A 71,525-nucleotide genomic window follows, 5' to 3' on the forward strand; every position below is an offset into this window, starting at 1 on the left:
CCAGCTAATCTTTGGTGCATTAGCATTTAAAAGTGAGAGAGAGACACCAACCCCCCCCCCCCCCCCCCTCCCAAACTGTTCTACTCAGAGAATAAAACAACAGAAGCAGAAGAGGGTTAATGTAGATTTTGCAGCATACATGGATACAGGACAATTTCTCAATTTCCTTTCTGGTTTAGAAATAAGAATTTATTGACACAGGTGGGGGCTGTTTGCAGCAACTTTTTCTCGCCACCCCCCCCCCCCCCTTTTTTTTTTTACTAATTAAAAAAAAGAGGAGTTAACACCTGTGCCTGCTTCACTATGCCATTTTTCAAGTTTGCAGTTGTTCTCAGGGGAATCAAAGTGACAGATTTATGCAAAGCTGAAGTTTGGATCTTTTCTTGCCCTGGAGCAAGGCTTTTATCAGAGGCTTTTCTTCCCCCCTTCACCAGGGGATGGTGAAGAGGAGGAATGCATCGCACTTTAAAACAGCAAATAAAAAAAATCTTTCACAGCTGTTCCTAGCAGCTGAGGTATATTTAATCAGAGCTAGAGATTAACACGCATCTCTGTGAAAGAGATATTTTCCTTCCCCCTATGGTTACGGTATCACCTGTGCAGCAGGCAAGGCGCAGAGCTGAACCTCAGCAGTGAACTCATGGCGAGAGGATGGATGGGCTGCAATGGAAGGACTATGAGCAAGTGACTTTGTGCCCTTATTCCCGGTAACTCCTGCAACAAGTTGGCCCTCCAGGTAATGTGAACAACTTCTTTGGGCCATCTACATTGTGAAAGCCCTTCCTAAACGACTCCTGCAAGACCTCAGGCTGTGCCTGTGCCCAACTCCAGCTTCAGCAAGCCTCAGCACAGCAGGGTTTTTAGCAGGCTGTCTGCAGCAGCTCTCCTCTAGCTATTGCATTGGAGATGGGAAAAGCAGAGAAGGTCTTGCCTGGTGTCTCAACAAGTGCTACAGGCACATGTATGCAAATGAGTAATGGTAGAACTTCAGTAGCACAAGAAGGTCTGCTGTTTCCTAAGCCTTCAGTCAGGGTGGTGAGCTATGAGCAGTGGTTTGTACTGTCTCCTCCAAGGGGGCAGTTGTGTTTTATCTTCACTGGTCAGTGGATAAATGTCCTGAAATCCCCTCCGCTTAAGTCATTGAGGATTTGAGAGGCAGAACTTGAGAGACAGAACCATTGGCACCTACAGGAGCTTTCCTGTGATGATTGTCTCCACATTATCTGAGTGCCACAAACATGTTAATAGATTTGAATTCACAGTCTTTCTATGTAGTGAGAAGCTGGTGCTTATGTAACCTATTGGGCTTGGCTTTTTGGTCCCCAAATCTTATCTTTCCAGTAAATCTCCTTGTCCACCCCCACCTTTCAGCCAGATATGAAGGTCTTGTCTCTACTCATAGGAAGATAGTCTTCAACACAAGCAAAACAAGACATTACTCTTCAGCCTCCTACGGTGAAAAGGCCATTGAAACATTTTTCACAGAAATCTACCCAAGATAAACATGCACAACGTGATGTTTCAGCCCAAACAGTTAATACAATCCAAGGAGGAGCCAGGCAGCTTTGCTGACAGGCAATATAATCCAGCAAATCATTTGCTTCGTTTGCTGCTGCTGGATTTTGTAGCCTTCGCTGGCTCCAACACCACCTGCTTTGTACATGTGTCATTGGCCCCCGAAGTGGTGGCCAGGGGACAGCTGTCCTGGTCTTGACGCATGACTTTGCGCTGGCTGCTGTGTGCATGCCAATGCACCGATCTGCTGTGCAGCAGCACAGCAGCCAGCCTCTCCTGGTGGGCTATCAGCAAGTTGCATGGATGTATTTCACATAGCAAAGGCACGTTTGGACGTGGAGATGTTTCCTCCTTGGCAATGCTGATGGTGTGTGGGAGCATCCTGTTGGCAAGGAAGTCGGGAGCAGGACTAAACGACCAAAGGTTGCCCATTAGCAGCGTGGCCCTCAACGCTGGTGTTCAGGTGAATCCCTGAGGAACGTGGGAGGCATTGCTAACCCAGCTCCTGGGGGAGGAAATTACCCTGAGTCAGGTGGACAGTTTTGCTCAGCAATGAGCCAGCTGATTGCCGTGAGAAGAGGGAGCAGTCTCGGGTGAGGGAGCTGGGTCAGAGCCTATTTCACTACCTTGGCCATGTGCTTGGATTAACTCACTGGGTTTTGTGGTTTTTTTATTCTTTCCTGAGAGCAATTTCTGAAATCCAAATAAACCTCCTGCACAATGGCAGGGGAGATGTGCTTTCATGTCAGCTGCTCTGTGAACAGAGCACCTGTGTCAAAGACCTGGAAAGCCCTATTCAAAAGCATACCAGAGAAGAACAAGAGCTACTCAAATTAGAAAAATACAGATATGCTAATGAAGCAGGGCCTTGAGCTATTTTGTGAGGTTTGTCTAGATGGTTCAGTGCTCTCCTGTAGCAGTTAAAGAGAGAAACTTGCTGCCTGGTGGTTGGAGAATAGGCGGTTCATGGGGAGCGGGCACATCTCATGTGGGTGTTGCTGGATGTTGGTGGGAAGCCTGTGATCCCACACTGTCAGGGATGCATCTTATAAAGCCACCCCAAGCAAGAAAACCCACCTCTCTCCTTTTGGTACTTCATTAAGAACAGCCCAGAAATTGATGTAGATGTGGGGATGTTTGTGAGACAAAAGGGAGGTTGATGGTGGGGCCGTGTCGTGGGGAAGGCAGAGCAGCACTCCGGCTGCAGGCAGGTCAGGGCCACGGGGACCAGCCGAGAGGCAGGCCATGACACTCAAACTAAGCCCTGCTTTCTACAGGACAAGAGGTGATACAAGCTGGCAGTGTGAAACTGCTGAGCGAAAGCTGGCTTTACAGAAGGGCTGACAGCTCCTGTGGGGAAATACAGGTGTTTCTGACGGTGTTTGTGCTGGATGCCTCCCATCATTAAAAAAAAAAAAAGCAAAAAAAAAAAAAAGCTTAGGATTCTAGTTGCTCCTTTTTTCCTTTCTTGTTCCCATTTCTATAGTTTTACCATATGATGTTCAGTAAATTAACATCTTCATTCCTTCATTTGCTCCTCCTTTGACTAAAATTTTCCTTAACCAGCTGCTTCCCTCATTGCCCCTTCCCTCCTGTCCTGAGTAGCTTCCTGCTTTCCCTCCCACTTTCTCTGCCATTTCCCCACTCTTTCAGGCTTTCTCTTGGGCTCTGCATCCTTGTGCCTGCTTCATCCCTCATGCTATCTCCTGTTCCCTTCATCTATGAGACTTCATGGGTTGCAAGGGCATTTCTCACCCCTGTAGTAGTCTACAGTACTCTGCCGCTCAGTGACCTGTGCTGCCTTGCTCCTCTTTCGCACAAGCCTCCCCCTCCAGATGCTCCTGCACATCTGTACACAAGGTAAACATAGCCCCAGCACCAGGAGGCTGCAGTCAGATCCAGTTCAGGGAACTGCCAGCTTCAGCGGGATTCCCGCCTCCAAATCCAGAGCTCCTTGGGTGTTGGATGAGACATGGATGGCAGGCAGTTGTGTTCTTACCATATCCCTGGAAAAACATCAGGTACTCCACTCATTGGTGCAGTTTGAGAGAAATGTGCTGAAAAATAAGCGTATGTTGTCTTACAGTGGAAAATATTTGAAGTAAAAATGCTTTAAATTGCATAAAGGTGTTTCGTAAGAGAACTGTCATATACCATGAGACAACTTTACTGGAAAGAACATCTGTAATGAGAAACAAATCACACTGATCTTTGCAATAGGGCTTGAAAGCAGGTTTCTCTGGGGTTGTGGAGACTCATTTGCCCTCCAGCAGTGGAAGAATTAAGATGTTATGTTTAACATAAACAAGAGAGGTTTAATCCCAAATCCTCGTGTAAGAGCACTTTGTGTTCTCAAAAGTTCAGTAATTCCGTAAGCAAGATGGACAGCTGGGTTATTTTAGGCACAACGAAAGCAGGGGAGGGACAGAAGGGACATCAAAGGAAATTAACTCATTGGAGTAAGAACACGGTTGTGAAAACTGAGCAGAATGTGAGTTCAGTTGCATTAACTATATGTGGTGCCAAGGTGTCTCGATAGAAGATGCCTTTCTCCCTTTTTCATTTTATCCAGGCAAACTGCAAGAAGAAAAGTTGTTCTGCATGGGACCATCACAAGTCAGGGCTATGCAGCCTCCTAGGCACATGTGCCCATTCATGCTCGGTCAGTAATAGCATGAGAGTCACGATTCTCATTACCATGTGGGCTCTACACAAGATCCTCTGACGTCAGATGCTAGTTTCTGAGTGATGAAGGAAGGGCAGGGTGGTTTCTGCAGGCTGGAAGGCTGCACAGAGGGAGATGTCTCCGACGATCCGCCTCTGCTGGGTCTACCTGCACATCACCTCTGCACTCAGCAAAGACAGAGCGGGCATGGGTTTGAGAGCGTCTTGGCCCTTTTGGAAGGTAACCCCTTCCCCAGCTCAGGTTTGTCCTACTGCTTTTCTGCTGGGGGCGCAGGAAGTCAGCCCTGGCAATCTGTTGCCATTTAACAGCACTTAATTCACTTTAGAAGAAGGCATCAAACATGTTACCTCCAGCTGTGATTCAAAAATTAAGAGATTCAACTCTTTGAAAACATAGGAGGGGCAGCATATAAATACAGAAAACTTGAGCTATTAAAGCAAAGGCGAAACATTTCACATCTCCACTTTTTATTTCCAGACAAGAAGCCACTGCTTCATTAGGACTTAGACACGTACAGCACCACTGTCTTCGTCACTCCCCTGTGATCCTGCAGCTGAAAAGACCCAGTGTGAGTGACTGGGTGCTGGAGGGATGATTGCAGTGGCCCAAAACCAGTCCAGAATTGCCTTCACTTGACTGAGCTGGGGTTGAAGTGCAAACTGTACTGTGCCCATACAACTTTTATCCAGGAGTGACCAATGGGAATTGCTCCATGCTTGTGTAACACTGGCTGGCAGAATAAATGTGGTTCTTGGATAAAGGAGCAGAAAACCAGATAGGAGCTGTGGTGCTTCCCCCTCCCTGGCTTTTTGGAGACCAGTCTCTACAATCCAGAGTTCATCTCTGGTCTCTGCAGGAGAAAAGGATGTTGAAAATCTAGGGCAATCAGGCTACAATGACTGATAGTCTGATCATCCTGCCACTGAGTAAAATAAACTGTATTCAGTTTATTCAAGGGAGTGCTTGATCGTTGGATTATGAATGCCAAAACTGGGTGAGGATTTCTAATAAGAGGGTTCTTTTTTCACATAGCAGACAACAGCACAACATGATCCCATGGCTGGAAGCTGAAGTCGGGCAAATCCAGACTGAGAAAAAGCCCAAGATTTTAACATTGAAACAACTCATCAAGGGATGATGAGCTTGCTTCCCTACCATCTAAGATTTTGAAGTGAGGGTTGAATGTCTTTCTTCCACTTTCTTCTTCTAAATTCAGTTATGATCTCGACACAGGAGTCCCTGGGTGACATCTTGTAGCCAGTGTGGTCAGATTAGACTTCTCTGCTTGTAAAACCTCTGATGTATAAGAAGTACATTTACCTGGACCAGGGTTCACCCCAGGGACAGGGGAATTAGACATCTTTATTCACTCCTCCACAGCTGTGGGAATGATATGTTTAGATATTTTTCCCATCGCCAGTTGTGTCAGTGGTATGTGTTATGCAGATGCATGTCTACTGGGAGCTACACTCAGACAGAATATCTCACATTGATTTATGAACAGACTTCTGAGCACAGCAACTTCTGGCTTCCACTGACTTGGGCTGGAACCAGCTTGCATGTTGTTGCTATTCTTATTCTTGGACCTGCAGTCATGGCCCATGAAACAGATGTTGCAGAAATGCAAAGCCGAGGAGGTCCTTGCCTCCGAGCTCTTCTGTAAGAGCCAGGCGTGAAGCAAGGGGTGGATGTGGGTAACCAAGGGAGCCCAGGGTGGTGAACGTGATGGGTGGTGAACATGATCAGTAGTGATGAGCTAAAAAAGCAGTGTCACAACAAGTTGGGTAGACAGTGGGGGGCCAAGGCTGGGTCTGCCCAGGAAAAGATGCTGCAGGACTCAAGGCATGAGAGGAAAGAGCCTGAACAGCATCTTTGTTGTGTGAATGGTAGGAAAGGCATGCCTGGGAGAAGTTACAGGGGAAGGGTCTACACAGCCCTGAGAATAGAAAGTCTAAGGTGAGGATGACATCCAGATAAGAGTTTGGGTAGGAGGACACAGTTAACAGCGGAGGTTCATATCCAAAGGAAACTGCATTTAAATTGGTGAGATTTGTCAGAGATGAAGGCAGAGGGAAACAAGAGCAGGACCCTGTGGGCACAGTCAGGGTGGGATGGGGAAGATGGATAGTGGGGAAGGGTAAAGGCTGAAGGGGCCAAGGAAAGGGCAGAAAGATACGATGAAGGTGTAGGCAAAGATCTCCATCCATACCAACTCCTTGACCCTTCTACTAATTTTTCCATTCAATTTCTAAAAGGTATTACAGGAAGTCTTTTTACTGCTGTACATAAAGTAAATATTCGCAAACTCTTTGATACAGCAGTGTATTCCTGGCTGATTCCCAAAGACAGATGCTGTTTATTCATGGTCAGATTGCTCTTTAAAAGAAAGAAACATGAAGAACTACAGGGTACTTTGGCCAGGGAATAGGATTTTTTTATTTTAATAGGAATCACTCAGGCCAGACATTGGTAGAAAAATAGTTAAATATGAGGGACCAAATGCTAGACCACGAGAAGAATGACTCACATTAGAGAAGCATAGACAAAAGAAGCTAACGAAAAATCTCTTCCTGTGGGGACACTAACATGGTCAAATACTCATCTTTGTAGGTTGCCCAGTTTAAAGAGGGGTGGGCAGGGAGAAAGAAATCTGGTTTGATACTTTGTACCCTGGGCTACAGAGGAATCACTGTGGTTGTATAAATAAAAGACAGCTGGGCTGAGGTTTCAGATCACCTACACCCATCAGAAAGGCAGCCAGCCTCTGAGCATCATGCTCTTCCGTTTGGTACCTGGACTAATGCTCAACTCTGTCAATACTTCAAAGGCAAAGAGAGACAGAGAGTAGACCTATGTTTTGTTAAATGGCTTAAATCACCTGCATCGCCACAGAAACAGCGAAGAAAATGACACAGCCCAGAGGGAGAAATCTTTGGTTTGAATATCTGTAAAGATGTGCGGAAGAGAAGGAAGAGCTCCTGCCTGGGAAAACCACAAGCCTGTCTCAAAGTCTACAAGGCTATCTAAGCAGAGGAAGTTAATGAGTAACTGTGGCACATGCATGAGTAGCTGAAAGCACAGCCTGAACGGCAATTGGCTGTATCGGTGCTCCTCTGCTTAGCTAGTTTGGGCTGCAGCACTTGTCAGACCCATGCTGGGTTCACAGCACAAAGGTATTCCTGCTGCACTGAAGAACATCTCAGATCAGCCGGCAGATCCCTGCAGAGAAACAGCAAACACAGATCTGAAGGATGCAGCCTCCAGGGAGGGCTTCTAAATCCTTATTTCATGTCATTAATTCCTTGTTATCCAGAGCTGGAAAAGAAAGGACTCCTTGAACAGATTCACATGCTCCTGCTACTTTTCAATACCTCAGAAATGAAGGAGAAGAAAATTGATGGTGCTTCTGTGGAGAGAAATTCAAGAGCCAAATCATGTTAATCACTGTGATCTGAATATAGATGGTTCTAATTCTTTACTAAAATACTGATCTGAAAGTTGATAATGAACTCAGATTTCAGACAGCCCAAGGGACCAGCTTGTCGGGATGAGTAGGAAAGGTTACACACTGATGGATTAGGCAAGAAAGCCTAAAGGAAAGGTTACACACTGATGATTAGGGCAACGAAGCTGGGGAAGGGGCTGGAGCCCAAGTCTTTTGAGGAGCAGCTGAGGGAGCTGGGGGATTCAACCTGGAGGTGGGGGGGCTCAGGGGCACCTGATGGCTCCCTACAGCTGCCTGGCAGGGGCTGTAGGCAGGGGGGGTCGGTCTCTGCTCCCAGGGAACAAGCACCAGGACACGGGGAATTGGCCTCACGTTGTGCCGGGGGAGGTTTAGGTTGGATATTAAGAAAAATTTTTTCATGGAAAGGGTGGTGAAGCATTGGAACAGGCTGCCCGGGGAGGTGGTGGGGTCACCATCCCTGGAGGTGTTTAAAAAATGTGTAGATGTGGCACTTAGGGACATGGTTTAGTGGTGGGCTTGGCAGTGCTGGGGTAATGGCTGGACTTGATCTCAAAGTTCCAACCTGAATGCTTCTGTGATTCCATGAATCTCCAGAAAGCCTCCTGACAGGACAAGGTCTCAGCTGGGGGTGTCACACAGAGGTTGTGGGAGAAGATGAGCCACCCCAAGCCCTCACAACGACACTGGGCACAGCACCAGCAAACATAAATGGAAGAGAACAAGGAAATCGGGCACTTCCAAGTGAGAGGTATTTTTATGTGCAGACTTGCATACCTACTGTGTCTGCTCCAGAGTCATGGCCTTGGCCTCCTTTCAGCTCATTCTGCTCTGAAGTCAGCTCCATGGATTCCTGTTGTATCCTCAAAATGCCAACAAAACCACTCTGCAGAATGATAGAGAAATTCCACAGAACATCAATTACTTGCTTCCCCACTCTGGTAATCACCACCAAAAAGTGAATTGGAGAGCATCAGCCAGCACCAGCCTACGCCAGAAAACGCTGTTGTGTTTTCTGAGATGGCTCACTGGTTGAAAGACTCTGGTGAGATATAAGCAGTTTAATTTGCACTATTAATGGCAGCATTAAGAAAAGACACATCCATATTTTGGGTGTGAGCTCCCCATGTCACTCCCTTTCTCACCCTGTCCTCCTTTCCAGTTGTTATGTGGTGGCTAACTGAAATGTGAGGAATAGCAGAACAGATCACAGCTTAGATGAGGCATTGCTGAAGTGGTTTGAAGACATTTGACCATAATTCACTTGCAACACACAATAAACAGAGGTGGAGCTTAAATATGAGGCTCTTCTACCCAGAAGATATCAGTCATGTATTTCTACACAGAAGAAATAGCAGTTGTGTTTCACACAGGCTAGGAATTTGGTTCCCAGGACAAAAGCAGCCAACCTATGGTTACAAATGTCTCATCAGCTTCCTGGGGCTCCCTCCTCAGCAGCAGCACACCTGTATGTTACTGTCCACAACCAACACGAGGTTCGTGTTGCTGAAGCCACCAGGCTCTGACACCAGTCATAATGCTTAGAGAGACCACCTTGTGTGGGCTGAATGTCTCTCCCATCACTTGCAGTGTTTCTCTCTTTCTTCACATGACCCTCGTGTCTTTGCCAACATTCTCGAAGCACCACTTCTCAGCAGAAAACTGCAGTTGGTACTGAGGCCTCCATGTATGCTGGATAGCACAACTCCAGGACTGTCCCAGCTTTGTCTGAAGTCAACATCAGCCTCAATTCTTTGTTTTTCTCCTTAGTTCTTATTTATGTATCTAAACCCTACTGAATAAGGCTCTGAAACCTTCTCTACCACAGTTTAGTCCCTTCAGTTTCCAAAGCAAAAGCAGTTTTTCCGATGGTTAACATTAAAAAAACATCGAGCTTGTTGGTCTGTTGGGATTTCCTGAGCATATTTTCTTCAAAAAATTCTTTTCAGGATTGTCCTTTAAGCTTTTTTTTATCTGAAATTTGCAAGCAATTTGTTGATCTTCAAGAAACAGATTATAAAAAATTTAGAAAAGCTTTATCTGTCATTCTGGAATTTTTGTTAGGAAAAAAATAAAAATCTGTTTCTGTTTTAGCAAGAGCCAGCTTTGCTGTTCTTGCATAAAGTTATGATGAAATACATTGTAGGACCATGCCATCATGAAATATGAATATTACTGCTGTTAAACTCTTCAGCACACAGCTGAGTCTGATGAAACTATTCCAGAGGGAGACACTTGTCACAGAAGAAGTCTTGTCTCACTGTTGTGAAGTTGGCTCAGCATTATTTAACGGACGATTCATTATTTTGCACATTATTTCAAACACCAGTCATCCATGAGCTGCTCCTTCCCCCCCCCCTTCTCCCACCTTATGGGGGGCACATCACGAACACGGAGCAAAAAGGCACCTTCTGCTCCCAAGAGCTCCTTGTCCTTGCAGAGGACCAGAGAGGCAGATTGAGACAGACAGACAGACAGAGGATGAGACTAAGGGAACCAGCCAGGACATGCTGTCAAACTTTCAGTAGTCATCACAGCTAGGGAGAGATTTAGCTGGGACCATGTCTCCATCATATCCATATTCTAGCAGAAATTTTTAAGCATCCCATGCCCATTCCTGACTATTACCCCCAGTGAGATCAGATGTGGGAAAAGGAGAATACTGAAATAGAAGGGGGCTATTTCAGGCTGCGAGTGGTGCGGGGCCCCCAGGGGTCCTCGGGAGAAGCTCCACAGTAGTTTGTATGCAGGGAGAGGGTCGGTGTCTGAGCCATCTGCCAAAAAGCTGGAGAAGCCCGAAGCTGCCTCGGCCAGTTCTAGGAGGAAACAGTGGAAAGCGAAAATGTATCAAGACCTGACTTTTCTTTTTTAGCTTGCTCCCAGAAGCATTTTGAAAAACGGTTGCAGGATGCTGGGAAGAGCTGCTCTCTTCCACTCACAAATTTTTGCCCATACTCATTTGAAGTGGGAGAAGTACGTGAGCAGGGTTACAACCTTCCCCCCCCCCCCCTTCAGTTTCCTAGGCTCCGCTTCCACAGCAGGAGCTGTGCACAGCCCCTTGCTCCACCGGGACCCTTGCACTTCCAGCACCCTGGGAGCCCCCCCTTCGCCTCCCGAAGCCCTGGGTGCCGCCAGTGCCCACCCGCGGCCAGGGGACGCCTGGCAGAGCTGCCCCCCTCCGGGGCGTGCTGGCCCTTCGCATCTCTGCTCTTTTACATCTCTCCCCACTCTCTGTCCTGTCCACCTCTCCCCTTTGCATTCCTCCTCTTTGCAACTCTGCCTTTGCATCCCTCCCCTTTGCATCCCTCCCTTTTCACCTCCCCCTTTGCACCTCTCTCATTTACATCCCTCCCCTTTGCCTCTCTGCCCCCTTCACATCTCCGTCTTTTCCCATCCCTCCCCTTCGCATCTCTGCGCTTCGCAGCTCTGCCCCTGCACACCCCCTGCCCCTCGGCCCGTTTTGCCCCTGCCTGCCCGGATCTCTGCCCTTTGCGCATCTGCCTCCTGGCACAGCCCCCCCTCCCGCCCCAACCCCTTTGCACCCCCGCCCTCTCGCCTCCCTGCCCCTTCGCATCTCCGCCTAGCTGCTCCCCTGCTTTCTCCACCCCGGCCCTTTTGCACCTCTCCCCCCACCCCCACCCCCCCGCAGCCTCCGGGGCAGCCCGCAGCGGCTCCGCACCGCCCCCCCCCCGCCGCTCCAGCCGCCCCCAACCCCCCGCCCCCCCACCCCCGGCCGCGGAGCCGCCCGCGATGCCGCCCCCTCCGCGGCTGTTGCCGCTGCTGGTGCTGGGGCTGGGGCTGGGGCTGGGGGCGCGGGCGGGAGCCGGGGGGGGGCTGCCAGCTGCCGGCCGAGTGGCGGCCGCTCAGCGAGGGCTGCCGAGCCGAGCTGGCCGCTATCATCGTCTACGCGCGGGTGCTGGCGCTGCACCCCCGACCCCTACGGCGCCTACAACTACCTGCCCTGGCAGAGGGGCCCCCCCGCCGGACCCCCGCAGGGGGCGGGGGGGCTCTTTTATTCGGCCGAGATCGAGCTGCTGTGCGACCAGGCGTGGGGCAGCATGCTGGAGGTGCCCGCCGGCTCCCGCCTCAACCTCACCGGCCTCGGGTACTTCTCCTGCCACTCGCACACCGTCATGCAGGGCTACGCGTATTTCTTCTTCCTCCGGTGAGTCCCGGGGCGGGTGGGGGGGTGGCCCGGGGCGGGGGGCGGGTCGGCATCCCGGTACCAGCGCATCTCCGCTGGCGGGGGCATCTCCGCGGGCACCTTCTGCCCGGGAGGGTTCGCTCCGCGCTCCCTGCTGCGCCTTCGCCCACGGTTTCATCGGGGGAAAAAAAATGCACACACACACACACACCCCCCGCCATCCCCCAGCCCCTAAACCCATAATATTCCAACACTGCAGGGCAGCGGATCCGCAGGGAACGGCTGTGGGGCAGCCCCTGGGTGCTGCTGCTGCTGCTCCCGCGGCCGGGGGTCAGGGCAGGGGGGGAGGGGAGGCCGGTGCCTGCCCGCCCGGTGTGCCGGGGGGGTTCCAAACCCGTCCCCCGACAGCTTTCTCGGTGCTCTCCCAGTCAAATCCTGACTTTGGGCTCATCGAAAGAACAAGAAAATAAACCCGCTGTGGGAACAGAGCCATCGCCGCGACCTTTCAGTCCAAGAGGGTTTGTGAAATACTGCTGAGCGGCTTGTTTTGAAATGCTCGGTGTGTCCTTACACTGGGTGCACAAGCAAACGGGGATGGATGGCGCCCAGCGCTTGGTTGGTAGCGAGGTCCTTGAACACGTGTTACAGAAGTTACATTGACTGTTCAAAGGAGAACTCTGGGATCAAGGGCAAAGCGGTGCAAATTCAGTAGGAACCATGGGCCAAAATGTAATTTGCTTGATTCATGGGGGTTCCTTGGTGTCTGCAGGGTGGCAAAAGCCCATTAGGTCCTTACTGCTGCTGCCTGGTCCAGTCCTCCATGGTGGAAATTGCCATCTTGGCAACAAAGTGCCAGGAGAGCTGAGCCAGGTGAGCTAAAAGCCTGTCCGTGTGACCTCGGTGGCACTGGGTGAGCCCAGCTGAAGTATGGGAGGTGACTCCTGCTGTCCAGCCTCACAGCAGGCTGCCCACACCTTTTGCGTTTCAGAATGGATGAGAACTACATCCTCCTGCCGCATGGAGTCAACTTCCAGGAGGCGATTTTCCCGGACACTCAGGAAAACAGAAGGATGTTTGCCAGCCTTTTCCAGTTTTCTAACTGCTCGCAGGCACAGCATGTGTTGAGCTTCTCCACTGACTGGGAGATTCAAGAGGACAACCGGGTAAGGTTTTTGTTTGCTCTCCAGTGCTTGTTTTCGAAGCGGGCACATCCATGGCTTTTGCAAACATATGTCTATGAATGCAGAGCAGCAGGTCCCTGATTTTCCTGGCCCTTTTGCGGTGTCACGGGCAAAGTAACACACTGGTGGGACGATGTTAAACTCTGTTTCCAAAGCTGACCTCTGTGGTAGCTCCTTAGCTTTCTGTGGACCCAAGTAAAGCTCGCTATCAACCTGTTGATGAGCAATAGATTGGAAACCAGTATTGCTGGTGACCCTGTTCTGCTCCACCCAGGTCGTGCTTGGGTTTGCTGTCTCTAGACCCCGTACTTTTAACTTCAGCTGAAGTGTTCAGAAGCAGATCTTTGCTTTTGTGCTTCTGTGTTCATCTCATGTAGTGAGAGCAGCGCCTGGACCATGACAGACTGTGAGGGATTACTTTTGCCTCGCTCCACATAACAGCATAAACATCTCCTGAACGAACCGCCCTAAGCTGTCTTTGTAGCAGCTGGGGAAAAATAGATTCTTGAGGGCACGTTTCGCCTGAGTGATGAGGGCATGGTTCGTCTGAGCGATGCTGGCACTTACTTCTGAACAAGCTAAATGAAATGCCTCTTTCTCCTCTCAAGGGGGGCCACAGCAAATAGTTCACCCTCTAGGCGATCCTCCCTTAAGAAAGTACATTTTTAGTATGAAAAGTCCAGCGATGCCTGTTGTTAGTGGCTTCTGAGCCCCTTTATGGGACTGTAGCGTGTGTAAGAAATACAGGATTTTAATAAATACTTCCTTGGCAGGGAGGAGCAACCTGTAGTTTTGTGTGTGCATAGTCTGGATGTGCATCTACATTTGCATAAGTGGAACTTGGAGAGCTGTTTTAGTGCCAGACCTTGTTTTGTCAGCCTGGTGGTTTCTACTGGTAGCCAAGAATATTTTAGGCGTCTCTTTAGCTCAGGATGGACAGGACATGTGTCATCGCTTGTTTTCTGTGGACTGATCCAAAGGACAATGTTTACATATGGCAGGAAATGCACTAGTGACTTGTTTGGGAGATGGATGGAGGGAGCTCTGTAGCCAGCTGAGCCCTTTCCCTTCACCAGCTGGCTGATAGCCAGCATACCAAGTTTGTACTGCTGCATGGCTGTCTGGCCAGGGACACAGCCCTACTCCTTGGGATGATCCTTGGGATGTCCCGTGAGAGAGTGTTTTCTCACTGCTGGTATTTTGGGGAGTGAGTGGGGAACAGTCATGTTGAAATATAGATTTGGGGACAGCAGCAGGAATTGATGTTGAAGAGAAAATGAATCACCTTACAATTAGATCACAGAGCTGTAACCCTGGCTGGGCAAGAAGGGGGAGGTGGAGAGCCCCAGTCCCAGCCCTGCCTCCTCCCTGCCAGCCCGCAGGCTCTCCTCTGCCCCAAGCAATGTATTTTGCAAGTAAAGACACTGCTGCTGCCAAACCCACAGATTTTTCTCTGGGGGAGCAAAGTGGTGTTGGGGGACCACCAGCTCCAGCTCCCAGTCTCTGCTTGTGATACCTCCATACTGTTTATTTAGCTGTGCTGACCTAAAGGTAGGGGATCTTGATGGATTGGTGCTTGCTTATGCCAGCACTGAATCTTGCCAGTTAGCTTTAATGGAAATTACAAGGCAGAAACCCCCAGGGTAAGTTGAGGCAACCAAAAGTATATGTATCAAAAGTGCGTTTCAGCTGCTGTGCTCTTTGACCCTGCACAGCTGTGAGCAGACTAGGGGGATATTAGAGCTGCTGGTTGCACAGACCGGAGCTGGGGGCTTTACATACTTCAACACCCACCCGTTGAGTGAATAAATTCAGCACAACGGACGGACACTTTGCCTCCCCTTCATAATGAAAAGTAAAAGCTTCCTCTGCACCAGTTAAAAATAGCTGGGGCTGACTGTGCTCCCGTTCAGCGCCTGCATCTGTGTTTGCCCAGCCGAGCACGGGCTCCCAGCACCTGCATACCCCAGCCTGGGAAGGGGATGGCATTTCTGGCTGCCATGGTATTAGGAACTTGTTCCCCAGCTCTTCCCAGTGTAGCTGCCCATGTCCAGGGTGCAGCTCTCTAGTGTTTTGCTCCTTTCTTTGCCTTGTTACATGCACTGGTGACTTTCCCAATTGCCACTGTGTCTGCTTGTATCCCATCACAGACTTAACAATTTCCATTTCCAAATGCACTTGCCAAGCTGCCCTGTGCTGGCTCCAGAGCCAAAACCTCTGGTGTATGCTGGCTTCATGGCACAGAAAGCAAGCCTTACTTGGAGCATTGTTCTTGAAGCTTTTTGGAAAAGAGGCTCTTTGGAAGCCTCGGGACATCCAAGGGGGGCTTCTGAGAGTGTGAAGTTGTGGAGAGCTTAGAGGGAGAAAGGTCTCCTGATGAGGCTCACAGTGCAGCAAGGAGTCACAGGTCTCACTAGCTGCTGCGTACTGACAAAAATTACTAGGTAAGTCCATCATGGACATTGTGGGCAGTCAGAGGCAAGAGATGAACGCGCTGAGAGCCTCAGAGCAGAAGGCAGCTGGGTTAGTTAGCAGGTAAGGTCCTGCCTTTGGGTCTTGGGACAGCTGTGTGCAGGGACATCTTAAAAAGGAGCTGTGTCTAAAAGCAGCATGCACAGGTAGGTTTGGAATAAAGGGATGATGAAATCTGTTTACAGCTGGATCCTGTACTCCAGAAGACTTTTTGAATCCCTGTATTTGCTTGTGGCCCTGTGCCCTACTTTTTTATATGTTTCTGGGGCAGACATTTTAAAGGAGAATTCAGCGCTGGAAGCATGTGCAGTTGCTATGAATGATTCGTGTTTGTTAGCTCTGGGGTGCTCAGGCAGAAGGTGAGAGACCCTCATGAGAGGTGAAAATCATTTGCCTCACCTCATGCCACTCCAAGAAAGAGGTCCCTTCTCAAGGGTGTGCCCGAGCCAGCCGTGGGGTCGGGGACCCAAAGATGATCGCTGGCATGCTGTCCTGCTTGTCCTCTTCTCTCTGTAATGCCTTGTGTGCAGGCAGCCTTGTTTGGGCAGTCCCAATGGGTGAAACAAGGAAAACCCTGACAGCTCCTTTTCCCAGCAAATGTGCCTGATGATGCAAAAGAGAGGCAAGAGATGTGCAGGAGCTTCTCAATGGACAGGGATGTGCCACCTGCCTTTTCCATTGCAGGAAAACCCTTTTAATTTTTAGGAAGCTCATGGCACATGGTAAAAGGAGGCCAGATCCACATCTTGTTGAGGATAATACATTCCCCATCCTGGGCTTGCTGCTGTCACTGGAAGCTTAATTCCAGCTGTGTTTTTTAAGCCCCTTGTAGTCTGGGCTGAGGGCCAGGTGCTGCTTTCCATAGTTTTCCAATAACTCCACAGTCTCATAAATTCATTCAGGTGCTTGTTCTGGCCACTCTGGAGAGCAATGGTAGCTCCGGCTGTTTTTTCTTTCGGCACTTGCATTTTGCCTTCCACATTTGCAGAACAGTAATTAATTGGACTTTGTCTTGACTTTTCTTACAGCCCCTTAGTGGTGTTTGCAGACCTCCTGCTTTACCCGGGCTTGCTGTCGCAGTGGTTTCCACAAGGTTGTTGCTAAAGCTGTGAGTTCCCACCAGGCTTGGGGTTGGAGCTGGGCTTGTAATGAGTCACTGCAACTTTCTGCAGAGCGAGGGGACCCTTCTTGTAGCATGTTGCAGATATCTGGGTCCCAGGTTTGGCCCAGTCCCAGAGCTGATGTTGGTGGAGATAATAACACAGGAACACTCCTTTTTTCCCTTTTGGAATTACAGTTTTAGTCAATTCTTCCCACCTTCTGCCCCTGGGGGAAATGCAGTATTCACTGTCTAAGGAATCTTGGAGTCACAGCAGTTTCTTTTAATAAGGTGCTTTTTTTTTAAAGAAAGGATCAATTAAGATGTAATCAAAACCTAACTAAATTTCTTAAAAGCTCCATGTTTTTACCAACATCTCATGTCGACCCTGAGAGAAGACCTGCAGATGTATCAAAGAGTTTGTGAAGTCTGACAGCTTCCTATGCAGGCATGCTAGGCTGCCCCGTGCCGGCCAGTGTGCAGCCTTTGGGTCACCCTTGCCTCAGGAAGCCTCCCCAGGCATCCCTTTTCCTTTACCTCCTGCTTCCCTCAGTGCCCCTAAAATTGCTCACAAACCCCTGAGTGCCACCCAGTTCTTCTCTGGTGCAGCCCGTGGTGCTGGTGTTTCATTACTGATACTTTTAGGGAGCAGTCTTGCAACATTTTCTTGCTCAAAAGGAGTCCAAAGGGTCAGACTTTTTTTTGGGAAATAGGGATGACACTCAGTGGTGCAGCCAGCATCCTCCTGCAGGATGGAGAGGGGGAATGGGAAAGTCTTGAAGGCCTGGAGAGCATCCATATGTGCCAATGCCTCTTTCTCACAACAAATTTTTCTTATGGCTAAGTGAGAAATGACACTTTTCTACACGGAGGGGGTTGATTTCTGCTTGCTCAAGCTGGGAGGTGGGAATCATCTGTGCGGTTTCCCCCTCTCACAGTGCCTGCTGCTAGGCCTGGGGGTGACACAGTGGGTTGGGGCTGAAGTCTTGCCCCCCTGCAGAGTTTTACCATTTTAGTGGAAATCCAGAGGTTGTAATTTCTCTTCCTGACTTGGCCTTCTGCAGGGTTGTACAACCTGGTAAAGAAGTCCTTGTTGCCTTGTCTGCACATGAGGGATTAAGCCAAAGAGACTTGAGGTCTGGTGATAATAAGGTCAATAGAAGTGTCTAACAGCGCTTGTAGTTATTTGTTATTCAGAGAGGCTTTAACTCCTGGTTTTGTTAACAGGTTGATAGGGAAACATGGTCTTTCTGCCTCCCTTTTTATTCACATGGGAGAGCTGTAAAATGACCCCATCTGCTTCATAACAAGAGAATAACAGCAGCATGTCAAACCGGTTGTGAGCAACTGTGAGAGCACTAGCATTGCGATAAAGTCCGCGGAAATTAAAGAGTCCAATAACTTCAGTTAAGCTTGGTGAGATTGCGGGGGGACATTATATTTTATTAAGCCTCTCTCCCTGCATTGTTTCTGCTCTCAGCCACGCTGTTACTTCAATTGGTTTAGATGAATGAACTTGCCTTCATCTCCAGAGATTTATCTGGGTAGTAATAAAGCTTTTATGAGAGTAGTCAGTGTCCCAAATAAAAAGCAAGGTAATTAGTGGGTTAGCAGGGCAGTCTACAAATATCTGCTTAGCATCTTTGGGCCTGGGTCCTCTTCTCTGGTGGCACTTTGGCTGCTGTAACAACCTGACGGCCTGATTAGGACACTTGCAATTGGAACACTTTGGAACAGCTGAAAAGGGAACCGTGTTAGAAAAGCAAAGTAATTGCATAAATGGCCTTGCCATAATTATGCGAAGCAAAAATTAATTAAATGTCATTCTTCCTCTGCAGAAGTAGAGAAAATAGCTTCAGAACTCTTTGTATTTTACCAGCACCTGTGTGCATGAACTGGGAGCCACTCGGTCGGGTCATTCCCTGAACCCATCTATGGGCAGCAGCACTTTTGTTCAGCAATGGTCCCAGCCTGTCTCTTCCCTGATGCTCTCCACCTGGGTGGATGGTGGCAGGTCTCATTCAGTAGCACTTTGTAGGACCACGAGGGCTGAAATCACAGAGAAATAGCCACTTACACAAAAGCTCTTTGGGCTACCAGAGAAGGGCTTGCGCATGTGGTGTTTGCTGTGGGGGCCTGTTTTGATCCATCTCCCCAGGCAACATGCCCCTGGAGAGGAGAAAAGAAGAAGGAAAGTTGGGAAAGTCCCCAAAATTTTTCTAACCACCCTGATTTTGAGTCTAGACAGTGATTAAATAGTAGCATGGCTAGACACCTGCTGGAGAGATCCCTGTGGCATCTCTGGTAAGGGCCTGAGCTGCCTTGGATGCAGGGACCAGAGCTCTTCCTGCAGTGGCAGGACGGACATTGGTGATGCAGAAGGTGACTCCGCTGTGTGAATCATGCAAAGCCTGGCCACTGAAGAAAAAAAAAAAAAAAAAAAAAAAAAGCTGATAACTGTAATGGATTGCAGCTGAAATTTCATCCATGGTATCCACTGAGATAGAGTGACAAAGCAATTTGGATTTTCTCTTTTAACAGTTAAGAACTTCTGCGCTTGAGGAGTTCCCTCTCTGCTCCAAGTACTGGGAGACGAATCACAGAACTGGAAAATGCTTGTTGTGGAGTCCAGACCCAGCAGTTTTAGGGAAAGGACTGGTCTGGAAAAGAGCAGGCAGCAGCCTGGCTTAAGACAGTTTTCTTTAATTCCCATGTACTGGTCTTTTGTGTTTGCTTGTGGGATGAGCCACATAAAGGATCTTCCCTTCTCTGGTCTTAAGCCACTAGGGAAACAGAAAATATTCTCAGTTCAAAACAGAGCTATGTGGCAAGGGCAGGGCAAAAAGACCTTGAAATAGATGAGAGTAAGGTCCAATATTTAGAGGTTTGAAAGATCTTGTTTTACATTCAGTTTCTTGCCCGGCCATTTGTTAGTATAGTTGTTGCTCCATTAGCCCAATAGCATCGTAGAAAGCGTACTTCACTTCTGGGTTGTTGTAATAGTAATTTACAGCACTTTTGTTTTCGTCCCAGAAACCCACCCAGAGCGTACGCCCTCCCTACGATCTGTGTTTAATTTGAATACATGTAATCAATATTAGATGAAATGGAGAACTGCTGACAAGTGTCTGGGATGACAGGAGACCACGAGAGAGTTGATATGTTCGGGTAACATCCCCGAGAGTCTTTTGGCATAGAAATGGCATTGACTTATTTCCAAGACTTCCCACCCAGGCTGTGGTAGGGGAATCTTAGAGGTCTGATTGGCATCTCCCTTTCTGTCTTTCCACATGCCACACAGGCTGCTAAAATACAGAATAAAGATCACAAAGGAGTACACAACAGTCTTATTATCCACAGGATGTTTGCATTGCATATGGTCTTTATCATATTTATAGCACCCAGAAGGTGTTCTGAGCACTCCCCAGGAGAAAAATGGGGAAATTTCTTTGTTCTTGGGGTGTCTTTTAGAGGCACCCAGTTTCTGTATTGGGAGGCAGGCTGGCTGGCTGCCATGCACAATGCAGGAGGGATGGCCTGAGGCAGCATGGGAGCCTTGAACTTGATATTGGTTGTGAACAGCCTGAATTTTGGGGTTGAGTAAGGAGCTTTTTCCCACCCATGTGAACTCTCATCCCCACTGGCAGCCATGATCAGTGGGTTGCTGCTGAGGTGAAGCTGCCACTTAGCACCCTCCTGGTACCATCATGGGTGCAGGATGAGATGAGGGGAGTCCCAAATTGCTGTCACAGTTCCTGGTCAATGAGTCTGGACTGACCTGCTCCCTATCAAGCAGTGCAGATTACTCCAGAGCACACCTCTCTGGCTATGTCTCAGACACATCCAAGTACATGATATCCTTAAAAATATCCAGTTTCCAGCCCTCTGAGCGAGGTAATGCCTAGAGAGCCATGGGTATGTGCATGTATATACATATCTGCCTCCTCTGAAGGGTGAAACAGTGATCCTTCCAGGAACTGGAATTTAATGAAGACCCACATGGCTCCAAGCTGCTTTTAATTATCCAGAGCCACGCTTTAAAGTTCTGCCAAATGCACCAAATCTTCTGGATTTTGTGGTACGAGGCTATCTGCTGGTGTACATGAACTTGGTGGCAAGCAGGCATTTGACTCCAGCCCCAGGACACCTTTTCAGCTGTCTGTCTGGCTTCTTCCACCGTCACAGAGGTAGAAAAATGCTAGTGGCCACACAGGCAGTTGGCGTGAGCTGAGCTCTGCATGTTGAGACAAAGAGGGGGCTGAAGGAACCCCATTTTCCTTCCTGTGTTTCAAATCCAAGGGTGCCTGGAGGGGTGCTGTACCCTTGGGGTTTTCAGCCCAGAGGTGGTTGAAAGACTTGTGGTGGTGCTGCCAAGCACAAATCGTGCCACAGTGCTTTCTTAGATGGAAAAAGATTTTTTTGGAAGCCCCTGACTGCTGACTCTTAGCCAACGGCCAAGGTACTATGTTTCCCAGTCACGCTGGAAAGATGCAGCTTCCTGGCTGGGGCTAACTCTGTAGGGCACAGCACAGGTAGGATGTTGCTGCTGTTGTCTCAGGGTAGGTAGGATGGGACTTTCACTAAGCTGGTCACGTTCCCTCTGTGTTAGCACAGAAGTGGCTGAAGTGGGAGATACCTCCCTCTGGGGAGCAGGGCAGTGGAAAGTTTGAGGCTGCCCTCCCGAGCATCCACATGTGAAGGTGGGCTGGGAATTGCAGCACTGTAATGAGAGGTGGACCTGTCATCCATACCCTCTGGAAATGACACTGCCATGGGAAAAGTAGCAACAAGAAGACACGAGGAGGCTGACTTCTGTCCCTTGTCTCTTTCCATGTGTGTGAGTGATTTGGTGATTCCTCTGCTTTTCTGCCCCGCCCTCCTGTTCAGGGCCTCCCCAGTGTGGGAAGATTAGAGAGGACATCCTACCACACATAGACTGTGAAGGACGGAAGCACTGTCTGGCCAGGGGAGGCAGCTGGTGGGGACCTGGGAAGTTACTGGAGCTGGGAAATGAAGTGGTGCAGGGCAACATATGCTTGAAAGCACTTGCACCCACAGCCAAATCACCTTCCTTAACACAGGCTCCCATACTCAAGGTGCTCCTCTGGGTACCTGGGACCTGGCCTCCAAGTAGAAGAGTTAAGGCTGGTGTTCTTGTAAGATGTACATATTATTTTAATAACCCAAGGCAAAACAAAATGTGCAGTCCGAAGAAGCAGGTCATGGGTGTTTCTTGATCCAGTCATGCTTATTATTCATACTTGTCGCATGATTTTTCAACCTTAGAGAGTGGAGGTACTGATGTAGTAAGAGCTACTGGAACATGCTCATATATGACTCCTGCGATTCCGCTCGCAGCAGCCCACTGGGACTATTTCTGTGCTTTTGACTGGGTTGGGAACAGGAGGGGGAAGGAAACATCTGAGCTGGGTGCACCTGACTCTTCACCTACTTGGTTTGGAACAGCTGGTTTGGGGAATACATTCAGAGTGAGTCTCAGGCAAGTTTTCTGGGTTAAGAGCAGCCAAAATGAATGAGGGAGGTCCCATATGCTGTGTTGTTCAGCCCAATTATGGCAGCCACCAAACTCCTCTGTAAATCGGTGAGTCTGTAGATGTGTTAGGTGTTTTTGTGTGTGCAAATCCATGCTTTGTGTTGGTCAGCAGTTGGGAAGGATGATTCATGTGGACCAGCAGTCAGTCCTAGGCCAGCATCTGTCCCTGATGCACACACTACTCCTACAGGCACTGTGGGCAGATCCGGACTTTGGTCTAGTTGCTGGCCCTGGTTGACCCTGAATCCAGGGAAGAGTCTTTCCGTTCTACTTCTCTCTCTCCTGACCCACCTGAGAGATAGATACAGAAAAAGATGGAGCAAAAGGTTTATTAAAATCAACAGCCACCAAAAGCCAGTTGGCAGCTGGCAGGTGGGACACCTGTAATGCTGTCTGTAACCAGATCAGCCATTGCAGCTTGAAGGGAGATGAGATCTTTCAATTTGGGACAGCCTGTGCAGTTTGATGGTTATTTTCAAAAATGGCAAGCCAAGTTGGCTGCGAGGCAGCAGTGGTTAGAATGCCTAATGGAAGCTGCAGACAGAGCCTCGTAAAGCCCATCCTGCCTCCACCAGCCAAATGCCTATTCAAATTCCCCTGGAGAAGTGTCCTTGCCCCATTGCGCTTGGCCAGGAGCAGCCACGCAGTGCCAGGCTTGGCTTCATTGCCAGCCCTGGAAGCACACAGCCCCTTGCAGCAGCTAATATGAAGTGACAAACCGGAGCAGTCGGTTTCAAGGGACTGTGAGTGTACAGTTTTGGTGTGACCAATTGCAGCTGGTTGCTGCTCAAATCATTGCAAGTGCCTCTGGCAGTTGGTGCAGTGACTACCTCCTTTTGCTGCCCCAATTTGTAGGGTCTTTTTTAAGAATATGGTACAAGTGTTAGCCCAGATATCTGTAAAATGAATGACGATAGGGAAAAATATACTGAGGGACAAGCAAGTTTCCATGACACTATATAATGTGAAGGGGAAATAATACAGCCAGAAAACCAGGTCTGAATTTCTGCCCAAAAAACTTAAGAGCAAGAAAGCAAAAAACCTATTTCCTGAGATCTGAAAGCACTTAATGGACTTGTTCTGCAGTATTTTTGCATTTCCTAAATCAGAGGGGAACCAGCAGAAGTACTAGCTACTGCAAGGGCGAATGTCAGTACAGTGTTTTATATTGAGACAAGATGTGGGACTGAAATGCAAGCTAGTACTTGCATACTGTTGTCCTCAAACTGACTCATCATCACTGTGCAGGGGTAGCAGGAGAGATATTCCCGTTCTGCAGGTGGTAAAAGTGAGGCAGGTGTGTGTTAGGCTCTGTATCCCAGTCCAGTGGAGACAATTCTCTTTGACCCAGGATTTATCCCCACTGGGATTAGAAACAACTATCTGAACACTTTTTCTGGCTCTAAAATTATTTGTCTGAATCCTGTGCCCTTCCCATTCTTCCTCTGAGGCTTCCAGCCCTGTTTCACAGGCAGTGCTGTACTTTGAGTAAGGAGATATGTTCAGACAGGTGACACATGAGCAAACATGAAGTTTGGTTGTTTATTCAAACCAAAGCATGCTGGTGCTATGAAGCCTGGCTTCCTTCTTCAGGTAGATGGTGACAGTTTCCTCTTCATTGCCTCAAAATGCAATGAGTTTATCACCTTCTTTTGTCTTCACTGTTTACCCACTTCAGAGCCTGTTCATTTGTTTGGCTTGCTTTTTGTCTTCCCAGAGCCTTTAGACAGGGTCTGAACACAATTATGTTCTTCTAGATGGTTTTGATTATAGTTTGTTATTGTGGAAAAAATTCAGTTAGTTGCTTAACTGGATGATAGTTGGGGAGAGAAAGGAAGGGAAATCAAAGTGGAGGAACAGTTTGTACTGATGTTGGCTGAGGACAGGAATAGAAATTCAGATGCTGTAAGTCCCCACTTCCATTACATGGGCAAAAAAGTCCTGTTTCAGAGCCTTTGCAGTGTGAATGTAGCAGCCACATTCACTTGAAATGCTCCATTTCATTGTAGGGCAGGAAAGCTCTTTTCTACCTTAAAAGCATCATCTTGGGGTGTGGAAGAGGAGGGATAATGAAGAAGGGGCTTAGCCATAGGGACCAGAGGGGACCTCAGCCAGATGCCAGCCCATGCTTTAAAAGAGCTCTGAGGTCTCAGATGGATGGGAAGGAGTTTGTTTGTTGTCTGTAAAAGATGCCTTAAAGTGAGAATCAGTGTATGTGCCTTATCTGTGGGAAGAAAACATGCAGCTGCTTCTTGGTCTCTAAGTATTTCTGTTGGGGAGGTATCTGTAAGCAGAGACTAAGAAAAAATAACAGGTGTAAATGAGAGAAAATGAAAAAAACCCATGGAAATAGGAAATGAGGAAATAATCCACCAAAATGTGTTGCCAACTGATGTGACGAAATCTCCATCGTTTACAAGGCTTGGGTCAAGCTGGGAGATTGTGGTGGGTCTCTTACTCAGAAGGAGACATTCTTCTTTTGCTGCCTGCCTCCATTACACAGGTCATGACAAGGCTCTAGGAGGGACTATATAGGGTTTTAGAGCACTCTCCCTGTCCACTTCTTGTTCCTCAGACTGGATGGCTATGGTGACAGCAGTGACTTGGTGCCTCTGGAGAGGGTTTAGATCCCCCACGCTGTCACTGAGCAACTCTAGGAGTACCAGATAGCATCCAAAGCCCACCTCTATCAGCTGATTCAAAAAGACAACTTGGAGGTGAATTTTTCTAAAAATCGCTTGCAGGGTCCCTGGGCCCTTCAGACAACTACAGCCATGCTGGACACGAATACTGATGTTGGGAAAAGCCTGTGGATAGCAAACAAGCGGTTTTAAGGTGACCTCAGGGAACGGTTGTTACTACCATTGGTGGTTGGGTTTATGCCCTTTTACATGTTTTAAATCCAGGCACATTTTGTTTGAGTTCAGGGACCACTTCACAATCTGTCCCTTGAAATCCTAATTGAGCCTGTGTTTTCTTAAATCTTAGTTTCAAAGGGCAGGGGAACAAATGTGATCCTTGGTTCTTTTCCAAAAAGTGCAGAACTGTAGATTAAATGTGTCTTGGAAATAATATTTTATGCTAAAATCTTTCCCACTGCTATCAAAACGGCTCAAAACCACATCCAGTGACAAATCCCTCCTATATTTAACCCACGTCTAGAAGCAGCTGTGATACGGACAGGAGCTGCCCTGGCGCTTCCAAGTCAGTGGCACTCTGGAGCCACCGGAACACATCCTGCTTCTTACAAATGGTCATTGATCCAGGAACACATTACAGATGTTGAGGATGTGAAGGAGCACACTGGTGCCATCACAGCACCAGCACAGAGAAAGGCCAGATGGGAGGCACCGCAAGGCATTTGCCTGCCTGTTCTGTGTCCAGACTTCAGGACCGACATCTAGTTCCTGCTCATAGTCAGAAACATCTGAAACGGGAGAAGCCTCCTGTGGTCCCTGCTAACGAAGTGGTGTTTATCACACTCTGGTAATTGCATTTGCTATGGTATTTACAGCATTTCCTATGTTTTGAAATGGAGAGATCTCAGACTTGCTCAGGGTGAGCTGTGTACTCTAACCTGCTCCTAAGCCCACAAGTACTTTTAAACATTAACATACACATTGGTGGCATCCAGGGTCAGTCTCAACCCCACAGCTACTGAGCTGGGAACGTGGCTAATGCAGTGTTAATGTTGGCTCTCAGTATTTATTAGGGGCAGTATCTTGTCCCTTCCTCTACACATCCTAGGGAATTTTCTTTTCTTTTTTTTTTTTCTTTTCAGATCTTGGAAAGGTGCAGGTAGTCCTAGTGGGCAGTGGCACAGGCAGCCAATGGACAAAGGGAGGGGAAGCAGGTTATCAGTCTGGCTAAATGAGGATTCCCAGCAATTTCAGACTCCAAGAGCAGAATAGAGGTTGTTAAAGACTTGCCTTGTGTTTTCAGGGAGAAGTTCAGCTCTGCATGCCCTAGGAGGTCACCAGCACCAAACAGATGTTGAAATGTGGTATTCTCTTATTCAGCATCTTAGAAATGTGCTTTCAGTTAGTGTAACATGCCTTTTTCTAATAAGGGAAACCACTAATAGAATAAAAATCAAGTTCTTTATTTTTTCCACCCTCAGGCCCAGAAAGTTCAGAGATAAGGCCAACTGGGTGTCATTGGCAGTTCTACCATGGGTGGTAACCACAGAATGGTTTGGGTTGGAAGGGCCCTTTGAAGGTTATCTAGTCCAACCCCACTGCCGGGGGCAGGGACACCTCCCACCAGCCCAGGTTGCTCCCAGCCCCGTCCAGCCTGGCCTTGAGCAGCCCCAGGGATGGGGCACCCACAGCTGCTCTGGGCAGTCTCTGCCAGTGCCTTGCCACCCTCATCGTAAATGATTTCTTCCCTATGTCCAACCTAAACCTACCCTCTTTCAGCTTAAAACTGTTGCCCCTTGTCCTGTCACTACAGGCCCTGGTAAAAAGTCTCTCTCCACCTTTCTCTCCTAAGTCCCCTTTAAGTATTGAATGGCCTCAGGTGTCCCCGGAGCCGGCTCTTCTCCAGGCTGAGTAATGCCAACTCTCCCAGCCCGTCCTCACAGGAGAAGCATTCCAGCCCTCTGAGAATTGTCATGGCCCTCCTCTGGGCTCTCTCCAGCAGGTCCAAAAGCCAGTTCCTCACAGTCTTCCACCAAAGCTGTGTGAGCACGTGTTGAGCCAGCATGAGTGAAACCGATTCAGGCAAACACTGATCCACGTTCAAAGCTCTGCTTTGGTTCCCTCTGCTCTGGCTGCCTGTACGTCCCCACCTGCTCTTCTTTCAGTGGCCCTGCTGTCTTATACAGGCTTCAACCCTGTGTAAACTGCACTCCAAGGCTCCTCGCAGGAGGTGCGTTCCCGTGGATGCGGAGTATTCCTACAGCCCTGGCAGAGATAAGGCAAGGCTGCAACATCAGAAGGTCCCCCAAGCGATCAGAGGAATACTGCGATTTGTGAGATGTGCTTGCAGCTTCGTTTCCACTCAGCAGCAGCCACAACATCTCAGGAGCCAGATGACGATATGGCCCCATGCCTCTGGAGTACCGCTGAGGGTTCACGGCTTCTAGAACCAGAAGGTGCCCTAGAAAAAACCCAGCCGGCCTCTACCATGGGTGTGATCTGGGGCCTCTCACTAGGGAACTGCACTGGCACAACCTCCGTAATGCTGCTAGAATTGTCCTCTTAGTGGTTTGTAACGCCTGACATGGTCTTTGCTGCATCCTATCAAAAATGCCAGTGCAGATCCTATGACACTAGTATTTCCCTCCTTTTGCTTAGGAGAATCTGCACCCTTTACTGGATGCGGGGGAAGCAGCGACACAGGCTGAGGCAGAGGCTGAGGTGCCCAGTGCCACCCTTGCCCCAGTCCTTAACAGTCAGAGCAGTTGTTCTCCAGGCACCCAGCCCCCTGCGCTGGATGGCAGGGATGGGGAGCGGCATGGAGCCCCCGTAATCCAAGGGGAAATGGTCAGCGACCTGCCACACCACCGAGACACACACACGTGTACGGGGCTGGATGGGATCCACCCGAGGGCACTGGGGGAGCTGGTGCAAGTGCTCACAGGGGATCGGGCCCCGCCAGCGTGGGGCTGTGAGAGGCAGGTCCTGCGTGAGGAGCCCCATCTCCTGCTGGGACAAGGGGACCCGCTGGGTGGCTGAGGGAAAGGCTGTGGCTGGCGCCTGCCTGGGCCTTAGCGAAGCCTCTGGCACCGTCTCGCCCAGCATCTCCTGGAGAAGCCGGCTGCTCCCGGCCGGGCCGGGGGGGCTCTGCGCTGGGCACAGCCGCTGGGCAGGAGCCCCCAGCGTGCCCAGGTGGCCAAGGGGGCCAGCAGCGCCCTGGCCGCTGTCAGAAGCGCTGTGGCCGGCAGGGCCGGGGCAGTGCCCGTCCCCCTGTGCTGGGCACCGGTGCGGCCGCCCCTCGGGGCCTGGGCTCAGGGTCGGGCCCCTCAGGGCAGGGGGGACGCAGAGGGGCTGGAGCGTGTCCAGAGCCGGGCTGGGGCAGGGGCTGGGGCAGGGGCTGGGGGGGGGGCGGCGGGGGGAGCTGGGGGGGTCAGCCTGCAGAGGGGGGGCTCAGGGGCACCTGGTGGCTCCCTACAGCTGCCTGGCAGGGGCTGTAGGCAGGGGGGGTCGGTCTCTGCTCCCAGGGAACAAGCGCCAGGACACGGGGAACCGGCCTCACCTTGTGCCGGGGGAGGTTTAGGTGGGTGTGAGGGGAAATTCCTTCATGGAAAGGGTGGCCGAGCCCTGGCACAGGCTGCCCGGGGAGGTGGTGGGGTCGCCAACCCTGGGGGTGTTTAAAGACGTGCAGATGCGGTGCTTGGGGACATGGTTTAGTGGTGGGCTTGGCAGTGCTGGGGTAAGGGTGGACTTGGTGATCTTTTCCAACCTAAATGATTCTATGATTCTATGGTACTGTGACTAATTCCTTGAAGAGCTGGAAGTTTGCTTTCCCAGAATTCATGGTCCTGAATTTATTCTTCACCTGACCCATATCCCTCAGGACTGTGAACTCCACCAGTGCATGATCACTACAGCCCAGGCTGCCTCCAATCTTGATGCCACCGATTATCTCACTTGCATTGGTCACTAACAGGTCCAGTGTCACATCCTCTGTGGTAGGGCTGTCCATTACCTGGCTTAAGAAGTTTTCCTCAGTGCATTCCAGGGGTCTCCTGGACTCCGGCATTCAGTCTGAGATACCCACCTTTATGGAGCAATTCAATTGCCTTGTGTCATTTGAGGCGCCATAGGCGATCTGAGACATAGGGCACAAGACCATATTCATCACTGAAACATCACCTTCTCTAATGGCAGCTGGAGCCCACATAGGCATTTCAGGTGACACTCGGTGTCATAGGGTGGGCAACTCACTTCATTTTACTTCATTATGAGAGTTACCAACAGAAATACTGCTTACAAAAGTGCTTGAGAAAAAGAGAGCTACCTGATACCAGTGTCACGTCCTCTGCTTTGCAGCACTGATGCTTTCTCCAGGCATATATTGGTACTGAAGTGACAGGTTAGTGAATGTGCATTTTGTGGCACATAAAACATGATTGGATGTCAGTCCAAATATTGAGACTGGTTCTTCCTGTGACCCAAGCTGTGCTTTGCAGTGTCAGCTGCTCTTGGTATTCCTGACTTCTTTAGAGCAGCACAGTGATTTGGAAATCCATGCCCAGTGTAACATGTGAGTTGAAAGAGCTCCTGTGTTGTACCCCGTGGTGATGGTTGCCCTGCAAATAACTGGTTTCAGATTCTGCTTGCCTTTTGGGTGAAGGCAATATATGAAAGTAGCAGAAACAGAGCTCGTTTGAGCTCTCCTTGTAGTCTGGCCTTGGCCTCATATGGACTCACTAGCATCTAAAAAGGAGTGATGTAGCCCTGGACCATTTATGTTACAACACTTTGACCATGACTATGGCCCTGTCTCACTGTCTTCTTTTCCTGGATATAGCAGTTCTGAGCTTAGTTTCAATGGATTCTGGAAAAGTCCAGAGCTTGAAATAACCACTGCAGCCTGCCTGAGGTCCTCCTTCCGTATCTATTGCTGTGTGGAGCAGGTGGCTTGCATTTGACTGGAGCTTATGATAGATTTTGAAGTCTGTCTTCTAGCTTATAAAGCCTTTTGGATGAGATTTGCTGAATGCATGTAAGATGTTGAGTTTTATTTCGTAGATTTAAAATCAATCTTATAAATTGCTTTAAAGTAATTCCTTGTGTTTTGAAATTCCAAAACCCCTGCCCCTGCTTTTTTTAAATTCTTGTGGTCAATTACAGACTGATTTAGGAAATGGTGCAAAATGTGTAAATGAAACTAAAAGCATTTTTCAAAATGGTGTTAGGAAAAAACAAAAAGAGGACACATATGTTATCAATACTCTACCAAAAGGGAACGATGTCTCTGGCCATAGAAAACCTTAGATTTCAAAACTTGCAGTAACATCTGGAATAAGCTTTCTAATCCAGGCAACATTGTTGGAACCATCATGGAGGATAGCTTTTTTACATGGGGTTCTTTGAATTACTTCAATACTGATTTTAGGGCTTTTTATATTTGGTCTCCAAGTATATACTCTAGATGGGACTCTGAACATACTTTTTCCATGCATTTTATGTATAAATATTCTGGTTGGGGATTGGCTTCTTGGTTGGATTTTTTTAAGTAGTAGTTGAAAGGAGTTAGGGAGCTTGTCTACTTCAGCATTGTTCCCAAAATGTAAGGAAAGACTGAATTTCATTGCAGGAGTCCTTTTGACCACCAGGAGCCCTGAACTGGTGCAAAATAGTGGACTTCTGAGGGAAATGTGGAGAATACAAGTTGGGGTTAAAAAAGAAGTGCGAGATATGTGCTGGTTTGATTTTAAAAGTTTGAAATGGAAATCAAACTACATTGAAGTGAAGCAACCCACTGAATAGGTAAATATATATTGTGCTTTGTATTGTCTACTTAGAGGAAGTACACTAAGGACTTCTACCTCATCCTGTTTCCACTGAAACTCCCACTGACTTTAAAGGAAAAAGGAATAATGTGTTACAGAATGTAGCCCAATTTCTCCTTCTCCTGAGTTTGTGTCTGTTATTTGAGAAGTGTGTAATCTCTGGTTGTGATGGAAAAAGTTGGCGTGAGACACTTTGGGCTCTTTCAGGCTGGAGGAAACTAAAGATGTTCTGCAAAAGAACTAGCCAAGCCAACCACAATGTTGCTTCTGTTCTGGGGGTTTGAACAGAGGATTGCCCCATGCCAGACAAAGGAGATGTGCTTTTGTGGAAAACTCTCAATTTCTGGAAAAGGAAAAAGGCAGGAGATAGGGTTTTCTCTTGCCATCATGAAGCAAATATGGTGCCTGAAGGGTACTAAGGGTCCTGGGAAGATTTGCTCTTGTCAGGATCTAAAACACTGTATTGGTTTATGTTGTCTCAAACCATTATTTAGAATTTGTCATTCCTTATGTGGTTCCATTTCTGGGGAGACCTGAACGTGGAAGTAAAAGATCTAACCAGATCTAAGAAGCTTGAGCATCATCTTTCTAAATTAAAGGATCAGTTAGCCTAGTAGCTGCAGCAGTCTCAAGGCCTGGTTGACTTCTTGAAGTGGACAGTAGGTCATGACATGTTGAACATGAAAGCCTAGCGATACAGTAAAGTTAAACTTTTCAAGGACACACAGTTAAGAAAAAATTATGTGATTTGCTCTTGGCGTGGATTTGCTTAACTGGGCTGATCCTCAGCCTTTCAGCTATAGGCTCCTCAAGTGTTGAGTTGGTGGGATGTTAGATACTGCAGGGGTCGGGGCTTGTTGGATAAAAGATTTCTTAGACAACTTGTTCATACATTAATACCTACATTGCAGACACCTAGAGCAGGGTTTTGTTACCTAACCATAGGATCCTTATGCGATTTGAAAAGCCTTCAGTTGGCCAAAACCTTTGTGCAGGGCTGGCAGATATGTCACAGGACTTACGGAAAACTCTAAACCATTTGCAGTAGCAGATGGCAAGTGAGAACCTGCCTGCAAATGTACACCACCTGAAATGAGGGTAGACACCTCCACGTGGGCAACTGGATCATCTCCTTAGAGTCAGGTGTCTAACCTAGAGCTGAATCCCAAGCTGGAGGACATGAAGTGGCACAAAAGTCTATAAAAAGTCTTTTTTTCTGCTCATCTCAAAGAATCAAAGTAATCATGCAAAAAAAAAAAAAATCACAGTACTTTTCAGGAGTTTTGGTTTTGTATGGGTTTAAGTGCTGTTCTAGTGAAGAGGAACTTGGGGCTGGAGTGCCAGCGAGGTGGAGAAAGCACATTTTTAACCGGTGTGACATCATGCCCATTTAGTGATGACCTCAACCTTCAGAGACTCCACAAAGTAAAATCCAAAGTGAACTGGAGGCACTGCATAAGGGAACTTCATGAGAAACCACCAAGACAGTGCCCAGAATTTATGGGGTGCTTCAGCACCATTTCTCCTTTGCTGAGGTCCACAAAGGAAAGCTGCGATACCAAATCCAGGGGCTGGAGTCCTCTGTAGACACTCACTTGTGGAGCTCCACATATGGTAGAGCAAGTTCTCCCATGCCTTCAAAAAGGCATCTCTTCTCAGTGCTTTTCTGGAGAAGCATCTCCATCTGTCAAGAATAACAGGATCCAGAGGAGACCAGCCTCATCCACGAAAGGTCAGCTTTTATCAGTATCCTTCCTCAGCACAGCACTGGTCTTCAGAAGTTCCCAAGAGTTCAGGTAAGTATTTAACCACTATTAACCTGGGCAGAGTGACACGGAGAGGTAGTGTCTTTCCCCAGGAGATGCCAGAAAAACTCGATGAACAGTTTAATGGCTGAGAGTTCAGTGCTGGGAAATGAGTTGAGATCCATCAACCACAGAAGTCTCACCCCACCTCTGGTCCTGGAGTTTCTCCTCTCTTATGCTGGAAACAAAGTAGTCTGCTTGGGAGGACATGCTCTCATTTGGCATGGGAACAGTGATATAGTTTCCTGATTAAAAAAAAATATTGCTGTAGGTGAGCCAGAGGGCTTTTGATAACTGTTTCTTCATGGCCACTCATCTGCCTAATTTTCAGGAGGAACCAAGCAGGATATTCTGGAGATGAAGGTCTCTGTTTGGGATGTCATTTATGAGTGTTGTGGTTTTCTGGGATGACGTACTTGGACATAGTTGCAGGCAGCAAACTGGTGTGCCATTAATAAATCAAGGTGACTCACGTTTCCTGGTGTCTCGCACACAAATGTTTAGACGTGGAAATAAAACAGAGGATAACAGTAGAAAACCAATTTTCTTAAAATCATTCTCAGAAGCTTCCATCAAGGTGAAATGTGTGTGAGTTTCTTCAGTTAATATGCTTGAGCCAAGCAAAGCCAGCTTGCGAGCAGTCCACAAGATGAGTTTGTTGGGAAGGCAGAGGGATGAGTTTTGCTCCAGTGCTAATGAGGGGTGACTTTAGTGACCTGTAAGGGATTTTCACAAGCCCTGTCAAGTCATGCAGGTAGTTGCCCCCACCACATCTCTCAGAAGGTGGGAATTCCTTTCCAGCACTTGTCCCAGCCTTGCCTTCTAAAATTGACAATAACTATTTCCTATTGATGACAAAGAAGAAGGCAGCAAGGAGGAAGGACACAAAGACTGTGGATCAAGAAGAACAAGCATGATGTGAAAATCAGGTTGCCCATGTCTGGTGCCAGTACCTGGTCAGTGGTGACTCAGGGGAGTACCAGGCAAAGATGAGCTTCAGAGCTGAAATGCTCCTTGCCACCTGCTTGGCTGTGAAAGAGCTGAAATGAACCAGCTGCACTGTTCTTTTTTTCACGTACAGTATAAGGCTGGTAGCATTCCCCCCTGCCCCCTTGAAGACCCACAGCATACCAACAGATACCTAAACCAGGTACCCATGGAAGACTGTAAGTGGAGGGTAATGCTATATGGTGGTTCCTGCTCATGCTCTCCCACCATCCAGTGTTTTAAGATGAAGGGCTCTCTGTGGTGAAGTAATTTCCATGTATTTAGTTGTTTCTACATATGCAGTGACTTTCAATGGATTTATGCTCCATGATGCTGTCCAGCCTTTTCTTGAGACTCACCACTCTTTGATTGCCTTGAACCTGATTTCTACAGTATCATTTGATGCCCCCATCTGATGCCCCCATCCTTCTGCTGGAAGACGCTCTCAGTCTCTGCTCCCTCCATGGCACCTGTGATTGTGTAGACCTCTGGACTCAAGGTCACAGACCATACTTGATGTCTGAGCCCCAGAGAAGCTTGTGTGTCCTAACCTGGATGGGAATCAGCTACCACAAATGTTCTGCAATGCAAGTCCATGACAAAAGAAGGAGTAAAGCCCCTTCCCTGACTGTCTGGGACCTCCCACTGCTATTGCCACAGGAAAATTTCAGAGTTTTGCCTAGACTGCTGAAAGTGCCAACAGGGAAAGCAAATAGTTGTGTGTAAGACTTAACCCCAAAAAGATTAAGTGCAGATGGCTGTCAGTAGTGCCAGCAACCTGTGAGAGAAAGTGGAAACTGAGAAGGACATAAAACCAGAACATAGTGCAGGGAAAAAAGAAAGAATAAAATGCAGTACAGACTGGAAGCAGATCAGGGAGAAGGAAGATTTCTATAGGGCTTTTTGCTTTCCCAGAGAAAGGGCAGCATGAAGACCAGCAAGAGGAGCACTGCAGCTCATCACTGTTAGCAGCTTGGGAGGCTCCAAGGGTGAGCACAAAGCGGAGAGGGAGTAGAAACATCAGCATGAGGGGTGCATCTTGGTGGAAAGATACATGGAGAGTAGATGCCTTCGGAAACTGGGAAGGGTCCTGGATGTCTTGCATGGCCTTTAGTTCCCACCTCTTCAGCTCTGGAAGTTGATTGCTAGCTGGGGAAATGGTGATCTGTGGGAAGAGGTTTGGTTTTATGAAGCTTGGCCCATGTTCTGTGGGAGGAGAGCCATGCAGTTTGGAAAGTGTCCATCTTGGGAAAATTATAAGTGGTACGGCTGTCTAGACTAGTCAGGAAGGCGTGAACAAATAGCTAGGGGAAAACAGAAGAAGAAAAGAAAGCATGAATCCTCATCTAGAATTAAATTAAGGTGTCAGAAAAAAATGAATCAAAGCTTCAAAGGATGCAAACAGTAGATGCTTTTAGCTGACGTTATTGTAATGATGTGAACCCGGTTAACAAGGAGGGAAAATTAGACATGCCTGTTGTTGGACTTACGTGCTGCTGCTGGAAGCAGGTAATGAGATATGTAATAGGAACGTTACAATTAATTATTATAAATGTCTTCGTAACAACTGTGTGGGCATCATGCAGGTGTGTGTGAGGACCTTGGCGGCCTGACAAAAATGTAATTATCAGTTATGGAGTTAGTGGCAACATAGGAGTAAATGCTCTTTGGTGCTTCATCGATCAGCAAAGTGCTAATTAACGATTGCTTGAGGCCAGTGTGTTTCTCTGGAGAGGAAAGTAGTACCTCCTTAAACACCTGGATGTAGCGTGGGTGGGAGTGCGGGGGAAGCGTGGCTTACCTGGGAGACTGCAATTACAGCCAGGTTTTCCTGACTTGGAAATCAAACCAGAACTGTCCTTGCCTTAAATCTGGGTATTGGGCTTTTTTTTGACATGCAACTGGAAGTTGTTAGCAATGGATGTCCATATAATCCAGCTGAAATATGGTGGGTTTTTTTGACTGAAGTAGGTCATTAATCTTTAGTTTGCCAGGGGTCATGATGGACTTCTCATCACTGAAAAAGAGGTTGGATCTTTTGTCTAGGAAACATGTACCTGCTGAGATCATCTGGTGAGCATAAGGGATGATTTTCAACAATTTTATAGAGGGAGTCAGATCTAATTTTGTTCAAACAGAACTGATTCTTGTTGTCCTTGTTGCTCTGTACTGGACCTGAGCTTTCAGCATGCTATTTTCTAGTTTGTCTGACAGAAAATGTGGTGTTTGGGGCTATATGCCATGTAATGGAGAATTCAGAGTCCTTGCCCCACAGCCCATCCTTAGGGATTTTTCTCCTTGGGGGCCATAGGAAGCATTGTACAGCTATGATTACAAGGAAATCTTAACCACAGGGGTGAACAAGAAACAGCCCTGAAAGCAAGTTCAGAAGCTGTCCAAGGCACCATCTTACCAAGCTCAACTACAGCTGAAGAGTCAGGGTAAGAAAAAACATTGCTGTATGGAGGCAGTCTTCTAAAATCACTTCAGAACAGGAGCCTTTTAAAGTTCCCAGTGAAATGCAACAAAACATGCTGCAGAGCAGCTTTAAAAACAGGAGGAAAGCAAAGACTGATACATCTCCATCACAGCAGCGACAGCCAAGTAGTTCTTGTCAGTGTCGTGTTCCTTTTAAAATGTGTGCTGAGCCCTTTTGTGCTTTTAGTGCTGCTTGCTGAACTATTAAGGAAATAGGAAAGCATCCAGAAAACTGGCTCAACTCAGCTGACACTGTGAAGTTTAAAAAAGGAGCAGGAAGGAGATTGAGGTCTGCAGCATGCTGCTGGCCTGCCAGCGGCTGGGGATGTGGTATGCATCACTCCAGTCCTGCCGGTGCAGCCCCATGTTCGGAGGTGTCCGGCAGCTGTTGAAAGGGAGGCTGGAATAACATCTGCTCACGGCTGCTGAGATGGATTTTTGAGGTAGCCTTCAGGAAACTTTTGACTGTGCTGACTACAAGGCGTGAAAGTGCCCCGTAACACCATATTGCCCTTGAAGACACAGAAAATCTGTAACAGTGAATTGACTGTAATTTGTCAGAGCTGAACAGAGCTGTGTCCTCTTCCTCTGAACTTCTGCAAGCCTCACAGGTGTTGTGTGAGAATTATTTGTGGGCTGCAATGCCTGTGATGACTTAATGCATAACACAGGCAGGATGAAGATGGAGGAGTGCCCATCCATGGTTGCTACGGATATGCTTTGTCATGGCTGTTACGTGACTTCATTATTTCTTAACCACGATTTTTAAAGTCCAGGCAACCCACATCTTCATCTACTGTGTCACCATTCAAGACTCAAAACTCAGCTCAGAACTGGTTAGGTTTAACTGCATATAACCGCTTCTGGTGATTTAACATCAAGGGGAGTCAATACTAGAGGATACTTACCTATCTTTTCAGGTAATGCAGAATTTATTATGAGATCCCTCCCATTTCCTTTTCCCTTGTATGTGTTTTTTTGTAGACCTCGTGAACCATAGTTCATAGTAGAAAAAGTTATATGTAGAAAAATAAAGTAATAAATAAGTCTGAAATCTGAAGCCACTTTCAGAATTTTTTGGATAAAAGTGGCTTTGTTAGTTCAGGGTATTGGTCTACTTTGATAAGCAGTAGAGGTGGAATATTACTTTGTGAGCTCTTCTTTACCACTGTCTGAAGTAGACTTGGGTTTGGGGTTGGCCAAAGAACAGGCAAAAGGTTGTCTGCAAACCCGAGGAGGAGCCTGAACTTTGGGGTTAAGCCCAGTAATTGAATCAACTGGTGTTAATGTTGGATTATCCGTATAATTTTCATGTTTCTTGGTTATTGTTACATATGCATCTGTTCTAATTGTCTGAAAAGGCCTTTGAAAAATTAAGTTTTGAAATGCTTGGGAAATATTCTGTCAGCAATTAAAGGCATGAACAAAGATGTGGCATGCATTTTCAGTAGTCTTCACTAGATTTAAGTATTCAAATTAGTGACCCAAGACATGAGTTTACACCTACCCAGCAGTAATACCACTGACTTCAAAAGGCATGTCTAAGCTGACATGTGGCTGTTGGACAAATAGCAGTTTCTTTAACTGCTGTTGCATTACTTTTGCTCCCCTTTCTGTCACGTTATCCAAATTGCTACCTGGTCATGTAAGCAAGTCTTAGACTCATTGCCTTAAGTCTATAGCAGAGCATCTCCCTGATCTGTCACTCTCCAGCTCCTCACACAAAGCAGAAAGTCAGGGCAAACTCAATTTCTTGGCATTTTTTAGTAGATCTGAACATCTGTGGTTTTTACTGAACTCAGTCCAGCTCCAGCCTCATGGTTGTTCTGGTTGTATCTGAGGGACTCATTCCAGAACTGTAGTATCAAAGCAATTTTTAGCTGTTTTTTAAAGCATGGACAGTCATTAGCAGAGCTGGGAGGCAATACGGGGATCCTCATGTCTACTGACTTCTTGCTGCTAGAAATCGACTTTCCTTCACACGTAACTGAAACCAATATCCCTGTCTCTTTGCCTGTATTTCATGTGTGGTATTTTGGGGAGAGCTCATTAGAGCCAAGCTCAAGCTTAACCAGTGCTTAGTTACAAGTGCAAACATATCATGAATGTCTGTCTTGCATTAGGGTCTTTCCAGAAGGCATTAAAACACAGCCAAGGTGGCTTCACAGGCTCTGTGTTCTCCCAGCGCTTGTTGGTTCAACTGTTCTTAAAAAATATGGGAGTTTGGGAGAGCGTAGATGTCAGCACCAGTAAGGATTTGCAGTGTGTCAAGCAGAGGGAAATAGGTGGGTTATTTCAGAGCCAAGCTAGCCCTCTCCTCTGCCCAAGCTTTGAAGTGAAACTTCAGGGAAAGAAATGTAGCAGGCTCTGGTAGTAGATGGCTCTTTGGGGAGCTGTCACCTACTATTTTTGAGTTGCAGCTGGATTACACAATCCTGGAGCCTCATTGCACTTTTGTCACCACCTCCTGTCCCCAGATGAGCCGTGAGAGGCCTCCACCAGCCCAAAGCCAAGATCTCCAGAGGCTGGAGCTGGCCCATCAGGAAGGATGGGAGGCAAATGTGAAACTGGTTGCATTGCAGGCTGTGCAGTTATTGTGGAGTCTACTGTTTGGAGTTTTCCCAAGCCACGGGAAAACACCTGTGGGAACAGCAGCCATCTTAGGTTTGTCGACAAGATGATGTGTGAAATCAGTGCAAACTCCTTCATGACAGGGAATGAGCCTGTTGAGTAGAAGATGTAGTTTTGCTTGGCAAATGTTGCTTCAGTTCACAGAGAGCTTTTTGGTGCACAGCGAGTAGATTCCTCCTGGGGGAAACACAGACAGGCTGCTCCAGGCGCCTGTCTGGTGTGCACCAACTCCTAATGGGAACACAAAGGCTCCATGGTTTGTCCTTTATATACTTTCAGATCCCCTTTCTCTGTATATTTGCTCACCCCAAACTCATCTAGAGCTTCAGTGTGCAAATATGTTCATCTTGCTCCAGCTGTTTTGCTAATGTGGATGCAGCCAACAGCCCCAGCCTTTTTACAGTGTCTCACCTGAGACCTTGAGTTTTGGGCACCCAAGTCTCACCATGGGTTCCTGGCACATGTAGTTAATCTCATCTCTGCTGCTTCTTTGCTCTTCGCTTTGAGCCAGTCCATGGGCAACTGGTCCTGCCACCTTACTGCTCAGGCATGGGTCAGGCCATCACTATTGCACTGGTCTGGCATGGCAAATGTGACAGAAGGGATGGAGGAGTACAACGTTGCCCATAGCCTACTGAGGGATTTCTGTGTCATTTTGCTGGAAGACTGACTGTAACACCTTCCAGCTGACAAGCATCAAACTGAATAATCTCAGCAGATCAGGAGCATCTTTAAGGTCCTCATCAAGACATTTGCTCTTAAGTTTCCAAAAAGCCTGATACCTCAAGCAAAACTCAACTTCATATTGTCCATGGTCAAGTGCAACCTCTGCCTGGCTTTCAGTTTGCATCCAAAGCATTTAAGAGACACAGGTGCATCAACATGTGCACCATTTTTTAGTAAGCTGGGGCTAAGTTTCTTCTTTCTGATGGCTCTGCTTAGACTGTCTTATGTTCCTGACCTCTCCTTCTGTGCAAGGATGGCTCTCCTTATTTCCATTGAAAACCTTAGTGGTGCAGAGACTGCTTTTATTTTGGCACATATCAGAAATTACTTCATAAAAGTCGCTGAGGAGGAGACTTGGAATTCTCTTCAGATTTTATAACTTGGCTAAAAAAAACCTGGCTGCAAGCTAAATCTTGACACATAAATCTCAGCCAGGAAATAATTCAGTTTCTCTCCTTCCACCAAAACAGTAAACAACCCACCCCCCTCCCAAACACTTGCAAAGTTATCAATGGTAAAAGGTTATTTTAGGAAAGGATTAAATAAAGAAACATTAGTAAGTGGCAGGTTCTCTAGGGTGGGGAGAATATGAGAGGAAAAACACTTGAAATGATGCAATTTATTATGTTTTTTTTGTGCTTCTTCTCTTGAAATCCCTCACAAATATCCTGAGGGAGTAGTGTAGATCATCAGTTTGCCTTTCAGTAACGCCACCTGCCATGCAAAGTGTAGGTGCTGTATACCAGTACAGTGATGTACTTATTAACAGAATTAAACAGACCAAGGCAGAATGGAGAGATCAGTCTGGATGGGAATCAGGTTAAACAAATGGGCTATCCAGTCTCTCCAGCTGACCTTGTGTCTTCACACCCTTCAGCTGGCAAAGAAAATGGTTTTTGTGAGTGGTGAAATGACAATACACCATTTCTAAGTCGTTTTCAACCTACCAGGCACTTCTACAGTGCCACACCACTTTCATTAGGCTGAGCAGATCTGTCCCTGTCCATCAGGCAAACAGGATTTAGAAATAAGCATTAAAAATATAGAGAAAATAATCATTATTTAATGCCACAGAGATCTCTCTTGTCCCAGCGTTATAAACATTGGAGATTGAAGCCTTGAGTATGTCACCTGCAGAGCATTCTCATGTCTTCAGTATCTGAGAGGATGAGGGTTCAGGATTGCACACATTAGCCAGGTTACTGTTCTCTTCACAGAAAACTTAAACTCTTGGTAACTCAGAATTGTGGGGGGATTTCCAAAAGTGTCCAATGATTTGGGTGGGATCTGTAATCCTCCTGGCTTTGGAAATTCCTCCTGTCTGTCATGAGGGAACCGGCAGAGGATCTCTCCATCCCCTACCAGCAGCCCTGGCTCAGGGGGGGCTGCAGCAGCCGGGGGTCAGCCAGCGTGGGCCCGGCCACGAGAGGGGCAGGAGGAGGGTCTGGGGAGCTGCAGGTGCCGGCCTGGCCTCGGTGCCGGGGCAGCCACGGGGCAGATCGCCCTGAGCGCCGTCACACGGCACGGGCAGGACGGCCGGGGATCGGGCCCCGCCAGCGTGGGGCTGTGAGAGGCAGGTCCTGCGTGAGGAGCCCCATCTCCTGCTGGGACAAGGGGACCCGCTGGGTGGCTGAGGGAAAGGCTGTGGCTGGCGCCTGCCTGGGCCTTAGCGAAGCCTTTGGCACCGTCTCGCCCAGCATCTCCTGGAGAAGCCGGCTGCTCCCGGCCGGGCCGGGGGGGCTCTGCGCTGGGCACAGCCGCTGGGCAGGAGCCCCCAGCGTGCCCAGGTGGCCAAGGGGGCCAGCAGCGCCCTGGCCGCTGTCAGAAGCGCTGTGGCCGGCAGGGCCGGGGCAGTGCCCGTCCCCCTGTGCTGGGCACCGGTGCGGCCGCCCCTCGGGGCCTGGGCTCAGGGTCGGGCCCCTCAGGGCAGGGGGGACGCAGAGGGGCTGGAGCGTGTCCAGAGCCGGGCAGGGGCTGGGGCAGGGGCTGGGGCAGGGGCTGGGGGGGGGCGGCGGGGGGAGCTGGGGGGGTCAGCCTGGAGAGGGGGGGCTCAGGGGCACCTGGTGGCTCCCTACAGCTGCCTGGCAGGGGCTGTAGGCAGGGGGGGTCGGTCTCTGCTCCCAGGGAACAAGCGCCAGGACACGGGGAACCGGCCTCACCTTGTGCCGGGGGAGGTTTAGGTGGGTGTGAGGGGAAATTCCTTCATGGAAAGGGTGGCCGAGCCCTGGCACAGGCTGCCCGGGGAGGGGGTGGCATCACCAACCCTGGGGGTGTTTAAAGACGTGCAGATGCGGTGCTTGGGGACATGGTTTAGTGGTGGGCTTGGCAGTGCTGGGGTAATGGGTGGACTGGGTGATCTTAAGGGTCTTTTCCAACCTAAATGATTCTGTGAGTCTATCAATGCAACACAGCACACACTGAAATCCCATGGACATTGCTCACCTATCAAAGCCAAGTGTCCACATAATCAGGGTTCTCCACTTCTTGGATAACGTGGACTTAAATCCCTTGATCTGTGACACAGAGTACAAACTTTTTTTTCTTTTTCTTAACCCCAAATTCTCCACCCCCCCACCCCCCCAAAAAAAAAAGTTTTGTAGTACAAACTTTTGTTGACTAAACCCCTAGTTATTAAAAGCCCAGCCAGTTACATGCTCCAGTGCTGGGCAATTTATCTAGGATCTTTACAGGAAAATGTGTTTCCAGATCACCAGAGACAAGGCTGTGGTGGTAGGCAATGCCTAGCAGTACCATTCATGGAAAAATATGGTTTCTGGGCTCATACTCTGAATTTGCACAGCGAAGCACCGAGACCATTCTGCATGCAAGTGAAGTATCTGGCCACAGATCCTCGCTCCCCTATTGCTCCTGTCCCCGCAGTATCCAGACTTTGATTAGAGACAATTCTGGTTTGGACTGTAATGGCTCAGAAAACTCTGTAAATCACAGATGTCCTGTAATCCCCATTTTTGAGATGGGGAATTGAAGCACAGAGAAACTGTTCACTGGGACTGCTTTTCCTCTGATTATCGCCTTCTCTGTAGCAGAGACATCCAGTTCCTTTCCTCTGACAAGGACATTCATTTTATCTGCCCTCTTTGATTAGGTGTGAAGTGCATGTGTTGCTTAATGAGAACAAGCTATTCAGATAAGGCAGCTCAAAATAATTATGATTTTGCTTTTCCAAAATTATTGCCAAAAGACAAGGAAAGTGTCCTAGTTAAGGGACTAGACTGGAGCCCAGGTCCTGGCTTCCTCACAATTGATTTTGTTTTTTTTTTGTCTTTTTTTTTTTTTTTATTGCTATGATGTTAGGCAGTTCTTGTAGGGTTGTGCAGATGGTGCCTGGTGTGGATACTGTGATGATTGCTAGTGGGGGGGGTGGGGGGGTGGCGGTGGCGAGAGGGGCTCTTTGGGGCTGTCCAGATCCTGGCTCTTGCTATTGCTAAAGCTGGTGAAAGTATAGGTAACTTCTGTGTCAGAGAAAGGTGAGAAAAATAAAATGAATAGCCACAGAAGAATTTTGAACTAGCAGAGAAAGTTATTTTAGTAACCAAATTTAAAGCCCTCTTATGCACACACATACACAAATGGTAACACAGACTTACAGGGGATACATTTGCTACTTGTCCCTAAGTATCTGGCCAGGAACAAGAGCAGATTTTATAGGTAAGTGCACATGACAGCAGGATTTTACAAGATTTCGCACACCACAGAGCAGTTGTTCACAAAAAAGCAAGAAACCATAGTGCGTGGTTGAACTGTAGCTCATAGGTGTTGCAGTGTGCTTTCTGTGCAGTGGTGTGGCACTTGCTATGTAATTATCTTGCTCCAACAGAATTATTAATTTAGGATTAAACAGTTGAGAGCCACCATTGTAATATTAAACAGCAGTGGAGTGCGTGCTCTATAATTTAGATGCTTTCAGGGAAGGGTTTACCACAGGACATCTGTCAGCCCTGCAGGCGTTTTGTCCAGTGTAGCTGTGGCTGCAATTCTCCTTCTCCTGAAAACAGGCTGGGAAGAGGGCTCCAGGCTTGTGTGTATGGGGAGACTTGACTCATGCTTACCTTAATACCTTATTTTCCATGGGCATTGTAACCAGTCCTGTGTGATGTTTTTTCCTGTATAAGGCAGTAAGCTGTGCAGCACGTGATGGGAGTTTCTGATGTTTCTGTGTCTATATGAAACGCAGCAAAGCAACAGGGAGAGGGTTTGGCCGTTGAATACAATGCTGGATTTCAAATACGACTCTATTTCCCTGACCTGATATTTCTGCTGAGAATTGAAATACTGGCTCAGGAACAGGACCTGATCTGAGGGATTGTACTGGAGTGAAATGACAGCTTTTGACTCCCATGGAAATAGCCATTAATGCCCTGAATGCTTAGGGCCATTTAAGCACAGGCAAGCAGGAGGGTGGTCCCCAAAATACTGTGTCTCTGCACCTCGAAGACTGGTTATTTGCCAAACCCTGCCATGCTCAGAGTGGCCTGTTGCCCATTTATCACATCCAGGGTGGTCTGGGGCCCTTTCAGGATTTACAGCCCACGCAGCAGCTGGAGCTGTGGACAAGCTGCTCAGAGCTGCCTGGTGGGACAGGAATATCTGTGAGCAGCAGTCAGCTCCCGTCAGCCAGATGTTAGTGCTTGGAGGTTGTTATTCAGAGCTGCTGATTAGTCTCTCAGGCATTTTGCCTCCTTGGTTCCTTTCTCGGCATGCTGACATTAGCCAGAAAGCGCCTGCAGATTGCAGATGGTTTTTTTTTTTCCATCCCTTTGTCTTTGCTTCTTCAACCTCACTGCAGCATTTCCACTTCACTGCTGTGGCAACCTGTGGCATTTCTGCACTTGAATGAGGGCTGAACCTGGTCCTCTGCTGTGCATGTGCCTCTTCATCACTGCTTGCTTGGTCACCTCTTCCAAGGCTGCAGGTGTGGGACACAGCCAAGAGCTGCTTGCTGAGGTCTCTTCTTTGCTCTGGGCTGTCAGAGCAGCTCGGGAGCAGATGCAGATGCCCTTCATCAAGCCCCTGGGCTTCAGCCAGTCTGATTTCAGTGCCGCTGCTGTCATTTCCCTCAAGGCTTCACAGATCCCTTACTGCTTGCAGGGAAAGGCTTCACAAGAACTTCTTGCCCTGCTCCTGCCACGGCAGGCATGTCTCTGGCTGTGTGTGTAAGCACGGTGTCAGGGTTGTTTCCATATCACTCAACTCTGTTTTAGTGCCTTCTTCCCTGCTCTAAAATAGTTTCTCTGAATCATCCTCTGGAGGAATTTCTGACTCTCCACTGACTGTAGAAAGAGGCCAGAAAACCAACGTTTCCTACCCAGGATCTAGGTTAGATATGTTAAGCAATGGGGGTGCAAAGACTACCCCAAGAGACCCACCAAGCACAGAGAAATACAGGTCTGAGTATGCCTTCTCCACTCCCCTCCTTTTCTGCACCCAAGCGGACTTCACAAATGAAGTAAAACAGATCCAGCAGTTCCTATGGATGCTCTGGAGAGATGCAGGCACCAGAGGATGGCAGGTTGCTGCAGGGCACCTGCATTTGCTCTTTGAAATCCAGAAGCTGTGCACAGCAGCAGTGCACGCTCAGGGCTTCCAGCCGAGCCTGCAGCTGAGGAAATTCTATCTGTTTGTAAAGGCAGCCGAGCCACAGCAGCTTATGTGAAGTACGAAGCCAAGACGTCCAGAGTGGAGGGATTTATAGGGGAACATGACTTTTATAGATGTTGCATTAACTTTAAACATTTGCCTTTCTCAGCACAGGTTCTCCTCCTGTGCATAAAGCTTCCCCTAGGTATGATATATATGCTGGGGAGGAGACATGGACCCCGCTTACAACGAATGTCCCTGTTTCTGTGCTTTCTGGAGAGGCAGCTTTTAATGCATCGCAGTCACACTGTGGCCATTTGTCAATACCCATCCATAGCCCGCTGGGATTTGCTCTGCTTCTCTCTTTCCACATTTTGACTTAGAGGTAACAGAGAAGCAAAGTATTTCTCATTTTATATATAAAATGTATTGTATTGTATTATATATTTACTGATCCCAGTCCTTCCTTTCCCTTCTTGGCAACAGAGGTTGTGGGCACTGAGCATTTGCGCTCTGAACCTGCCAAGAGGTACACAGAGATCTGGCACTGCCTTGCCCACGGGAGGTTTTGAATTCTTTAAGCCCTTAATCAACCTTGTTTCCCTGTTTCCATGTGCCCCCTTGTCGTCCCACTGCCCACATCTCCCACCTGTTACTTTGTACCCCTAACAGCTATGTTTAACCTAGACCTCAGTTCACAGACATCCACACAGCACCTGCTGCACTGAAGCATCAGCCACGTCTGTTAGGAACTTACACAAGTTGTAATACCTTAGACTGAAGTAAACTGTAAACACCCCAAACCTGGTATAACCCTGGTTTAAACTAATATTGTTCTCATGCAAATTAATACAGGTAAAGATAAATATGTTTCCTCACCAGCTGATGCTGGTTCTCAGCTTCAGCTGCATCTGGGGATGGCGTATTTGAATATATTGTACTTCCCCCACTGCTACCCTGCTACAGGGTGTATACTGTGTATTTAACAGGACAATTAAACTAAATGAAGATTCTAGGAGCTGTTGAAACACCAGCTATTCAAAAATCAACACCGACATTTCAATACATAGGAGCAGAGCGCAAGATGCCTCATTGCTCTGATCAGCAGTTTCTCATTTCCCTGCATTCCTATCAGTGAGAGGGAAGGACCCAGTACACTCTGTTACTGGGTCTTGCTGGCTTTATCCCTTCCTTGGTAGTTAATTAATGCGTTGTGTGTATGTGTTGGGGGAATGATGACCTAATCCTATTGAAATACAAGCCAAATAAAACAAGTTTAGATGGCGGCGTGGTCACACAGCAACTTTCAGTCCCAGAACAATACACATGAGGTAAGGTATATTGGCAGAGTAGTTTTAGGCATATCAGACCTTATTAGCTTTATTGTGATAATAATAATAATAGGTGGGAAAAAGCTGAGTTGGAAGTTGAAGTGGATAGCAAGTTTTGGAAAGTTTGGTAGCTGTGGAAATTGAAAATTTCTGTACACGTTAAAGAAAAGAAAGCTTCAAACCTTTGAAGCCCAGCTGAAACTGAAACCCTAGTTCTGAGACCAAAATGAGAAAAAAAAAAAGAAAGAAAAAAAAAAAAGAAAAAGCAGTAACTCAGCAATTCACTCATTTTCAGCTTTTGGGCAGAGCAAAATGCAGAAATCTATGAAGCAGCCTGTCTTGTAAGGTAGACATAAAACCATGTTTGTTCTCAGCACCAAAATTGCTTCTAGCAATAGAAAAAAAAATTTGGTTTTCCTTACCCAAAACATTTTCCTTTAAACTCCGCATAGTTAAGCTGGGTGGTGCACTTTAACATTCAGTGTAGTGTGATTTACCTGTAAGTAAGCAGCTTAATCCATGCCTGCACTGTGCACTCTCCAGGAAGAATCTACCACCTATGCGTGATACCTGGAAGGAACCGGAGCAGATGCTGCATTGCTGATTGTTTTTGCAATCTGTATCTTGGGAACAGCTGTGTTGCACAGTCTGTGAGCTATCTGCCCTTGCAATGAAGTCTGCACAACCTGTAATCTGTGAAGACAGACATAAATGAAGTCTGTCAACCCTGTAATAGGGATGCAGAGCCTGGAGTAGTGTCCTGGCTGCTGTCTCTGCTTTTGCACCCTATGGAGGCATGTGTCACCTCAGGTTCCTTATTTCACTGGCCACCCTGAATATTTTTGGTGGAAGGAGTCAGAGGGGGGTGACATGGGTCTCAGCAAAGAGGCTGGCAGGGTGGTTATCTGGCTAAACCCCTGGGAAGGCTGTAAGACCCTCTGCTTCCCCCCAAGCCCTGACCCATTTCAGAGGGTATACATTGCCCAGCCTCGAGCTGGGAGCGGCGCTGAAAGCTAGGAAGCTCTTGGAAATGCAGAAAGCACAAGGTATGGGGCTGGTGGGGCTGAGCACGGAGCCCAGCACTCAGCAACTGCAGCCAGGCGAGAAGGAGGACGGCTGCTCCTGCTAAACCACTTAGACATGAGACTTCACTGCTGCTTCCCTCCCAGATCCACCACCGCATTCCTGTGGCATCTTGGGCGAATTGCTTGGAGGAACATTTTTAAAGGAAACAAGGCGAGAGCAGAGCCCCTCCACCTCAGCGATGGGGAAAAGCAGCCGGCTGGCTCTTGGTGTGCCTCCCTCTCTGCACAGAGGACAGGAAAGGGACTTGGAGATGCCCCAGACTGAGGTCCTACCCTCTTTATTTTTCTCTTCCTGGAGACCTTCTGTCTCTCACTGCCTAGGCAGGGAATTTAGGGATTTCCTGTCAGAACTCACTTATCTGCTCACTTGGCACAAGTGAGGTGCCTGTGGTAGGCAACCTGGCTCATACCCTATACCTTTTTTTTCCCTTTCCTGTCTTCTTGATTAGTGTGGTTTCTATTTGAATTATACCATTGCTTTTTTTTCTTTTGCAAGTATAGGCAATAAGGTGTTGATCCCTTTCTGGGTACTGACAGTGACCAATTCAAGTACCGTGGAGACACATTTCCACCTCCATCCACAGTCTTGGCAAAGGGGACTGAGTGTGACTGTCACCTGGTCTCTTTGCATCCTTCACCTCAGCAGCGTCTCTGGCTTCAGGGCTTAAAGTGTCTGGAGAAAGCGATGCCCCAGGACATGCTCTATGCGTGGTTTTGGGGTGAGGGACCTCTCTCCAGGTACCTGCAGGATTGAGAGTCTTTTCCACAGCCCTCAAGAACCTCCTGATTTCCCTGTGTCCTCTAAAACTACTCCCAGCCTGGGAGCAGGGGTAGAAGAGCTGTGAGTTTGAAGTCAAAGGGTAGTTTTTTTTAAATGAATGGTGGCTACAGCCACTGTCGATGAGAGCCACCAGCAATTCAGACACCTTGCCAGAAAGAAAGATCTGTTTTTTCAAAGTACTTAATCACAGGGAAGTATCTTTTAAAAAAATAAATCTGTTGTTTAGCTGAAGATCATTATTTAAAAAAAGATGAGAAGAAAAAGAATCAATTGTGAGTGATTAAACCCTGCGAATAAACCATCCTCTGTGCTGAGTTGGTGTCTTGGTGGAGCTGCTGGAACTCGGGCCTTATGATACAGCTTGTAAACACTGTTCATATTTTCCAGGTACATGGGCCCTTCTCAGCTGCTCAGGGGGACGTCAGGGGCCAAGTATCACCCAAGAGACCTGCCAAGATGTTGTCCAAGAGCTGCCCCTGGCAAGCCTTCCAACAGTTCTTGGAATGGTTTTCCACCAAGCAGTGGTTTGATGCAAATTGGAACAAACAAGGCTGTTTTTAAAGACACCCATGGACATGGATTTGGGTCCATTTCCAGGGCAAGGTTCTCCAAACCCCAAGAAAACTATCTGTATGCTGCCCTTGCAGCCTGCCTCGGGTAGTCAGTGATGCCAGGTGCCATTCTGTGGGACTTGGGGTGGTATCCAGCTCAGTCTGAGCTAGTTATCTAGGCAATGCAGAGGGGTCCCCAGAAGTGGTCCACCTGAGGTAAGCATCTAAGGTAGGCAAGAATTGTCCCTTTGGACATGACCATTCCTTTCCAATGATGGTTAGGAAAGGTGAGATAACTTGCCTTGACTGGCTGCATCTTAGGAGTTTGAAGTGAAAATCTGCTTGTAATGAGCAGGGAAATGGGGAAGAAAAGTACCATTCACAGTGCCAAGACACCTCAGTGTGGGTGTAGCCTGGCAGAGGTTCCCTGCAGGCAGTGCTTCATACCCCAGTGCAGTCCTTGTCTCTAGTATCTCGAACAAACTGGAGACGTGTGCCACAAGCCTTACACCCCCCATGGCAAATGCTGACCCAGCATCCAGTAAGATAAGAAGAGCCACAATAATGTCTTTCTCCATCCAGGTCTTATGCATCTTGATGATTCATATGAAGTCCTAGGGTGAAATCCCAGCTCATCTTTGTTAATACCGGTGATGCTGGATCTGCCCTTGGGACCCTGATTTGGTACCTCTGAAAGGTGCAGTCTTGCAGCAAGCAGAGGTGGTTTAACCCAACACTATCATGCCCCCACCACTTCACCCGAAACAATGGTTTAACAGTGCTGACAGGGGCTTTTCCACACTTCAGCAGGACTATTGGTCTTGGCTGAGAAGTCTCAGTAACTGGAGCTTAAGTCACTCCGTCCCAAACCCAATCCCCTCCGCTGCCAGACCCCTCTTGCTATCGTTTGCTGCACCCTCCATCTTTCCATCCAACATGCTCGCTTCCACGTAGCCTGTCCAAAGGGGCTGAACAGAAGGAAAGAGCGATTCTCAGTCTGAAACGTGAGCATGGCAAGGCAGGACTCAAAGGGAACCTCCTGGACCAAGAGAGATGAGGATCATCTGCGTGAGCTGTATATGTCCTTAGAGCTTCCCCAGGGCACAGAGCCCTTCTTGTTAAGAGTACAGAAGGGTTTGGGAAGTAAATCCTGCTGGAGTTAAAGAAAAATAAAGAACTATGTTTGGCTCCTGAGTCTCTTGAGAGAGAGTTAATGAATTATTGCTGTTCTGAGACAAATAAAGCTGGAGGTACACTCTTAGTGCTGCATAAGGTTTTGGTTTAAGATGTTTTATATAACTTGAACAGCAGTAAAGCACAGAGCAGCAAGTCAATGTGCAGCAAATGCAAACAGTTTTTACTTTTTCTGTGGGGCAGATTTATAGCAGCAAAGGGCAAGAGAACAGCCGTGCTGGGACATGGTGAGCTCACTAGGATGCAGTACAGAGGAGGCTCAGTAGCAGAGCAGATGCTGTGCTGCCCAGCCTGCAGTGCTTGGGTGTAGAGGAATGAAGCTGGGTTAATTAGCATTGATAATATACAACTGTGGATTGGCTTCAGGGGCAGCGGGTTGGTTGATATAGACAAGGTGCAGGTGTGGCTGGTTAAGTGGTTGAGAGCCAATGAAGAGAGAGCAGCCGAGGAAGAAGCAGAGAGAGGAAGAAGCAAGAGGGGAGAGAGCATGTGTCCTGGATGAGGGGAGGTGAAGGCAGCAGAGGGACTGTATGATGAGTACGCTGGTATGAGATGGTAAAAGACCTTGTTGTAGCTTGATAGTTTGGAGAGTGCTGTGACACTTGGGCTGTGTTTCCAGTCTCATTTCTTCCACCAGACACTCCTGATAGGTTGTGCTGGGGTGATGCTGGGTCTGGGATGCTTAGGGAGTATCCTGGCTGGGATCTGCTCCAGTTAACATTGTGTGTCAGGAGGAAGATTTGAGGGCAAGAAACAAACGTGACCCGTGCCCAGTTCTTTCAAAACTACATCGTGTCCATTCAGAGATCAGGTCACATGTTTAAAGGTGCTCCTACAGTCATCTTGCCTGATGGCACTCTATATCTAAATGTCCAAACCACCATCTGATGTCAAAGATATTTTTAGGAGACCTGAAATGGAAGACTTTTGGCTAGTGGGGCTCCACTGCTTTTTAGCAGTGCTGCCCATAGGGAGCATGAGCTAGCTAGAACTCAGCTCTCTATTTGGTAGATGAAGGGCAAGACCTGGGTGCCACTGCTGGGTTTTGAGTGACATGAGCTCTGTAATGCTAACTTCAGCCATTTACAGACAATTTGTGGTGGATGAATGCTACCATCATGCCTTTATCTATGAGGTGTTTCCTAGCCACTGTTCCATTCAAATGAAACTTACAGAAGACAGATGTGTGTGCCTGTCAATCAGACAAATGTGTATATATATATATATGGGTCAATTCAGGGTGTTTTGTAAAGGGCTTGCATGCCTGTAACGTGACACTCCAAAAATCAGTTTGATTTGTTACAGTGCTGATTTGTTTGGCAGATGGACAGATTTTGTGAATCATCTAGATGCAGTAAAACTTTAAACTGGGTATATTTGTGAGAGGATGTTTCAGACAAATACTCAAATATATTTATGTTGTAATTTCACAGCTGTAGGCTATCTGGGATAAATCCTAAAGAGTTGTATGGTTCTTGTTGTGCGACCTTTCTTGTTATGTCTCCTGGTACCACTCTAGCTAGACTCAAGTTTAACCACTGCTGAGGATTCCTTGCTAACAAAACTGTAACTTTTGAAGGAAACCTAGAAAAACAGCCCATAAGATTTTCTGAGGAGCCGCTTCCCAGTCCTTCTCTCCATTTCCCAGGTCTACAGGCATTTATGCCATGCTAAGTGCACATTTTGGAGCTGTTGCTTAACTGTCTGCCATTGATATCTTGTGGGAGTTGTCAGTTATCCATCCTTCCCTTCAATGGCACTAAGTGGAACTGGCTTCTCAGTGACTTACCTTGCTGGATGGAGGTTTCATTATCCCTTAAACATTGTATTAAAAAAGCCACCCTACCTTCTCTAGTGTACCTGACATGGCAAGCTGTGATGGGGAATGGGAGCACAGGCCACTCCTAGAAACAAAATCCAGTTCTCTGTAGCTTTTAGCAATACTTTTGGAGTAAGGTCTGATCTTGATGGTCATCAGTACAAACTGTGCACATTTGTGGGTGCATGAGACTGGATGAAATGGCATGTGAGATTCTTGTCTTTAGAACTGAAGGTGTGGATGCCCCATCCCTGGTAGTGTTTAAGGCCAGGTTGGGTGGGGCTTTGAGCAACCTGATGTAGTGTAAAGTGTCCCTGTCCATGGCAGGGGGATTGGAATGAGATGATTTTTAAGGTTCCTTTCAATGCAAACCGTTCTATGATTCTATGATATGTTCCATAGAAATGACTGTGCAATGCAGGGGTACCTCATCTGGCTGTAAACAAGAAGTATTCAAGTAGCAATATGGACCAGGGGCTGGTTAACTTCTCACCTATTTGTTCAGCAGTTGGGTTAGTTACACAGATGGTGCTGAGCTCCTAGCTGTCACAGTTACACAGTTCTCAGCACCAGTTTAAAAATAACTTGGTTGCACCTATGTGAACTGCAGCCCTAGCAGGAACAGCAAGGGTAGGATTTTTACATCACTTTTTACATCACATTTAAACATTATCCCCACTGCAGAGTCCTGTGCAAAATGCTGTTTGTAACCAGCTTGTGAGAATATGAGGACTCCACCTTGTTGTTTTTCCCCATGTAGAAGGAGCAAAGAGTTTTATTTTTTCAGCTGGTAGTCTTGTGATTGCAGGCAGGCATCCAGTTATCAAGCTGGGCTCTTCCTATCACCTACCCTGTTGGTAAACAAAGCTGTGCATGTCAGACAGTAACTCATTTTTTTTGTAACCATATTGTTCCAGTAATCCCTTTGGATATCTCCAGATAATTTAAGCACTAAACCGTGAGTTTCAGACTGGAAAGTGAGAACCTGGAAGTGGAAGAGCATAAGCAAATGAGCTGGATAGCTTTTTGACGGGGTTTGAGAGGTTTCTGAGTGGCTCTGTAGAGCTGGACTACCTCTGCTGACAGAGGGCCAACCTCAAAAGGTTTGGGAGTGCCTTAAAGGATGAGGCTAATGCCACCGCTGAGGTGTTTGCCATCAGACATTACCATTGCCCCACCAGGCAACCCAGACAGATGAGACACGGTTGGCTTTGTACCACCTCACACTTCAGCTGCATGAACTGTTTGTTCCTCTGCGTTGAACTGTCGTATGCAATGCCTACCATTGCATCAACGGAAAATGCAAGAAATCCCTTATGAAGTAGAGTTTCCACCTCCTGTCTTCCCAACAAACATCTTTTCCTAAGTCAGTGCTCTTCTTTGCCGGGATTTCAATTCAAGTGTTCTGCTTGAAGTTTTGCAAGGGTTTGGCAAACACAAAAGCCAAGATATGCTGGCTGTTTTCAAATAGCACTTGGAATGAGCTGTGGTCAAAACCAAATTCCCCTCTCTTCAGTGCAATTTCTGGCCCTCTGTCTGTGAGCTCCCAGTCTCTCTAGTATACATTTATAAAAGAGCCCTAGTGAGAGGATGGTCAGGGCAAGCATTTGTCTTTCAGCAAAGCCCTGCAATACTTTCGCACAAGAAACAAGAGCTTATGGGGACTGGAAGCAGTTGCTGTGTTTGTGTTGACTGGCCACGGTTTTCAGATGCTGGGGGTTTCCAAAGCAAATGAAATGTTATTCATCAAAGCGGGCTCCCTCCCCTACTTTCAGTTGTTGAAAATACTACAAAGTAAGATGGAAAGAAACATGTAATCCTTCATCATCACAGTGAGGATTTACTTGTTTGTTTAGATTCCCTGTCTGTTCCAAATGTTCTGCCAGAGAAAGCCCATCCAGGCTCCGGGAGTGCTTGACACACATGAAAAAAACTCTAGATGCATATAGGAGATAAATCCAGCAGAAGACACTGCCTCTCCTCACAGCGCACCAGTGCAGCAATCATCTGAAAGGCCCACTTGCACAATAAAATAGCTCAGGATGCTTTTTGTAGGAAAAAGGGGGCAGAAACAGATGTTGATGGTGGCTCTTCTACATGAGAAACTTTATGGAAGGGCTGTCCTTGAGCCCCAGGCACCTCCTCTTTTTCTGCTTGGAAAATGTTGCCCAGGTAGAAAACACAGAACTTGGTGCCTTTGTGGTCATTTAAATGAGAGAGTCATATTCAGAGGGTGATTCTTCCCACTGCCCTAGGAGGTGGAGATCACCCTTTTGAAGGCTGTCCCTCCCTGCAGTCATTACAGGGGAAACCAAAAGAGAGGAAAAAGAGAGGAGCTCAGACCCGAGGCTCACTTTTGACTGCTTAAAAGGAGGCAGCTGAATCCTGTCCGGAGGAACACAAGTGCTTTGCATTGAAACTAGTCAGCAGTCTTTGTAGCTGGTGTTTCTCATCCCATTGTTATTGCTGCACCTACAAACAGAGAGCAAGTCAGAAACAGGGGTGGTAAACATGGCAGTCATGTATAGCTGAGATGAGGTAGACCTCTGGGTCATCCTAGGATGAGGTAGTAGAAGAACAATTGTCCAACAGATGTTTTGCATTTGCACCATTATCCAACCCAGCAGTTTTGAAAATGCCCTGTGAGCTGCTCTTCTAGTGATGCCTTGGATGCAACACCTTTGAAGCTGGCTCCTTTTTTTTTTTTTTTGCCTATCTAGGAGCCAAAGGCATGAGTGGACATCAAGAGCTTGATGACCCTGCTGGGAGTAATGCGACAGTAAGTTGGTAGTGGGTAGAATAGGAGGGGCAGTTTTCAGCCAATGACACTGTCCCCGGGCCCCCAAATCACTTCTGTTAAAAGTTATGAGATCTTGAATGCTCCTAGAGACTGCTGAGATTTTACCCTTTAGGGTTTTGTCTCAAAGAAGCCTGTAAAATGAGATATTTAAGACAACTCCGTTCTTGAAAAGGCAAACCCAACCAGTTCTGTGTTGTGCAGGTGCCGTCCTTATTTCACACTTCGACATCAAGAGCAAAGGGCAGGCTCACATCAAAATCTGGGGTTTCTGAAGGGCTGCTAAGGTATCAAATCTAGGGTTTTCCAAAGTGACACCCCTTTGCCTGAACTCCAGTTTTGTAGCAGAAATAGGGCATCCTACCTTCATAAATCCAATGTAGCCTCAACGGGCTGGACAAGTCTGTCAAAACAGGTCATAAAAGTGATGGTGAATCACTATTATTGGTAAGACCTACAATTTTGGGTCTTGCCTGAATACAGAAGTGAAAGAGAGGATTTTACAAAAAAAGGTATAAAAAAAGAATAGAACTTCCAAAAAAAGCAATCTGCTTTTGAAGAGCTGTTTCAAGGAACACCTGAATTAACCCTTGCTTCAGTAAGCTTTTGTGTAAAGCTCACCTGTTGCCATTTTGTTTCTGCTGTCCCCTCAGCTCATGTGCTCCTCAGTCCAGAAAGCCCTGTTTGAGGAGGAGGACAGAGTGAAGAAGCTGCAGCAGAAAGTGGCGACACTGGAGAAGCGCAACAAGCAGCTGCGAGATCGGGTGAAGAAAGTCAAGAGGTCTCTCCGGCAAGCTAGGAAAAACACCAGGCACATGGAGCAGATGAACCGAAAGCTCAGCGAGAAACTTTCCTCTGTAGGTGGTCAAATCCCTTATATTAACTCTTTGAAGCAGGAGAACTCCCATGCTACCTACCTTAAAGTATAATGCAAGAGTAAGTGCTCAGGCCAGTGATAATGGCGAATTTTGCCTACATTAGATCAGGAACTGGCCCTCACACCTTCTCTACAGTGTGCTTCAAACCTTGCATGGAAAAGGAATCTGAACTTGTTTTAGATGCAGTGCTAGATTAAACGTGAATGCAAACTGGGTTTGGCTGTGTGTTGGAGGCACAGCCCAAAGCTGTGTCCTCACCGTCTTCAGTGGACACAGAGTCAGACAGTGGTCTGTACCTCTCTGCCCTCACCTCACTCTGTCTCCATCACCACTTTGATGAAAGTGCCAGTTCAGCCCCACAGGATGTTGCAGGCCCTTGGTGCCGGAGCTGTTCTTGCCAGCTTATCTCCTCCATGTGGGCTGGGCAGGCAAGGCCAGGGGGATATACAGAGATGGTTGCTGTGGGAAGGATGCAGGGATGAATGGCCTTTGCTCAATCACCACCCCCAAGCTCTCAGCCTCCCTTAAGCTTGACTGAAGTCTACACCCAGTGCCTGAGCAAAGGCTACGTCTGGGACACACTCAGTTTGGGCCTCGCTTTGAAAGGAAGCACAGATGTGCTCAAATTGTCTTAAGAGCATTTCTAAATATCCCTAAATATTTTTATTTAAAATATCTAATATTTTTTATTTTACCAGGAAGTGCCTCAAGGGTCTCAGTAACTCCCTCAGGTGCCTTTATTGTTGCTCAGCTAAAAGGGCTGGAAACCACATCATTTTGGGACCATGTCTAGGGCCTAATCAAACCCCTCAGTCAGGAGGGGACTTAGCCTGGCTATTAGTGGGTGCTGGCTTAGGCCCAGCAGACAATTTCAGATCCCATTTTCAAGCAGGTTTTATTTACAGTGTGGACAAGGCTTCAAGTTTTGTAATCACTGTTTGAGATATAATGGAGGTTGCTGGGCAGCCTCACTTAGTTACACTTAGATGCTGTAGAGACCACATCAATATCAACAGGGCATTAAAAATTAAGGTAGTTTATATATGTATATATTTTAAAATCCTATAGAAAATATTTTTATTACACATTTGATATAGTCTAATTTCTTAAAATATGAAGTAATACCCATTTCTTGGTTATCTTGTTGAAAAAAGTCATCATGTCCTTTATGAGTCATTTACAACATCAATATTCATGACTGATAACATTTTCAGCTGTGTTAATGTATCAGAGCATATCTTGGGTCTTGATGCTTAACCAACCTTTCTTCATAACAGGGCGCCATAAGGAGAGAAAGGTAGAAGAAGAGATTTTGTGTTGTTCTTTCCTTCTCAAAGTAATTTTTCTTGCTCCAAGCCTAAGGCCGAAGTGCAGATGTGCTTCATGCTTTTTGACAGGGGCAGCCCGTGCTTGCCCAGCCTGGAGCAACACCGACAGTCTGCCAGGGTTAAACCTGATTTGTACAAGGTGGACTGATCCAGGTGATCTTTAACATAAGAGGTGAGGTCCTCAGAAAAAACAGTGTGTGGACCACTAGTCTGCTCCTAACTTGCCATACGTACCAGATCACTGCATGGTCTCCATACTGTGTCTCAGCACTCAAAATTAAAGTATATCCAGGATACAGCCCTGCTGGACCACGCTTTAACTATCCCTGTGCTAGGAAAAGCCCGTATCGCCTTTCAGCCATCAGCTTCATTCCAAGCTGAACTCAGAAGTTAAGCCTTGTGTTGGCTTCTAGGATGCTGCTGAGTTTAATTACCTTCCAGTTTTTCTCCTTTTGGAAATAGAGCTTCCCTCCCCCTCCCCACCCCTTGAAATAATATTGGCATTTCTTAAGATTCTGACTCCTCCACAAGCTCTGCTGGTTTCAAAGGCTCTGCCTACCGAATCAGCACAATTTGAGTTGTTTTGTGCTGTAGTCAGCAATGCTGTTTCCTGAGAAATACTACAGACCCAAGGCTTCCCTAGAAGCCATCAAGAGATTTTAACTCCAAACTTTAAATCCATAGGAAAGTAACTACTTTTTTTTTTTTTTTTTGGGGGGTGTGTGTGTGTGTGTGTTTCTGGTTTCTAAACTGCTGTTTAAATAAGTGAACTGTTTTTCCTGGTATAGGTATTAAAAGCCTGTGTTTTAATTTTTTGTTAATAAAAATATTCCCTCTGGTATTCATTCACATTTTATAAATGTTTGTATAAAGCTGAGAAAGTATAGTTAATATAGCTACACCTTTGCTATTCTTACAAATCTTCCAAACACGGTGTTGAAAAAGCTTTTTCTTTTGGCTGATGTTTCTTGTCTTTTGATTAAAAGATTAGAATTTTCTTCCTATTTCCTCCTTTTATCTAGCTTAAAAAAAAAGTAAACCATTTTGTTCTCCTTGTCAGTTTTGTGAGAGTTTTGTTACTTTGTAAAGAAAACAAAACCAACACTCCCAAATGCAAAATCCAAGTGCAACCCAAAATGTCCCCTCTGCATACAAAACCAAAAAAGATTGTTTCCTTGGAAGTTTTTTTCCTTTCATTCCTGCATGGTTTTGGATCATTTCCAAAGATAAGGACTAGCAGTCAGATCAGATCACAAGCTAACCCTCTCAACAAGTAGCAGGGGGTGCCAAGCCCAAATAAAAATGCTATTACAGTGTTACCACTGATTGCCTGTCCCTGGTGGGGACAGTATCCAGAGTGACCAGGGAGGCTGTATGGGCAGGCAACATGAGTGCAAAGAGGAATTTGGGTTACATCCATCAGGTTGGTGCATGTCAAATAGGGCCTGACACATACTCTAATTTTTAGCCCACTTTATAGCAACTTCAGGGGCCAGCTAATTTGGAAACCTGCAAAAAGGACAAAATTCCACGCTGTTTTCTGAATTAATGTGAAAGGCATGATTAAGTCTGTTCCTCTTGAAGGGCTATGTGGGAGAAACTGGGGTGTGGAAACGCAGAGGCTGGATGGGTTAGCAAGGGATGGTGTAGAGACTCAAAACACAAGGGGGGTTGGGGGCAGGTAGAGAAAGGAAGCAGAAGTGCTCAAATGAGGAGAGCAATTGCTTAGAAACAACACCAAATGCAGCAGCCCCCCATGAAAAGTTCAAAGATGCTTTACAAATTAATAACATCTGCTTCTGCAAACACATCAGGAGCTTGAAGCTGCCAGAATGTCTGTAGGGCCAGTGCTAGGGGTTCCCATAGCAGATAAAGCCAGAACTGGGGGCAAGGAGTGGCTTTTCAACATCTTTGTTCACCATGGAGGAATTTAGGGATGCTCTCATGGCCAAATCAATTTTTCCTGGTGGATCCAGAGGAGGACAAGAAGAAGTGAAGGAGCAAAATGAATAGCAACAAATTGGAAGGACAGAGAGCAAGTGGGTATGCACAGTGACAAAGAGTAGACTTATCTGAGTGAGTGACAGAGAACAAAAATAAATGAAATGCAGTGTAGATAACATGAAAAGATATTAATGGGGGAAAAGAAAAACAGTCCTATCTTTTCCTATGAAATGAGATGCTCTGAACTGGCATCAGCCATCTAACATTGTATATAATTAGTGGTCAATTAGTCAATCAATTGGGTCAATATATATCACGATGATAGAGAGGTTACAACATACCATTCTATGAAAACATTGGCTGAACACTTAGCAGCAATCATAAAAGGTAGGTGAAGTGGCAGAATTTGTTAGGAAAGGGCTAGAGACCACCATTGCGCTGCTGAGTATGAGGTATGCCCACTTCTGGGAAGCAGTGTGCAGTTATTCCCTGTCTCAAAAGAAAGTGTCTAATAGGAAATGTATAGAGAGGCAACTTGAAAAATCTAAAAACTGGAGGAGCTTCATATGACAAGCAACCATATTTTCCAGGCCTTTGGGCTGGAGAAGAGAAGAGACAGGAGAATGACAGAGGGAAACGGGAGAGGGGAAATGCTGGGATTGTCCTTTTTTCACCAATGGCACCACCAGCACCACCAGTACCACCAGCACCACCACCGCATGTCTCTGTTGTGCTTTTTCAGTCACTGGTTAAACTTTTGCAAGGTTTATGTGTCTCACCACAGCAGAAGTGGATACTTCAGATGCTGATCTGCACCCAACAAGCACCTTCTGTCCTTAGACTTTACAATAGGTTTTTCTGGATTTTTTAAAAGGGGATCCTTACAGAGTAAAGTGCATCAAACGAACTGTATTATTTTTGCTTAAATCCCAAGCACTGTCCTGGTTAAACAAGTCTATCTGGGTAGCTCAGGAAGAACCATATAGTACAGGAGGATTTATGGAGAGCAGAAAATGTTAGCAGCACTCTTTGCTCCTTAAGACCAAAACCACTGAGAAGAGAACAACTTCCACGTTTGAACAATAATTTAGGGAAATAACCATGTTGTTCTGTTTGGGTTTTAGCAGAAGGGTTTTTTTGGAACAGAAAAGCATATTAATGTTTCAGAGCTGTATCAGTAAAGCCCATTTCTAAATATGCAAAACTTCTCGCCAAGTTAAATAATCTCATTAATGAGGCAAAGGAGCCCAAATTCATTTCTAAAAGTAGGACAAAAAACATGAAGGGAAAACTGTGGAAAGCAGGTAAAACTGACAAGGTATGTCATTCTTTCTTATAATAAATCTAAGTAATTGCAAGGAAATTTCATTTTCCTCCCCATTTAACCCCAATTATTTTCATTTAATCACAGAAACATTGCTATTTCCCTCCAAACTAGACTGCTTTGCGTGTGAAACACCATTTCCAACATGTGCTTGGGTTTAGGCATATTCCTAATCCCCTAAAACAAACACAGTGAGCAGGACAGCACGTCCCAGCATATGTGGCACTGCTGGGAGGGCCTGTTGGCCCTGGTGGCATTGACTCCATGGCAAACCAGGCCAAGTCATCCCAACAGGGGTTTCCCAGGTGGCATCAATGCTAACACCTGGGGAGGCAGATGTAGTTGGGCAGGAGTGATTCTGTCTTTCTGAGGGGTCATCTTTTGGTAGATCAGGATTTGATGTGGACAACAGCGAGCTGAGCGGGAGTGCTGCCGTGCCGGGGGGCAGGGGGCTCTGCGGGGGCTCTGGGCAGGCGGGCCGAGGGGCCGAGGCCAGTGGTGTGAGGGGCAGCGGGGCTCAGTGCCGGGCCCTGCCCGTGGGGCACAGCAGCCCCCGGCAGCTGCGGGCTGGGGGCAGGGGGCTGGGAACTGCCCGGGGGAAAGGGCCGGGGGGGCTGGGCACAGCCGCTGGGCAGGAGCCCCCAGCGTGCCCAGGTGGCCAAGGGGGCCAGCAGCGCCCTGGCCGCTGTCAGAAGCGCTGTGGCCGGCAGGGCCGGGGCAGTGCCCGTCCCCCTGTGCTGGGCACCGGTGCGGCCGCCCCTCGGGGCCTGGGCTCAGGGTCGGGCCCCTCAGGGCAGGGGGGACGCAGAGGGGCTGGAGCGTGTCCAGAGCCGGGCAGGGGCTGGGGCAGGGGCTGGGGCAGGGGCTGGGGGGGGGCGGCGGGGGGAGCTGGGGGGGGTCAGCCTGGAGAGGGGGGGCTCAGGGGCACCTGGTGGCTCCCTACAGCTGCCTGGCAGGGGCTGTAGGCAGGGGGGGTCGGTCTCTGCTCCCAGGGAACAAGCGCCAGGGCACGGGGAACCGGCCTCACCTTGTGCCGGGGGAGGTTTAGGTGGGTGTGAGGGGAAATTCCTTCATGGAAAGGGTGGCCGAGCCCTGGCACAGGCTGCCCGGGGAGGGGGTGGCGTCACCAACCCTGGGGGTGTTTAAAGATGTGCAGATGCGGTGCTTGGGGACATGGTTTAGTGGTGGGCTTGGCAGTGCTGGGGTAATGGGTGGACTGGGTGATCTTAAGGGTCTTTTCCAACCTAAATGATTCTGTGATTCTAAGACTTGGTTGGCTTTCCTTGGTGGGCTTGGTAGCATCATACTACTCCTGAGGCGCCTGATAGTTTCTTCTGCTGAGAGTGTCTTAGCAATTGCTTGCCGCTTTGGTTAGTGTTTATTGTGTGCAATCTCTCCCTTTGGTTATCTGCCTATGAATAGGTGGGTTTTTTTTTCTTTTTACTGACATTTTCTACAAAGAGCTATTTTTCTGAACAAGGTGGTGATGGTGGTGAATAATTGTTTTGAAACATAAAAATATAATCAGTGAAGTGACATTTTCTTTGGCAAACTCCAACTTTGGAGTCATGACAAAAGTTGGAAGAAGTCTTTTCACATGCTTATACCCCCCTGCTCCATCAAAAATCAGCAGGAAGCCTTCAAAACGTTTTGGTTTTGCAATGCACACACACCCAGCAAAGCCTTCATGGTGCATCATGGCTAAAACCACAGGAAATGCCCTTAATAAACATTCCTGAGTCTGTCTTGGGTCTTCAACCCGACTGGACAGTCAGGTTGTCAAAGATGGCAGCACAGACAGCACATGCCAGCAGAGATAAAAACAGATTTTTATCCTATGTCCACTCCAGGATGCCTCCACAGTGCCCTGGGCCTGGGGCTTATGCTGGGGAGGCCACAGTCTGTGCATCCAGGGAGGTGCCATAAGGACAAAGGTGCTTCAAGAAGCTCAGAAAAGAGACAAGGAGTAGCTACAAGAAAGAGACTGGAGCTGGAGAACTCATAGGGCCAGAACTGGTCTTACAGAGGTGGCCACCAGTACTTGGATGGGATTCCAGGAAAAGGGAGAGCCACGGCCATCAAGGTTGTATGTAAGGGAACCCAAAGGTCCCCACTGGTGAGGACCCAGTTGTGTCAGTGACATTTCAGTGAGGTGAGAAGAGGTATTGGTTTGATTCAAAAACAGAACTGCAGAGGACTGGTGGGTGGTGAGTGCCCGAGAAAGCTGCAGGATGCTGCAGGCAGCACAACGCAGGGACTGAGCAAAAGCCAGAGCGTTCAGCCCATTTGCTCCAAGCTCACCAAAACCTCTTGCTTCTTTGGACAAGTGTCCAAACATCAGGCATGGCTACAATTTCAAATCTTAACTTTGAATTACCAAGAAAAATTGGTAGCCTTAATGAGAACAGACCCAAGTTGATGTATTGGCAGCAGAAGTCTACTGGAGATTGGGGAAAATCCTCTAACCGTGAGCTGGACAGAGCTTTGGTCTCAGCTGGTGCTGTGCCCACAAGCCAACCCACAAATACTATTAAACCCCCCCACATTAGCTCAGGCATGTGGGTATATATAGCTTCCATGTCACTCAACTCACCTGGCCAGAAAGAAAGGCAGTTGGATCTACCAGACTAGTCTGCAGCCGTCTATGTCAACATGCCCCTCCAACCCTCCAAACCCCTTGGTACAGAGTCTAGAGTGGGTTTTGTCTTGCCACGTTTTGTCACAAAATAAAGTGTGTAGGAGCTACAGTGCTGTTTGCAGTTACCTAGCTCTAAGTCAAGGTGGGAACCAAGTGGAAAGTTTCCTACCAGCATGAATCTTTCTGAGTGTCAGACAGGTGATTGCTGACTGTACCCTCTGAAAGTCAGATTTTTCAGCATCCTGCCCTCCTGACATACAGCAGAGCAAGTCACCCAGAAACTGGCCACCTTGATGAAGACAATGAAGTCAAAAGCACCCCATCACACACACTAGAGTAGACAAGTACTCCAAGCAGCGGGAGGAAAGTGGCCAGGGCCAGTGCTGGAGTTCTGCTTCAAATGAACTCCCTCCTCCCTCCCACCAAAGTTCTCTGAGGATTTTGCAGCCAGAATTTGCGTTGAAGCAGCTCACAGATTTAATCACTTCTCAGCTGCTGCCATGTCCCCCTATGGCACCCTGCCACTACCCTTCCCTGGGTGCGACCTGCTCCACTAATGTCAGCTCACCCTGTGAAGGTCACATCACCATGTACATCGCCACGTACAGGCAACATTTCCCCTCACATTGCTCTTCAAACGCTGGGCTGATTTCAAGAGGACCTTGCCAGTGTGTTGCTTGCTGCCATCCCTCACCAGGGGAGAGGGTTTATTAATGTGTCCTTCTCGGTCACTAGGGTAGAGTGCAGGATGCTGCAGGCGGTCACTAGGGTAGAATCAGAGAATTAGGTGCCAATCAGAAACACTGTGAGGCATTTTGCACTTGAGTGTGTTTGGCCCCATTCCCACCAGCTTTGGCCCTGACTGTGTCCCTAACATCTCAGAAGATCTGGAGTTGGCTGATAGGGCTCACAAGAGGCCAGGTCAAGTCCTTTATATCTGTGCATATGTTCACTTTTACCAGGAGCTCCTCCATCCACGCACAGTGAATTGACAGTTTGGTCTCTGCAACATGGGCAGACACTGCCGTAAGACATGTTGGTCTTCAGTACCCAGCTCTCTACTTCATACACGTGTTATGGACCCAATTCTCTTCTCACACTAGGCAGGAGCAGCAATGACATTCAAGCCACTACTGATACTGCAGACAAACCGATTTTGCCAAGGCTGTGGCAGATTATGACCACATACATGCATTAGTGTGAAATAAAGCTCGGCAGTCAGAGCCAAGCTTTTCTCATCCCAGTCCCTTCAAAAAATCCCAGCTCACTCACAGTCCACAGCAAAGAGCCCTCTGGGAGAGACAGCCTCTATCGTGCATGTGTTTCGTACCAGCAGACGGCCAGGAGCTGCATATCTCCAGCTCTAGCTCCAGGTGAAACTCCAACACAGACAGCAATGAACAAGTGATCACATCTGTGATGGGAGCGACCCAGGCAAGCCTGCTGCTGACTTGAAAGCATAGCTTTTGGGTGTCAACTTGGCAGCATGGTAGAGAGTAAGAGGTGAGCTAAACCCATTGCTGCGAGTGTCCAGAGCACACAAAATGGCCTGGCTGCTTTTCTGCATTTCTAATTGCTCTTACAGACTCTTGGGATCTTTTCTGCAAGGAAGGCAGTCAAAAGGAAACCCAAACCCACATGGTTTTGGAAGGCCACCAGCTGCCAAAGTGCAGCCCATAGATCACAGTCTGGGAACAAACGCAACAAAATACTTCACCTTTCCACTGACTACATAGAGTCCTTAAAATGCTTTAAGCAAGGCATTGCACGATCCCCTTCCACTCAAAGTCAAGCAAAGGCACACTTAAATCGCTTTGTTCATATGGCAGTTCAATGGCAGGTCTGTATAAGAAAATTCAGGGATCCTTGAGTTTTGGCTCCTGCTCTAGTTTCTAAAATTGCCAGCTGCTCAAGTGGGGCAGGGAGGGGACATTCCAGCACATCAGTGAGGGGATGCAGCTCCTTGCAGGGGATGAATCAGAGAATTAGGTGCCAATATTTGGATCACTTATTCAGACAGGAACACACCTAGCAGAACAAAAGGGATGCGACGAATGTACTTTTGGCTGGAGCAAAGCCCAGGAAGGTGTCTTCTGCTCCTCGGTATCAAGAGTTCGTTTGATAGCCTTTTGAAAGTCTATACACAGTCCCTACACAGAGCCTAGGTCCTTCCAAGGGCCTGCCGTGATTTGGTACTCCTGATACACCTAGGCTGGCTGGCAGGAGCCAAACTGGGGAATCCTTCATGATAGGAACCATGGGGAGGTCATCTCTTTGCCATGACCATACACAGAGGATGACAAGCACTTGGCCACATAAATCATCACTTGCAGCATCTGCCCCAGTAGCTCTCCTAATGCGCCCCATACAAGCAGAGGCTGGAAACCTACTGCTTTTTCTCTGTGCCTCCTTGCAGTGTAGGCATGCTTTTTGGAGAGGAGAGAGGATTTTTGACACTTCTTTTTCCCTATTCTATTCTGTTTACTCTAGCAGATAGGCCATAATCCATACCATAATTTTTACAGGACTTAGTCAAATCCTGTCTCTGAAGTCTGTAAGTTTCTTGCCTGTCACCGGCTCTGTTCCCCCGTCCCATGCACACGTCACACAGGCTCCAAAGGAAATGTCCGCTTCTGCCAGGGCTTTGCTTGGCTGAGTCAGTGCTGGAACCCACATGCTCAGGATTTTCCTCTCTGCCCTCAGCCTCCCTGGCAGCCCTGGACCTGCAGCTGGAAGCAGGTCTTTAAGCTGCTGGTTGCTCAGTGAAGCAAATCTGCTCTGTGGATATGAGACCTCAGGCAGAAAAATTACATCAGAGGTGTTTCATTAGCTTCCCACAGAGCAATGAGAGAGTGGGTTGTCTCATGAACTTGTAGAGTAGAAGGGGAGCAGCAGCAGCCTGGTTGAAAAGTATTTCAGGTTACTCACAGAGTCATAGAATGGTTTGGGTTGGAAAGGAATTTAAAGACCATCTTGTTCCACTCCCCTGCCAGGGGCACCTTCCACCAGCCCAGCTTGCTCCCAGCCCCATCCAGCCTGGCCTTGAGCACCCCCAGGGATGGGGCACCCACAGCTGCTCTATGCAACTTGTCCCAGTGCCTCACCACCCTCACAGTAAAAAATTTCTTCCTAATGCTTGATCTAAATCTACCCTCTTTCAATTTAAAATCATTACCCCTTGTTCTATCACTACATTCCCCTGATGAAGAGTCCCTCCTCCTTCCTGGAGGCTCCCCTTTAGGTACTGGAAGGCCACAGTAAGGTCTCCCTGGAGCCTTCTTTTCTCTAGGCTAAAACCCCCAACTCTTTCAGCCTTTCCTCATAGGGGAGGTGCTCCAGCCCCCTGATCATTCTCTTGGCCTCCTCTGGACCAGCTCCAACAGGTCCCTGTTGTTCTTATACTGGAGGCCCCAGAGCTGGATATAGCACTGCAGGTGGGGTCTCAGAACAGTGGAGTAGAGGGGGAAAATCACCTCCTTTGACCTGCTGGTCATGCTTCTTTTACCCTTCACAGCCCAATTTCTTCATCTCTGATTACCAGGAGGTAAAAGTCTGATGAACAGAGATGCTCCCTTGGGGTCACTGGTGGCTTGGGAAGAGGACAGAGGGACCCTCACACTGAGCTGTGCCAGGGCACACAAGGCAAGGGCTGGACCAGCCAAGAAGGGAGGAGGAAAGTGCAGACCAGCAGGTTGTCCCAATCACTTGTTTATGCCTCAGATGACGTTTCTGTTCCACTTCCCCTGCCCAGAGAAAAGCAGAGAGCCTCCAAGGCAAAGGGGATTTATTTGAGCTGCCATGGCAGTAAAACCCAGGCAGACAACAGAGAGGATGATATGCCTGATCTCCACTCACCATCTGAGGAAAACGCATGACTGTATCACAAAGGGGTGTTCGCTCAAACTGTTCCCATGCATTTCCATGGGAATGGGGCAACTGTTATGGTTTCTGTTTTTTAATATTTCTTTTGTGATTATTTCTGAAATACCCTGCTAGCTGGAGACTTGGCCTCAAGAGATAAGGAAGAGGAAATGTCACAGGCTGTTGTCAATAAATTATTTTTCCCATTTCTTGATGCCAGGAAAAGCAACTCTTGCTGGTGGAAAACAGATCATGGGTTATGGTCTCTTCAAATTATGTATTGCAGAGATGCTATAAATTGCCATAGGCACCAATAGGTATAGCATGCTAGTTGGAAGCAACGGAAACATTTTCTGTAGTAAAAGAAAATGTCTTGTAACCTGATATGTCTTCTCTTGTGCATATATAGGTGATTCAGGCTAGTTTTAGGATTACAATCTATTCTTCTTCACATATAAAAATTAAGAGCTTCATTTTGCTCCCCACAAACGCAAGGTGAAGAGCTAATTCCTGCTTCAAGAAACACTACTTAGAATTGTGACTGGAACCAGCACTGCTTGCTGGGAGACCAGTGCAGCTGTGATTTTACAATGCTTCCAGTAGCTGTATTTGCATTGTTCAGGTTGAAAGTTCCCATGCTAGTGCCAGTCTCTGCCTCAGTGCATGGAAAAAATAATTTCCAAACTGTCAACCATCTCTGGGGCTGTCTGCAACTGAAAAACATTTTGTTTTTCTCTAAATATCTGTTGATTTTTTTACCATCGCCGTCTTTGGAGCAAAGAGCTGGAGTGTGATGAAGACATTTTTATATCAAGTCTACTATATCTATGGAAAATCCACCCCAGTTCAGGCAGGTTATAATGAATGGTTAACAGTTCTTCAACTGCAGACACTCAGCTAAGTCTCCCTCTTAAACCAGCTTCCCAGTCTTATGGACCACACTAGCACTGGCCACTGGTGGGATGCCCAGCATTGTGCCACAGCTGGGAGATACAGTGCAATAGGATGGTCCAGGTGGTGACACTCACTAAAAGTCTCTGCCAGAAAGCACTGTAGTTGCATCCTCATTTCACCGGGGAAGCCCATCCTGTTGCCACACACTTGGTACCTCATTCTTCAGGAGAAAAAAAAGCAACACTGGTCTGGAGTTGCTCCAAGATAGAGATTCCAGTCAAAAAACCAATGGTCTTGGCCTCATTTCCACTGAGATATAGGGGAACTAGGCTATTTTCCATGCCTGGGAGCCTGCAACACCAGGAAACCTCAACTAGATCAAAAAAACACCTCCTGTTCTCTTGTGTCCCTGTGGCATGAGAGAACATGGCAGTATCGGCTTCTTTTGGACGTAGGCCTGTTGTTTGAGATGCTCTCCTGGTAATCCATGTGCCTCCCGCAAGTGGTTCATGGTTGCACCAAACGTGAACCACCAGGTGCTCAGTTCTATAATCACGCTGCACTTCAATAGTCTGTCACAAAGCAGGGCTGTGAGTCAGAGAGTAGCTGAGATAAAAGAAGCTAATCCCTCTCCTCCACCAAGGAAGGAGCTCTTGGATGGGGTGGCAGGAGGACACTTAAAGGTGATGTCAATGAGGTGGGTGAATTGGTAAGAGCAGTTCAGGAAAATTATCTTTAAACACCCCATGACAGATGTCTCCACTTAGATCAGATTTGTCACAAGATCCTGAGCATCATTCAGACCTCATGAGCATGCCAAATCCATCTGAGACCCATAGTTACACCCCTTGCAGCATCTCACCTCCACAAGGTAACAATGATAATGCCTCCTGGGGACTGTTGCAATAGCAGTTGCCATGTTCATCACTGGGAATGGCACGTGCTGAGCTGCTGAGTGCGCTAAGGGATGTGTAGTGTATGATATAATAATCTAGTCTTACACTTCCACCATTCCTGCAACCCTCCATTACATTTGATAGCTATCACCCAAGCCCTGCCATGTAGGCACATCTGCAACAGGAGAGCCATTTAACAACCACTGTGGCAGCAAGAAGGTCATTTAAGAGATAAAAAATGATTTCATACTGGTTGGAGACCAGTAGCTGGTTATGAGAATAGATTGCAGACCTCGTGGAAAAGGTACACACACTCTGATGGACAGTATTAGGGTTTCAACGGGGACTGGGCAGTATTAGATGGTCAATGCAGGCATTGAATCACCAGCAGTACAGGTCCTCCCAAATTAGAGTCACTTTAAGGGGGAGAGAAGACCCTGCAGAGACAGACTGAGCTGCTGGGTGAAAGGCTGCTGCATTTCTGCCTCCCAGCACAGCCTTGGTGGGTTTATTTCCCAGGCATCACCAAGTGCCTTCATTGAGACCATGCAGGGGGCAGAGCTGGCATGGGCAAGCACATGCAGAGGCAGCTACTGCATGTGGCACCTATAGATACATGCATGGCAGCTGTTTGGGCCAAAGGGACATCCCAGATAACTGGGCAGTTCCTTTATTTCAGTGGGTACCCAAGGAAATAAAATGGTAAATAAATAATAATAAATAAAAGGAGAATAAATAATAATAACTATAAAAAGGAAGATGGCCAATAATAATTTTTTTAAAATGACAAAATGAGTAAAATAATTTGTAACAAAATTGATAAAAATATAGATTTTTTTTTAAATCACAAGGTTGGAACCAGCCAATACTGCCACGTTGGTGACAGTGTCGGGTTTTAATACATGACCTGATACACAGTTCAGCACATGATTATGCACACATGGACCACGGGAAGTTAGAAACCATCATTCAACACCCTCCTCAGCACCCACCTTTTCATCAAGCTGTCAGCTGTGTCTGAAGCCCCAGGCTGGGTAGGGTCCCTCTGCCCAGACCTGGACCAAAACACAGCCAGGAGTACAGAACCCTCAGGGCCAGCTGCAAAGAACGTGGCTTTGAAGCCTGGTGGCACCAACACTGACCAAAGCAGGGGGAAGCCTTCATGCCAAAGCCTTATCCAGGTGCTCATCCTGAGGTTTTATCCAAGAGCAATTTAATATTAAAGGGGATGAGCAGTACCCATGCCCAGGACTAGCAGCTTCCAGGTGAGTGCACATATTCAGATGAAAATGCTGTGGGTGCCAGACCTGGAGGATAACATACAGTGATGTGCTGCAACACGCGTGAACGCTTCAGCAGGTATCTATACTTAGGGTAGGCTGGACAAGCATAGACAGCAAATACCCAACCTGTTGAGATACAGCCTGAGGCACAAGACATCAGCACCACTAATGATGTGCTTGACATCTGCCAGGAGCCTTCACAGCCTCTGCACAATTATGTAGGTGAGTGTAAGGAGGAGATAAGACACTGATAGCGGCTTGACATGGGCCTAGTGAACCTTAAATGCCGGGTGCAGGGGCTGCTCTCCTTGTAGCCATGTGGCTCATCCAGGGCCAGGGTATCTGGGGAGGGAAACAATTTTCACACATCCCCTAACACTGAATCCACTGCTTCATGCTTAGGCATGTGGTCCTTCAGACCTCCAGCAAAGCCTCGCCAGTGACAAAGCAAACACTGCCTGGGAACTGGATCTTTCTGCCCTTCAAAGCAGCATGGCAGCCCGACCCACATCTTTGGGCTGGAGGGGCTCCCTTGGCATGTAAGTGAAACCCCAGCTGCAGGGCACTTTTGCTGCACAACCAGCCCCAGCGTGCCAGGCCACAGGCAACTGCCCGAGACTTCAGACATCTCTTGCCTGGCCCCATCCTTGTGAGTGCGGTCATGCGGATCTAGCCTTGTAGCTGCACGCAGCTCACACAACATCCCAGTCCTTCCCCAAATGCAGCTGGCATGGACACTGCTACAAGGGGCCAGTACGTTGCCTCAGCTACCAGCTATTGCTGCCATGAAGCAAAAGCAAGTCCATCCTCTCCTCATATGTTTACGGTGCTCCCAAGCCCCATTCAGAAAGGTGCAAAATCTATCAGGCAAAGGCAGCAAGTGTGAAGCCATCCTACAGCAGACACAAAGCTTGCCCATGTTGTTTTCCAGGCAAAACTAAACCACCATGCACTGCGTTGGCTTTGCAAATATAATGTATCTCCTGATCTGGTAGGTCTGACTTGGTAGGAGGCGCTTTACACCAGCTGCAACTATCTTAAAACGCATATTGGGAATTCAGCTCGAGACGGCCAACTTCTCCTGCGGTGGCCGAGGCCGCATGGCACTGCAGTTGGAGCTGCGGGCAGCCCAGGGACAGGCTAGTGGGGTTCTGGATCCGGCCCTGGTCAATGGGCTGAGGTTAGTGCTGCACTCAGAGCCCCCGTGACGGGTACCTGGTTCTGTGTGCTGACTCAGGGGCTAAATGGGCTGCAGAAAGGAGCATGGGATCACACCAGTTTAATTAAAGACAATGGAAGGTTTCCAGCCACATTGTTACAGCCCACATGGAGACAAAAATCCCTGTTCTGCTAAACGATAAATTAAAATGAATTGTCATGCTGGGGATCAAGCTGATCTGAACTTTGTATTCCTCATCTGCTGTATGCTTAATTTTTGTCGTTTTTAATTGACTGCAGATTTTCTTTGGTTTTGCAACTTTATCTTCGAAGCAGGTTCTTTGTATTCTTTATAGAAATAGGCTTCAGGGTGTATGAGCAGGGCTGGTGAGGGGCTTTATGCTGCTGATAAGTATTTTCTCTACAGCAAGAGCCAGGGTCAAGTGAGATGTGATGTATGGTCTTCACTGATGAGCAAAGAGTGGGAGGAAGCAGCATATTTCCAGCCATAAAACAGGGGGACATTAAGAGGTTACAGGCAGCTTTGGAGACACAGAGCTTATTAGCCCAGTGGGTAGAAAATGCATTGCAGATGCAGCAGCCTTGCTGGAAAACCAGCAGGGAAGAGGTGGTGAGGACCCGTGTAGGCAACAGACGGTACCCAGTGGTGACAGAGGGCAGTTGTGACAGCCAAGGCTGCTTCTCATGGATGTCACAACAGACAGCAGGGAGAAAATGGTCCTACTGCTGAGTCCTCTGCCTGAAATGTTCACCTGAGCAGCAAGCTGCCAGGAAAGAGAAGGGGGACAAACTTCTCTGGCATGATAAAAGACCTCAGAAAGCACAGAGATCTGGGTGCCAGAACAGGAGGGGGTTCTCAAGCTGTGCTCTGGCCACTGGGCTGAAGGTCACTTTTGGGATCCAAGTAGGTTTTTAGGTCTTTTCCTAACTGGCTTGCACACA

The 71,525-nt window shown here is 47.6% G+C and overlaps 1 protein-coding gene across 1 annotated transcript; it reads left to right on the top strand.

The window, feature by feature from the left end:
* The first annotated feature begins 11,304 nt into the window (after positions 1 to 11,304).
* Positions 11,305 to 57,623, top strand: CCDC3 (coiled-coil domain containing 3). Its single transcript, XM_055809106.1, is given in 5 exon segments — positions 11,305 to 11,489; positions 11,491 to 11,592; positions 11,594 to 11,829; positions 12,797 to 12,971; positions 55,012 to 57,623. Coding segments are annotated over 5 exon segments (864 nt in total). The 5' UTR covers positions 11,305 to 11,414; the 3' UTR covers positions 55,288 to 57,623.
* The last annotated feature ends 13,902 nt before the right edge of the window (positions 57,624 to 71,525 follow it).

Source organism: Falco peregrinus, chromosome 6 (genome assembly GCF_023634155.1).
Source record: "Falco peregrinus isolate bFalPer1 chromosome 6, bFalPer1.pri, whole genome shotgun sequence".
In the NCBI taxonomy this organism is placed as follows: Eukaryota; Metazoa; Chordata; class Aves; order Falconiformes; family Falconidae; genus Falco; species Falco peregrinus.